Raw genomic sequence first — 71,176 nt, 5'->3', positions numbered from 1 at the left:
TAAATTTCTAAACTCCCTAAATGTATTTTCACTAATGTTGTTGCTGTCATCTCTAATAAGAGATAAGGACCTTATGGTCAGATATTTCTAGGAAGTTCAACAGATTTTTACAATTTAATTCAACAAGAAATTCTTTGATATTCCATAATCTAAATCTGTGTTCTGCTTGGGTTTTAAGTTTATCGTTTCTACATTTTGCATTAATACCAGATTCAATCTCATTAGATCTGGAAACTTTTATGAATTTTTCCAGTGCCTAGGAGGGAAAGATAAAAGCCATAGTTGCCTTACCAGAGATGCCCAGGACAAGAAGAGCCAGCAGGAGGAGTATTTGTGAGCTCTCAGTAGCCATGTCAGTGCTTGACCTTGATCCTTGTCTGAACGGTGGAATCAATACTGCAGCCCTCTTTTATGTGCTCTCTGTAACCCTGGGTAATTTTTGTTGTTCTTGCACACTCTTTTTCCACTGAAAAATAAAAGGAACAGCTTATCAAGTGGCATGTTTGTCACTTACAAGCCAATAAGGAAGCTGGGTTTGTTTTTCAAGCTTTGTTTTAATTGGGGGGTTTGGGGCATGATGAGATGAATTCCTTGAACAGAGACGTTAACCCATTATTCCCTGAGGGTGAAACTGTATAATTGTGAAGGGTTCAGTGCCAGTTGCAGTTAGTAACTTACAGAATGGAATAAAAAAAAATGTCTATACATCTTTTCAAAGGTCATGTTTTTACAATGTAGGAAATGAAGATGCTTTTCCTCAGCAAGTATTTGCTTTTGGCTTTTGTGCCTATTTGCATAATACCACTCAAGGTTATAATAGAATCTTCCAAGCTCTAACTACCCTTACAATATAGGTAACCTATAAAGATACTGAATGAAGTTCAGATTACAACAACTGTTGTCCTGTCAAGAACAGTAAACTACAGTTTACTACTGGTTTGAAGGTAGCAGCTTCAGTTTGCTTGAAGCTGAATTAACTAAAAGTGGATTATGAGCTTTTTTCCCTTAAGCAGTTTTATAAATGACTTTAATTATCCTATACTGACCACATTTTTTTTTTTTGACATTAACAAACCAAACACCAAAGCATTTGTTTCAATTTCCTGGGGCTGCCATAACAAAATAACAGACTGGGTGGCTTAAACAACAGAAATTTTTTGTCTCACAGTTCTGGAGTCTAGAAGTCCAAAATCAAGGTGTTGGCAAGGTGGTTCTATCTTAGATCCATGAGGGCAGGAGCTGTTCCAGGGGTGTCTTTCCTTGGCTTGTAGATGGTCGTCTTCATCTTCACATGCTGTTGTCCCTGTGCACACGTCCAACTCCAAATTTCCCCTTTTTGTGAGGACACCAGTCATATTGGATAAACCACCCCAATGACCTGACTTTATTTTGATTACCTCTGTAAAGACACTATCCCTAAATGAGGTACTGGGGGTTAGAATTTTAACCTATGAATTTGGGGGGTGGGAGTCGGGGGGACACAGTTCAACCCATAACAACATTTAACTGAAGAATCAGTGATTACTGAGGGCAGATATATTCTGAGGTAAACTTATTCTAAATAATGTCTTCTCTTTTGCCAATTCTCACTCAACATCCATTACATGCCAGGGCCTTTGCTGGACTCTAAGTATTTAAAGAATAAAAATTGAGTTTCTGCTCTTGAGAAGTTCATAGTCTGTGTGGAGAGGCAGACATGTAAGCAGGTTAAACTAGATGATGATCTGTGTTATAATATAAGCACCCTGGAGACAGAGGAGGGAGGACCTCCCCTGCAGAGCCAGGAAAGACTTTACAGGGGAGGCAACGCTGGAGTTGTTAAAGATGAAAGAAGCTCATATTGACAAAAGGCTGACAAACATGTAAGACAGAGAAATGCACAAAGAGGCATAGCTTTGTGAAGGGCTGCTATGGTCTGAATGTTTGTATCTTCCCCAAAATTCACATGTTGGAATCCTAACCCCTAATGTGATGGTGTTAGGAGGTGGGAGTCTTTGGGAGGTGATTAGGTTATAAGTGTGGGGCCCTCATGAATGGGATTAGTGCCCTCATAAAAGAGACCCCATAGGGTTGTCTCATCCCTTCTGTCATGTGAGGATACAACCCAGAAGAGAGACTTCACCCAACCATGCTGGCTACCTGACCTTGGACTTCCAGGCTCAAGAACTGTGTGAAATAACTATCTTTTGCTCATAAGCCACCCAGTCTGTGATATTTTGTTGGAGCAGCCCAGATGCACTAAGACAATAGTCTTGGCATATTAAGAAAGTGGGAAAAAATTATTTCAATCTTAAAATGAGATAAGTAACAATAACTTGACAGCATTCAATTGACCCATCAGATCTTGGCCTTTATACAAACAAAAATGCTGAAAATAAGTTAGAAACACTATTCAGACACAACCTTAATTTCTTTGAGTCTCATTTTTCTTCTGTACCAAGTAGAGATCATGAAATACTATGATATCAACATGTTTAGATATTATGATGATAATAAGGAAGGATACAAAGATAAAATAACCAAATATTGAAAGACTCAAAATAATTCAGTTTTCCAAAACTTAAAAAATAGGCTCAGGACATATGATAGTTATTAACGAGTTTGCTAAAGAAAATAGAGCTCTGGAAATCGACATTGAACTTCTGTTGGGTCTCTTTGATCAACAGTAAGTCACATACGGTCAGGGAAAGGATATCCAGAGATGTTTAGGCTGAGCAATTCTCAGACCTCTTATGGGGTGGGGAGATACTTGAGGTCTGACTTGTTAGAGTGGAGAGATCTTGTGAGCACTCAGGGCATTCAGTAGAGACAAAGAAGAGGCATGACTTAGCAGTACAGTGAAGTGAACCCTAAGCAAAGAACTCTCTCTAGACCACACTGATAAAGCTTAAAAACAAGCCTCAAAAAGATCAAGCTGATACTCCAATAACTTAACTGCTTGCCAGAACAGAGACTAAGACTCCGAAAGAAGAAAACAAAATCTTGATGCTCCACAATAGAATATTCAGTTTTCCTTCACCCAATCAAAAATTACTACACATGCTGAGAAGTCGAAAATCATAACCCATAGCCAGGAGGAAAATTCAGGCAATAGAAATAGACTCAGAAATGACAGAATTATAGAATTAATAGACAAGGATTTTAAAATAGCTATTATAGATATGCTAACGCATTTAAAAGAAAATATGAACATAATGAAGAGAGAAGTGGAAAGTATATATATGTAGTGCAACTTCTAGAAATGTCCAACTAGAAAATAGAATACACATCTGCTAACTCCTGACCTTCAGTGAGAGTTGTCTCATGACAGGCCATCCCACCTGTGAGCTGAGCAAACTCCTCTGCCATTCCCGCCTCTATACCCACAAATGGAGAAAGCTCCCAGGAAAAGAAGCAGGAGAGAGGAGCTTGAGTTGAGAAGCCACTAGCATATATAGATGTTGCCCACTGCAACTTCGGAACTCATCAGTAAGCACAGGGGATATGAGTGGGGCACCAACAGTGAAGACAGGATGAGCCCTTCCCCTTGTTATTTGTATGAGTAGTCAGAGAAAGGAGAAATAGCATCTGTGATTCTGGATTGCCCCCATTGTGCTATTGCAGGTCTGCCACCTCTGCCACCTCCCAGTGTTTCTCCAGTTACTTCTGGAAGTCCCAAGAGGACATCTCAATATGACTCACAAAGAAGGACTCACAATGACAAAATGGGGTAAGCCATATTTTCTCCTCTCCAGCTCTAGCTCACTTAGTAACATTGCTCAGGAAATCTCAGTCACTGTTGCCATTGCTGTTTCCCACTGATGATCTCTCAAAGTTGTGATGTGACACATAATATTCTTTTCCTACTTACTTCATCCTATGACCACTACCTCACATGCCTTTTCACTTCCTGCCATAACATGTCCAGCGGGAACTGCCTTGTACTAGGAAAGTCTCAGGGAAATTTGGTGTGAAAACTATACTACATATCCACCTGGTCCAGGACTGAGACTGAGACAACACCCATGGAGTTGGCCTGAGGACCAAGGGCAGATTCCTGGAGCCATTGATAACATTTAAATCCCTGCACAACTTCAGAAAGGGTATTCTGTTTTACCTTTATTGTATAGAAGGGAAAATAAAGTTAGGTCAAGGAACTTGCCCAAGATCACTCAGTCCACAACTGATAGAGCTGGAATTTACTCCAAAGTAAATCTGATTCTTTGAAACGTTTGCCTTTAATCACCATGTGAACAGAAACATCAATCTCCTTTTTAAGCTGCATGTTCTTTCTGTATTGACAAGAGCTAGGTGGCCAGTATAGCAAACTCCGTGTTTGAGGGTGAGGACTGGTCTTAGGTGTGAGGTCTTAACTGAACCCTCTGAGTCCCACTTGTCAACATTTTCCCATGTCCTCTGACTTGGGGTTAGTGAGTGAATGCTAGCATTTATGGAGCGTCTAGATAGCTTACATTTATTTACTCTGTAATTCACAAAGTTTCTTCCTTCTCATCTCGATCATAATCAATACATTGGAATTATGAAGAGATTATCATTTTTAACTTTTCTAAGTGTGAAATAAAGCACACAGAGGTTATTTTTTGCTACATAGAGCCCTTATTTACCCAGCTACTTGGAGCAAGCCTGAACTTGATCTCAAGTATTCAGGATGCCAGCCTCACCTTGTTGCCTCTGCTGAAGGCCTTTACCTAGGGCTTAGGATTTCCTGAATGAGTCCTGAATCAGAGAAAACACACACCCCACACATCTACAAACATTGTTCCTTTTCAGGTTTGGAGTGTGGTTTCTTTTAAATAAGAATCAGGACTAAATTACCTTGGGTTTTTTCCATAAAATAAATAATAAAATTAATGATACGATGTGCAAGTAGATTCAATCACATCCTTAATTATGTTACATGTAAATATTAACATAGAGTCTTTGAAAACCAAGCAACACATAAAGTGATCTTTCTTCACGTGACATAACAACTTTGTTTCTGTCTTGGAACATGGTGTACTGCAATTATCCTGGGACAATGTTGAAGACCAAGTTCTAGGGTGATTTCTCAGGCTAAACAATCCATCAAGTTCCCTAAAATTGCACCAGGAAGTGTGGGAACTAACACATTCAAATCTTAAAACCATTCTACTCTATTTGATAAACTGGCATAAAGGGTTGGGATAAATTTAAACTCACTTGTAGTTACTTATAAATGAAGGTTACAAAATTGAACCAAAATATCAATTAGATCTTTTTATAGATTAACTAATCAGCCACTCACTTCTACTGATGACACAAATTATTTGGGTTTTGAAGAAAAAGTCCTCTTTATCAGCATTTCACCATCAGTTTCATTAAAATGTTAACAATTCTTTGAAAAATCCTTTAGCAAAAGCAATGAAATGAGAGTTCTTGTTAAGATAGCTACAAGAATGAGAATGTTAATCAGGCTCTCTGACTTCAGACTATACTACAAAGCTACAGTAATCAAGACAATATGGTACTGGCACAAAAACAGAAAGATATCAATGGAACAGGATAGAAAGCCCAGAGATAAACCCACGCACATATGGTCACCTTATCTTTGACAAAGGATGCAAGAATATACAATGGAGAAAAGACAGCCTCTTCAATAAGTGATGCTGGGAAAACTGGACAGTTACATGTAAAAGAAGGAAATTAGAACACTCCTTAACACCATACACAAAAATAAACTCAAAATGGATCACAGACCTAAATGGAAGGCCAGACACTATAAAACTCTTAGAGGAAAACATAGGCAGAACACTCTTTGACATAAATCCCAGCAAGATCCTTTTTGAGCCACCTCCTAGAGAAATGGAAATAAAAATAAACAAATGGGACCTAATGAAACTTAAAAGCTTTTGCACAGCAAAGGAAACCATAAACAAGATGAAAAGACAACCCTCAGAATGGGAGAAAATATTTGCAAATGAAGCAACTGACAGGATTAATCTCCAAAATATACAAGCAGCTCATGCAGCTCAACATCAAAAAAACAAACAACCCAATCCGAAAATTGGCAGAAGACCTAAATAGACATTTCTCCAAAGAAGATATACAGACAGCCAACAAACACATGAAAGAATGCTCAGCATCACTAGAGAAATGCAAATCAAAACTACAACGAGGTATCACCTCACACCAGCCAGAATGGCCATGATCAAAAAATCTACAGACAATAAATGCTGGAGAGGGTGTGGAGAAAAGGGAACCCTCTTGCACTGTTGGTGGGAATGTAAATTGATACAGCCACTATGGAGAACAGTATGGAAGTTCCTTAAAAAACTAAAAATAGAACTACCATACGACCCAGCAATCCCACTACTGGGCATATACCCTGAGAAAACCATAATTCAAAAAGAGTCATGTACCACAATGTTCATTGCAGCTCTATTTACAATAGCCAGGACATGGAAGCAACCTAAGTGTCCATCGACAGATAAATGGATAAAGAAGATGTGGCACATATATACAATGGAATATTACTCAGCTATAAAAAGAAATGAAATTGAGTTATTTGTAGTGAGGTGGATGGACCTAGAGACTGTCATACAGAGTGAAGTGAGTCAGAAAGAGAAAAACAAATACTGTATGCTGACACATATATATGGCATCTAAAAAAAAAAATGGTTCTGAAGAACCTAGGGGCAGGACAGGAATAAAGACGCAGACGTAGAAAATGGGCTTGAGGACACGGGGAGGGGGAAGGGTAAGCTGGGATGAAGTGAGAGCATGGCATGGACATATATACACTACCAAATGTAAAATAGATAGTTAGTGGGAAGCAGCCACATCTCACAGGGAGATCAGCTGGGTGCTTTGTGACCACCTAGAGGGGTGGGATAGGGAGGGTGGGAGGGAGACGCAAGAGGGCAGGGATATGGGGATATATGTATACGTATAGCTGATTCACTTTGTTATACAGCAGAAACTAACACAACAATGTAAAGCAATTATACTCCAATAAAGATGTTAAAAAAAATTAAAAAGCAAAAAACAAAGAATGAAAGAATTTTTTAAAGAGGTAGACTTGAGTAACAAGGTAGCAAGGAGCTCTGTATAAAAAACAGCAATATATTACCATAGTGACTCTCACAGGAGGGGGAGGGGCCGGTGCACAGTTTGGAAAAGTACATTCTTGAGTAGGTGAGAGCCAAGGGGAGCGACAGCTACCACCAGATGAAATTAAGTGTAACTTATAGTTTGATTTATCTGTGTAGCAAATGAATGCCCAGGAGGAGAAAAGGAGTTGGGAAACACTGATGTAAATCATCAGATTATCTAGTAAAGATAGACTTTTTTTCCTCCAAAAAATGAAACAAAACTTGTTTAGTTTGAAATACTTTATTTTCATGTTCTTTTTAAATCAATAAATATTTAAACTTCTCTTTTGTAAGATACAGAAAAGCACTGCATAATTAACACTAACAAGGCATTATGCCTTACAAGAGAGACATAAAATGTCCAAAAGATATTTAGAACATTGTAGTTCTTAAAGCGTCAACATGAGAAATGCTGACCACATATTGTGAAATCATTTCAATAAATAATAACTAACATTCTTTTAAACATTTACAAAAGTAGATGTACACATACATCCCCCCATGCTGACAATGACCTCACTATTTGTTTGGAGGCCCCAGTCTCTGTCACAGGGGCTGGCATGCTGTGGGCTCCTCAGAAATCTTAGTTTAATGACTGGAGAATATTTGCAACCCTTCTACTTCAAACTAGATAAGAATCAGGACTAAATTAACTGGGGTTTTTCTCATAAAATAAATAATAAAATTAATGATACGATGTGCAAGTAGAATCAATCACATCCTTAATTATGTTACATGTAAATATTAACAGAGTCTTCGAAAACCAAACAACACATAAATAAATAAATAAGTGGGAGAACCCTCCTAAGAGATGTTCAAACATATTAAGCCCGATCCAGGTGGCCTCAGGAGCTGGCGATTCCTCTTTTTTCTCTTTGATCCCTGTAAGGGCAGGGCCTACTTCAGGAACAGCCATCGAGGAGCTTCCTCCTTCCCTCCAGGTCAGTTGGATCTGTCCCTGTAAGGAGAAAAGGTCTTCCTTACTAGCTGCTCCAGAAAGCCGACTGCACAGCACTCTTCTCCTGTCCTGCTCCTTGGTTTCCAGAGATTTCTGAGTCCAGTCTTTCCAGCCTGGCACCAAGTGACTACTGCCTGTAACCCACTATTGTGTGTGGCAGAGGCCTCTAGGCTCTTAGAGACTCTTATTTAGGAATGAGGGTGGGGTCTGTGCTCTCCACTGTATTATTGGCTATATGGGCGACAAATGGCCAGGATTACTCTCTCTACCTGTCCCACTGGGCCTAACTTAAGCCACAGAGCAAACCGATTTGGTAGCTACTACTGTTTTCCTAAGTCTTAGATAAACCAAATAATTGTCCTTGAGTCACATGGCTAATAGGCGCTGGAACCCAGATTTGTACCCAGTACTGTGTCACTGCAAAGTCCCAGCTCTTCACCACTAAGCTTTAGTGCCTATGTTGTAGAAAACCAGGGTTCTGCTTTTCAGGTGTGAGGTCCAGAAAGAACTGGGAGAAAAAAAATGCCTGTGTTTTTTAAACAGGTGGAAAGCTTTTCAGCATAACTGCCCATGTTAATGAAAGCAGCTTAACCCACATTCATTTGAATGGGGAGGGTCAGGGGCCAGGATGGAAGGCACTGAAAATACCCTTCTGGCAACAGAGCAGATTAATGATCTTAATATCAAATTTAATTGTGGAATAATGGTTTTTCAGTCCTTCGGCTAAATCCTGGGTTTCTCTGATATAATTTTCAGGAGGCAGATGCCTGACTCTAGCCACACGTGTGAATAAAAACCATAACTCACTTGTTTAGCATCTTGTTGATGATTTTTTTAACCATGGGAGCTTCAGGGTTGAGGCAAACTTCCTGACCAGCCTTGAGAGTGGCTCTGCAGAGAGAAGGGAGAATCCACGTGAGGTCGGGCTGGGGGTCGGGCTGGGGTCGTCGGGAAGGAGGGGGTGACAAGCACAGCAACAGCGGCGGCACTTACACGACTTCCGTTTGGCCGCAGTGGGGTCCCGGGGGCGTCATCTTCACGCTCTGGATGTTCTTGAGGTGAATCCCCTGCACGGTCTGCAGGCACTGGCAGCGCAGTTCGGTGACCACAGGCGCCCCTGCGGGGAGGACAGACTCGGTCAGGGGGCTGTCCCGGGATGGGCCCCCACCCGCCCCCGTCCCGCCCTGGGGATGCCGGGAGCCGGGTCTCACCTGCTGCGCGCCGGCCGGCGGCCACCAGGAGCAGGAGCAGTAGCGCGGCGCGGAGGAGCCGGGCGGCGGCGGGGGTCGCGGCGCGGGCCATGGGGTTCAGCTCGGAGGGTCGCTGCCTGCGGCGGGAAGGCGGGCTGGAGGGCTGGCGGAGCGGATTCTGTGGCTCCCCGAGCCGGGCGAAGCCCTTTTATGCCGATCGGACAGGGGCTGGCAGCCCAGGGCCAGGGAAATTCCCTGACGCACTGGCGTTCCCGGGTCCGGAAGGAGGGCGCGGCCCCGCGGGCCTCCCGCGTAATCCGCGCTCTCGGGGAGGGGGTGGGGTGTCGTCTCTGCGCCGAAATCCCCGCAGGGGGAGTGAGTCGCCAGCACCCCTGGGGTACCGCCTGCGAGGGCGGCCGTGGGCGCCTGGCCACCCCTGGTCTCCGGGCCGAGAGCGGGGAAAGCGCTGGGGGCGGATTCGCGAGACCCTCACAGGGGTGGAGAGACAGTTTTAGGGAGACTTCTGTTTCTTTAGTTATCAGATCTGGGAGAGTTAAAGAGGAGTAAGCGGGTAGATTTTGCTTAGCTGTCTGTCCTCTAACTCTATATATCCTGTCTCTCTAAATTTCGATTCTGCTTATTTCATACCTGTGGAATGAATGCTGTCAAAAATACAGCCGACATCTCGGAATCCAGAGAAGAACGTTCAGCTTATTCCTCATGTTATATATTCTCAAATCACACTTAGAATATCTTGGTTATGTTTTCCATTTGGTGGGAACTGGGATCAGTTGTCAAAGGTTGAATCCGGGGTTAATTTCAGTGAAAGTTGAGGGCCATAACACGACCTAGGTTTTTGGGTCCTGCTCAAATTCCTTCTCTCAGCAATGTTGGAATTCCAAAATTCCCTGCAGACCTCCTTTTCCACGTATGGAGGGTTGAGTTGATCTAAGAATATGGAACTGGTGGCCACGCTGAAGCTGCGGGTGGGCTAGTCGGGGTCACCTCTTCTGGTTCTGTCCTTGGACAAAATAGCACATGGACACCAGGGAGTGGGTACCTGCTGCATAGCACGCTTACTCCGGATGTGCGCGGCTGAAACATGAAACGTCGAATCACACGTGAAACACCGTTCCATTCACTGAAGGGGGACCTTCAGTGTTGGTCTTCCTTTTTCTTGACACAGTGACATGCCTCTCTTTTCTGACCAGGAATTTCAGTCTCTTCACCTGATGTCTTTACTAGTTTTTCATCAGAAGTTTTAGAGCTCTAGCATTGACTCAACATTAAATCTAGAGGATTGGATTCGGACATCTTGGAGACACGGAGTATCATGGGAGTGGGAAGAGGAGAAAGAAATGGCCTCTGGCTCAGGGATGGGTGTCTAGGGCCCAGGCTCTGGGCAGCTCAGCTCAGTGAGGGAGAGCTTGGATCCCGCAGTAAGCCACCCCGCCTGCAGCGAAGCCGCTTGCATTTAGTTGCCACCTATTACCTGGACATTGTTAAATGTTTCTTTGCCTACCCCACGGTGGTTATGAGAAATGAGTCAACGTGTGTGAGAGCCGGCAGGGATTAAATGCCTTATAAAAGTTTATTAAATAAATAGAAATAGCTTTTCCCAACAGCACCTAAGCAGAAACTCTACCTGTTGTGAATCCTTCTATATCCAAGAAACCAAAAAAAAAAAAAAAAAAAAAAAAAAGGTTAATGGAAAAGTTCACTCCCCAATTTTTCTCTTTATATTTAAAAAATTTCTGAATCAGGCTTTCTGAAAGGAAGGCACAGCTACACTCTACTAGGAGATGCACTTACGTTGGGTTTTTTGTTGTCGTTGTTTTTACTTTTGAGAGTTATCATTGATTTATTTTGTAGTCTTACTTTCAATCACTTCATCTGTTAGAAAAGAGTTTGAATTAAAGACTCCCCACCTTATTTATTGGAAAAGGTTTTTAAAATGAAAGACTGTCTTTAAAAATACTCTAGTGTTTTTCAGGATGATCCTGTGAGAAACACCGGGGAAATTAAAGGGATATTAACATTTGTATTAAGCAGTAGGAAATGAAAAATAATCTAAAGGCTATAAAATATGGTAACAAGCTCAGGAATAATTGACAGTTTGTGTGATCTCTCCCCTTGTTATCAATTGTTTTTTGGATTTCATGGGAAACTGGCCCAGATATACAAAAGTTAGTCTTTAAAAGTTCTAAGATATGTTGTTTTGTTTTCTAATCATAAATAATGCAGACTGAGTTTCTAAAGTTTATAAAAGTTAGAAAGGCAGGAAGAGATGATTTTTTCCTCTCATCTCTCTTAGCTTTTGTCTATGGAACAAACTTTAACAAGTCACTGAAAATTTGCTTTTTTCTTCAGCAAACATGGTAGCTGACCAATTAGAAGAGCACACAGGGTTCTGAGTAAATATGAAAGAGGCTGCTTCCTTTATTTAGTTGCCATATACCATTGGCAAGTTATTAAACCTCTGTACCCACTCCGAGATGCAGCACAATCATTTTGTGCTAAATTCCATGCTCTCTTCTAAGAGTTATATAAATATTGACTTGTTCAATCTTCCAAACATCTCTGTGAGAGTATTTATTATTATCTTTGTGGTACTTTAAGGTTACAAATAAGGAAACTGAGGTGCAGAGAGGTTAAGGAACTTCCCTAAGGTATTGAACCTTGGGTCTCTTACCCAGACAGAATGGCTTTTAACCATTGTGCTATGCTAAAAATGCTCTATGATATATGGTTAAAAATTTCCAGAGAGGAGTGATTTTTAAAAATCTGTTTATCATTCCACTAGCTGAATGTTTCAATTTTTTTATTTTAAAATGCAAACACAGACAAAGGTCATATACCTCCATAGTTTGGTTTCACTAACAGCATAACTCTCTCCTATGGCATTGATATAGCCTGTTATATTTTCTTAAAGTGTCCAATTCTGAAAAAATAGTAACTTTACCATAGAGAAATCTGGCAAACATTCCCTTATCCAAATGATGATGATGAAGGTTAATATCATCAATGTGATGTCAGGTTGATATCATGTACCCTTGATATAACGTGATGAGAAGGTCACCTCACCTCTTTGGTATTCTTTCCAAAAGTTCATAACCCCAGTTCAACTATAAAAAAAACATTTTTCAAACCTAAATTGGGGACTATTAAATAGCTGACCAGCATTCTCCGAAAATGTCAAAATCATGAAACTTGGGAAAGACTAAGAAACTGTCACAGTCCAGAGGAAAGTACAGAGACAAGACAACTAAGTGCAGTGTGGTACCTGGTTTGAATCCTGGAACAGAAAGAGGATAGTAAGTGGGAAAACTGGTGAAATTCAAATAAAGTATGGAGTTTCATTAGTAGTAATGTGCCAATATTGGTTTCTTAGCTTTGGCCAATGTACCATGTAATGTAAAATAGTACAATAGGGGAAACTGCGTGAAGGGTACACAGAAGTTTTTAAAAATCTTATTTTTCTAAATCAAGTAGTATACCACTACAATGAAATCAGTGGACATGCATGCTTTACCTGGTAGCTTCCTAGAAAGGGAATTAAGTTTTTGTTGAGTTCATATTTGTTTAAATATGAAAATCCAAAGTATCTGCTGCCCCATTTTGGACACATCATCATGTTTCATAGGCTTAAATAGTTTGTCTTCAGCATTAATCATGCTGTGCAAATCTATTTCTTGTAACTGGTGAAAAACAGAAAGTGTTTGCTGTAATGGTCTCCAGACGCAAGCCCAAACTGACGTAAATGAAAGTATTCACCAGTTTATCTACTGGAACTACCAAAAAAAAAAAAAAAAAAATGAAGCATGTCAAGGGGTAGCCAACATCTGTAGATCATGTAGAATTTGACTCCTGAAGATGACAATCAAAATCACTTGTTTTTGGAAATGAAGTAAAAAAGGAAAGATTTCTTTTTTCATTGCTCTTTTCTCCTTCATATGCCATTTGAATTCATGAGATCCTCATCAACAAAAGTGCAGAAATATTTATACACAAAGGTATGCTTAGTCTAGTACAATAAACAAATTCATGTTCCTGTTTGAGCAAGTGCTTCTTTAAGCCAATTACTTTTGCAAAAGTTGAAGACCAGTTTTTTGTGCACAATCTTTAAACCCACACAAGCGATGACTGTTAATGAAATGGAATAAGCTTTAAAATGGAAGCTTTGGTGGTGAAACTCCATTTTCCCTGCAATCGGTATGAATCTTTTGGAATCGACAATGCGTGAAATCCAGGATGCTCACGTCTTGTAGGCCCGCTGTCATTGCTGCAGCAACCAGCCACAAGCAGATGTGAACTTACAGCTCCTCGCCTCAGCTCTGCTTTCTGCACCAAAGTTTCTTTGTCACTGCACTGAAAAGTCGCTTGCCAAATAGGGAACAGCAGGCACTAAGTATTCCCCCCTCTTTCATGTTTTAGGCAGATATTCTACATGACTTCTCAAAGGATACCTAACAGGATTGAACCCCTGCCACACCCTCTTTTCCTATTTCACTCTTCCCAATTACCCAGTCCCATACATAGGGATAATTTCCCCCAAATGAATCTGCCTGCATGGTAGGCTGATGACTCAGGCTCTGCTTTCTGAGGGGAAACCTTAGCTCCAGGGGACACTGCTCCATCCTGAAAACTAACCAACTAACCATGCCGATTGGCAGGAAGATATGGGCAGTGTCGCTTTACTCTACTCCAAGCTTGCTGTTAGAACTTATTCCCTCTCAACTTCCATCTATATTTACCCTAGAATGATCTCGTCTGATGTAATGACTCTGGCTCTAAGGGGAGAAAAACAAAGATGTCAAAACATGATATTAAATTCCTGGATCCATTCCACCTCTACAGGCAAATGGCATTAGTGTGTACAGGCATCAAGGTGTAGGGGAGGAAAACTTTTCCCTTCTTCCCTTCTTGGTTCTTTGGCTGGCCTAATGATTAAATAGACATAAGACAGAATAACAGGAGAAAAACAAATTTAATTTCGTACAGACAGGAGCCCCATAAAAATATAAGACTCAAAAAAGTGACCAAAGTAGGCAGCTTTTATACCTTTTAGACAATGTAACAATCCATTTGTGAAGCATGAAAAAGACAAAGGGGTTTGGGCTTGGGGTAGTAAATTAGTGAAGAAGGAATGAGTTTTGTTTATACAGCCGTTTGGGCCCTAGATTCTCTAACTCTCACGATAAGGATGTCTCTTTTTCACCTGGTGCAGGAAGAGTACCTTTCACATGGGAAATTTATTTCCTGCATTCCAGGGGACAAAGGAGGGTCAGAGTATCCTTCTTGCACCAGCTGTTTCTTAACAAACTTTAATTCAAAATAATCAATATGCCAGTGAATCTAGTAGTATTGAAAATAGATCAGTTCAGTTAAACATCTGTGTCTCATTTTAGGAGGTGGTAATGCAGCTGGGCTCCCAAAGTTAGGTCTCTATTATGTGGGAAATAAGGTAATTAATAAGACATTAATAAGGACACAAAAGAAAAAACAACAGTTAATTATTGCATCAAATTGTAAACCAATTTCTGAGTTTTGAGGGTAGCTAGTTGAGAATATTTCTAGATGCCAGGCTCAGAGCATCTTCAGATAGATTGAGGAGAGGCAATGACGCCATGACAGATTTCCCTTGTTTATGGTTTGAATGTTTCTGGTGATCTTTCTAAGTGGCACACACAGCCACTGGCATGAAGACTGTTTATATGTGAGCTGTTGTGGTGATTCCTCTGAAGTTTATATCAGGTTGTCCAACATTAGTTTGCGTGGCTTTGAGATTTTCGTGTGTGTGAGTGTCTGGGGGGCAGGGTGTGCGTGTGTGTTTGGGCTGCACCATGAGGCTTGCAGGATCTTAGTTTCCGGACCAAGGATTGAACCCGGGCCACGGTGGTGAAAGCGCTGAGTCCTAACCACTGGACCACGAGGGAACTCCCTTGTGTGGCTTTGGAATAAGGCAGTTTTACTTCTCAATGATTTCAAGTCAGAAAGGTGGGAGAAAAATTGGAAACGGTAGTCTGGATAGTTGTAGCCAGATATTGAAGGAAACTAGAGGAATTCAGGATCTTACAGGTTTACAGGTAGAAAAGGAAATCTCAAATGTAATTAACGGAACTAGAATCTATATCCCTAAAGGTGTATTACTGAAACATAATTTTTCTCTCTGTAGACATTCTAATTTTTATCAAAGATAAACACTAATAAGACTAATTTGTTTGCAAATTGAGGCTAATTTCAATAAACTTGGCCTGGTTTTTACATAAGATCAGCAAGAATGGAGATTTGCCATATAGGCTCTTTTATGCTTGCTTTGCTGGAAGTTTTCATATGGAATCTCAGATAGGACTTTTCAAAAGCCTCTTGAGGCTAGGAAGCCAAGGCAAAGACTTGCCATCAGGTTTCCATACCTACAGATTTAGGTTAGTTCATCTCTTCTCTAGCACCCACTATATCTTGAGGTTCCTGTACCTGCCAGGGAGCGTCCTTCTTACCTGGTAAAGCTGCTGTGAACCCTGTAAACAAGTACCAGGCAGATTTTTTCAAGGAAATGTATTGGCTCCAAAAGTCAACCTTAAAGCTGTCTGGTCATATCTGAGTCAATGGACATCTCTCCCAAATATGACATTCCAGTCGAAGCCTTGGTAAAATGACCTAGGGATCCAATTGTGTTGTGTTACGAGGAGAATGGAATATCAGTGAACTCATGCTAATAACTATATTGCCATGAAAATAAAAATACTCACTGAAGGTCACTTAATTCTGGAGGACTCAGGTAGGGAGAAATAAAGAAATGTTTCATCTTTGTTCACAAAAGGATATTTCACTAAATTTCTGTAAGTCAGAGATAGCTTAAGAGGAAAGGTTTCCTTATATCTGGAAAACAAAAGACTAAAGAACCAGCAATATTTTTTTTAAATCATAAAAATTATAATCGTTCTTCTCAGTTCATTCAGCCCCAGGTAATCAATTTTGTTGATCTTGATATTTTGTTAGCAGTTTGATGAAGCCATCAGTTTTTCTTTTTTTCTTCATTAGAATTCTGTAATTTTTTTTTAAAGAAAACATTTTTACTCTTACAGTACATTGAACAGTACAGTAGTACAGTACAACAGCTGGCATACAAGGGCTGGCATCAAGTGAACAGGCAAGAAGCGTTACTGACTGGAGGAGGGAGAGGGGGTGGGAGATGGTAGAGCTGAAGGACCATCAGCAATAGGAGACGAGGGCAAGCTTCAATTTCACTCACGCCTGACGTTGATGGCACAGACTCCGGTTCCTTGCTGGGTTCAATTCTCTCTACCGTCCTGAAGAAATGATCCAGTGATGCCTGGGGAGCAGCTCTTTTTTTCTCATGATAGATGATGTGGTAGCACTGGACTGCATTCTGAATGGCTGCTGCAACCTTCCTGTACCATTCTAAGTTCCCGTCCTGTGCCTCAAAAACTAACAGTGCCTCCTCAAATAAAGAAAATCCCCTTGCCATTTCCTGCGATGTGAATCTCTGCGGTTCTTCAGTTACTTCTTCCTCTTGCCTCTCTTCGTCCTTTCTCAGGGGTTCCAATTCCATCAGGTCTTCATTTGTAAGCTCCTCATATTACACAGCAAGGAATTCAATGAAGTCGTCCTCTTGCAGATCTAGCTTGAAATAAAGATACTGTACTACTGTACTCTATACAGTACTGTACAGTAAAGTACACAAAAGCACAACCACTTGTAGAGGATGCACGCACATGGCAACGTATGCCAGACACGTGAACTAACTTATGTGATTGGACATGCGAACACACGTTCGCACCTTTGAAAGTTCACATCTTCAGGGGACTTACTGTATTATTCAGCCTTAAAAAAGAAAGAAATCCTGTCACATGCTACAACACAGATGAACCTTGAGGATAATGTGCTTAGTGAAATGAGTTAATCACAAAAGACAAATACTGTGTGATTCAACTGACATGAGGTACCTAGACTAGTCAAAATCCGACACAGAAAGTAGAATGGAGGTTGCCAGGGGCTGAGTGGAGGGAGGAAGGGGGAGTTCTGTAATAGTTATAGAATTTCAATTTTGCAACTCAAAGAGTTCTGGAGACTGCATAGCAATAGGAAGGTACTGAATTGTGTACTTAAAAGTGGTTAAGAGGCAAATTGTATTTTAACACAATGTTACCACAATTAAAAACAAAAAATAAAAGAAACAACAGAAAATAAGTTGGTGAAAACATAAGTTCTTTGGCTAATCAGTCTGATAGGTTTTCCCCTTTTATCCTTCATTATTCTGAATTTTGAGCTTGAGCCTAACTTCACGTAGTTACTTGGCATTAAACAAGCCCTCTCAGCAGAATGTGTAGCCCAGTACTACTAAGGCACCCCAAAAGAGATAGTTATCCTTAAACCAAACAATATTCCAAAGAAAGCTGTACCTTCACCACAATATTCTGTGAAGATTGATGGATTTCCTTACATTAGTTTTAGAATTCTGTAATTTCTTACCCAGTTCAGCGGTATATTCATAAACACATCAGAAACATGTATTCTAGAGTACTTGTCAGGGTCCTTTCCATGAATTTCTTTGAAGATGAAAAACGTTTGTAAGAAAACTTTTGCCAAAGAATCAGAGTAGAACAGTAACTGTAAATGAGAAAAGACTTAAAAATTGCAACGGTTAAAGAGCAGATGAGAGTTTAGTGCGATGCAATTGACACGAAACTTTAGTAATTTCTGTGACACCAATATTTTAGGATAATTAGAATTACAATAACACTATACCAGGATATATCAGATTTTCTTTGGAATTTCAGGTAATTTCTAGAACACTTATATTAATAACATTCTCCCATACAATATAACCTAAGAAGGTTTATCATCACGTATTTAGCAATGCTTTCCATGTAATTTAATGTACCAAATAAGCATAATTAATGTAATCTCTCTCTCTACTCTCATTCTCACTCTCCCTCTCTATTTTTATATGGAGAGAAAAAGAATCTTTTAAGATGTTCCAGGGGACCTCTGGAAAATCCCAAAGTTAGGTTGTGGTCAAAAAATTTTACTAAGAATTTGATTTGAGGAAGTTTGTCAAAAACATCAAAAAGTTTTGACACTTGACCAAAAAGGATCACAGGTCATCATGAAACAGTACCTCATTATTCATTTAACCAAAGTAACAGTAACAGATTTCAAAGGCAAATCTAGAAGGTTACATAATTCTGAACAAAATTTAGCTGTTTCAATATTTGGAAGACTTGTTTTATTAAATAATCAAAGACCAATGGTAAAGACGACATGAAACCTAGAAGATTATTTTGAAAAAGCACACATTCTTTGTTTTCTAGGCAGATCATTTAAAAGGTAAAGAAAAGCCTTTCATAATGTCTTATCAAGAGCAGAGCAATAGTCGAAGAAAACTTTGTCCTCTTAGCAGATGAAAGAAAATTAACTTCCAGTTTTACATACGTACACTATTGATCTTAAAGTTTATAATTAAAACAATTATAATAAATTCATTTAATCTTATCCAGCTTGATCACACATAAAATTCCTTTCCTAAGATTCATCTTTTACAAACCTTCTATAACTTTGTGTGTTCATTTTAGTTTGTCTCTTCTCTTTCCCATTCTGAAATAATCAGCTTTACTTTAGGGCAAAATTACTTTATTTTCCTCCACAAATTGCATCTTCAGTCTTCATACCTTTTCTAACCAAAAAACGCATCTTATTTTCCTGGCATACAGAAGTGTTTCCTTTACTATTATATTTTTTTTTGTGGTACGTGGGCCTCTCACTGTTGTGGCCTCTCCCGTTGTGGAGCACAGGCTCCGGACGCGCAGGCTCAGCAGCCATGGCTCACGGGCCCAGCCGCTCCACGGCATGTGGGATCTTCCCAGACCGGGGCACGAACCCATGTCCCCTGCATTGGCAGGCGGACTCTCAACCACTGTGCCACCAGGGAAGCCCTAATTGCGTATATTAATTACGATTATTATCCTTTAGAAACCTTGATTTCTAGTAAAGACTAAGAAGTAAGCAGTTATGAATGCTTTCTTATACCAGCATTCTTTAGACTGGCAAATCTGTAAATGCATTTTACATTTTTTAATAGCATACGCTTCCTCACAATAGAACAATTTTTTAAATGTAGCACAAGACATGGTTACTAAAAGACCAAATATCTTTAGTTATTCTGTAATAAGAAGCCAAAAGTGGACACATTTAGGTTCAATAATCACCGTTTCTATATTTTATCTTATTTGGAAATGATCTAGATACTCAATGAAATTTCATCATTTAATTTAACAGAGCAAAACTCTTAATAGTGGAAGAAATCAGAGAGTTGAGTAACAATTTTTAAATAGGTATACTATAGGAAAACAAATTTAATTTCGTACATACAGGAGCCCCATAAAAATATAAGCCTCAAAGAAGTGACCAAAATAGGCAGCTTTTATACCTTTTAGACAACATGACAATCCGTTTTTGCAGCATGAACAAGACACAGGGCTTTGGGCTTGGGGTAGTAAATTAGTGAAGAAGGAATGAGTTTTGTTTATACAGGCTTCTGGGCCCTAGATTCTCTAACTCTCAAGATAAGGATGTCTCTTTTTCACCTGGTGCAGGAAGGGTACCTTTTACTTGGGATATTTATTTCCTGCTTTCAGGGAGACAAAAGAGTGTCCTAAAGTCCTCATACTGGCTGTTTATTTTAAGTTATTTTATTTTATTTTTTTTAAATAGAACAATTTACTCCCTTTTTTTTTTTTAACCCCACATTTATTTATTTATTTATTTTTGGCTGTGTTGGGTCTTCGTTTCTGTGCGAGGGCTTTCTCTAGTTGCAGCGAGCGGGGGCCACTCTTCATCACGGTGCGCAGGCCTCTCACTATCGCAGCCTCTCTTGTTGCAGAGCACAAGCCCCAGACATGCAGGCTCAGTAGTTGTGGCTCACAGGCTTAGTTGCTCCACGGCATGTGGGATCTTCTCGGACCAGGGCTCGAACCCGTGTCCCCTGCATTAGCAGGCAGACTCTCAACCACTGCGCCACCAGGGAAGCCCCTTTTCAAGTTATTTTAATTCAAAATAATAAATATGCCTAAGTGGCATATTTGGGAAATCCTGCCCTGAAACACATCAAGGGTCAGCCTCTGTTCAGTCTCCCCACAGACTGCGTGTCTGGCTCCCCTTTTTCTTCCTTCTGGTAACACAGCCTAGATTTACTCTGTTTTCAGTGCATAGGGTTCATATGGGATGACCTATTTCTCAGCCCCTTCTTATCAGGGCCCACCCCTGTACGCTCAGAGAAGGGCAAGTGACCTAAGCCTGGGCAAATAAGAAACAGTCTCTAGAATTTTTGTTGAAACAATTGAAAAAGAAGTTCTTAATTCTTCCTGGAGTTCTAAACAGGTAAAATGGGTCTTAGACATGAGCTAATGCTTCGGGAGAGATTTCCATATAATGAAGTTGGCCCAGAGGAAAGCACTTGAAATGGGGCAAATTACTGAGGACCTTGTTTGGGCACCTATGTCTACCAGGTGGCTCTGATTTATCCATGGACATTATGTAGACCAACAGATGTTCTTTTTCTTTAAATTTAAATTAGATTTATGCCTCTTGCCAGTGAAATAGTCTGGCTTAATACCATCCATCTTTCACATTTCTGCTACAGATAACTTTCCAACACGAGTAACTCTATTTAATCTGTGTATTCATTTATCTCTTCAACATTTATCTATCCCTCATAAGCTAGGAACTAAATTAGGTTCTAAATTAGTTTACAAAGAGGAAAAAAATAAACCAGACTTGGCCACTACCAAACACAGCCTATGGAAGCATAACGGAAAGATATGAAGTTGTCTGGAGCTCCATGATACTCAGCAATGTACCGAGCTTTATAGGCACTCAGAGGAGGGTGGGCATCTGACTCCCCTTCTTGGAAGGGTGGGAGCTGTCAGAGAAAACTTGGAGGGGAGGGTACTACCTAAGGAGAGTGGGTAGAGTACCTATTCCCGACAAAGAGGACCAAGTGAGCAGAGGCATGGAAGCTGAAAGCAGTGCAGTATGACCTGAGAACAAAAATAAGCAGTTCGTTTTTTTGTTTTAACCTGGCATTTAACAACAAGGCACGGATGTATAGAGAGCAGGAGGATAGGCATGGCTCAGACACCAGAGGTTCCCTTGTCACTCAGGAGCCATTTCAAGTGTCACCTCCATTAGAAATCTCATAACACATCTAAGTGTTTACCTTAGCCCTTGGATACAGATCACATTGTGGTTTACATGCTCCCATGCTGGACTATGTACTCTGCAAAGAAACTATCATATCTTGTTTCTCTTTCCATCCCCATCTTCAGTGTGAGTCAGGTCATAATCATACTAAGGATTTGACAAATGTTTGTTGAAATAATACATGAATAAATGATTTCAGGCCACTATTGATTTTTAAGGAATTTGTTTTGGAGATAAAAACATCATTATGACATTATGGTATTATGGAAACAAAATTTAGGAAGTCGAGAGATGAATGTATAAACTGCAAAAGAAAATAGCATGCATAGCAAAAAGATACAGATTTCAACTAGGAAAATTATGAATCATCATAAAAACTTGATATTGAGCATCATGTCCACAGTATTTTCCAGTGTTCATTATTTCCCAGTTTCTTAGCCAGAAATACTTTTGTTTTTATTTTTACCTTCTGGGCTCTGTCCATACACTCAGATAATCTTGGAGGCAGAGGATTCTGAAAGATACTTATTTCAAAGGAGGGACTCTGCTAGTGTATGACTGAGCTAGTTCATTGACTGACATTTTCAAAGTGGTTGACAACATTAAAGAAATATGACAACATTAAAGAAATTTCCACCAATTAGGTATGGTGGAAATTATGGTGGAGGTAGAGAAAGTATGGCTTTGTTGTGTGTATTTTACATATGTGTATATTATGCACTGAATGTGAATATCTACAATCAAATATTTAATGAGCACATATTATAGCATCTGTGTGTGATTGAAGGGTGTAGATGGACAGATAAGGGGAACTCTAAGCAGATTCCTTAACAGTTACAAATGTGACTCTAACAACAGCAACAAAAAATCATATAAATCACTTATTGGGCAAATGCATGAGTGTGTTACAATGTCTGTGGATAGTTTGGTGAAATCTCTGAGCTTAACAAAGTTGGGAAGAGACTCTTTAATGTTCAACCAATTTTCTGCTGGCAAGGTGCCTTATCCAGCACCCAGCTGCAGTATTACATCTTAATATTAACTGTGTTATTGTTTCATGTAGTTAATATCTGACAAACATTTATTTAGCACCTACTCCATCAGGCATTTTTATGGAAGCGGGAATGAAGAGAGGTTAATAAGCATGACCCTTATTCCCTGATCTAAAGAAGGAAAACAGATAAACAAATAATCACAGTGCAGTCTAATTGTTATTCTAATGGAGGTGTGTATAAATTGCTTTACTCCTGTTTTTCCAGGAGATCCTATCATCATCCCTAGAATTACCACAAAAAGAAGACTCTTTCTCCAGCACAGCTAATAAATAAGAGCTGATTGTTCCAACACTGCTCACTGACTGCCCTGCTTTCAAGTTTTACTAACCCTCACCACAATACAGGCTACTAATAGCATAATCCCCATGTTGTGTCTGCCTAAGCAAAGAAATAAATATTTCACAAGGTTATACCCAAAGTTTATTTCTTTTCCTTGTTTTAGATACACAGTTAAGCCAGGCTTCCAATCACCATTATGTCCTGTGGATTTTATAATCTTATAGATATTCTGGTTGATAAACATTGTGGTTTTGTTATTTGATTTTTTTTTAGTTGTTAACCATGAAGGGAAAATACAACTTGAGTCTATGACATTAAACTTTTTTTCTTAACTAGTTATCTGCGCCCACATGTTGAGTTATGGTTCTGTTCAGGGGAGGTTATAGCTTGTTGGCCACATTCTTAGTGGGTTGCTTCTTAGCTCAAGGATTGTGGCCATTTGGAAATGACATGTGTTCTGGGGTAAAACTCCAGAGAAAAGTAACTTTTACTTACTAGGTTCGAAGTTTGAGTCAGGCCCATGCTGGCTCCAATTATAAGTGAGATTTACTCCTTTCCAGAGTCCTGTGGGGTGAGCATTACTGCCCTTGTTTGGCAGATGAGAAAACTGAGGAAACTCGGGGTCACAGAGAGTCAAAAGATGTAACCCAGACTGTCTTATTCAGAAGCTTGTTGGGCTAAAGCCAGCAACTACGGGGATAAGGAAGAGCCATACAGGAAGAAGAAATAATTATAAAACCACTATTAAATTTATCGAATGTCTTTGCTTCTTTCCCAAGGTGTCCTAGAAATCAATGTACTTTTGGCCCTCAGTTCAGTTTGCATTAGACCCCAAACTAAGATGCACATAGCTGAAGCAGGATGGGCAGTGAATTTAAGTAGGTGCACCCAGCTGTAAAGGACATAGAATCTCAACAATACAGATAATGTTCTACTTGGTGTTACATCTTCCCCTCAAAAGCTGCTTCTTATGGCATTCCCAAAGACTCCATCCCTGAGTCAGGCCTGGAGACTGAGGTAAGGAGATTTAACTGTCCTGCCATTCCTGAGCTTTCTGTCCCTACTAACCAGCCAAGCATCTTGAGAAGCACTAATTAGAGTGCGGACTCCAACATGAAATGTTAAAACTTGACTCTTCAATCAAAGGACTAGACAATGTTTTTAAACTACAAGTTATGATCCATCACTGGGTTATGAAATCACTTTATTATAGGCTTGTGGCCAACATTTATTTTTAAGTGGATAATTGGGAGAGGCTAGTATGAAACAGAGCAGCACCCTGTGGTGGGGTCCCAGGTACAAATCCTTTCTATGCCCTCGATTCTTTTTTTTTTTAACATTTATTTATTTTTTGGCTGAATCGGGTCTTAGTTATGGCATGCGGGATCTTTTGTTGCAGTGCGCGGGTTTCTCTCTAGTTGTGGCGTGTGGGTTTTCTCTCTCCAGTTGTGTCACGCAGGCTCCAGAGTGCATGAGCTCTGTAGTTTGCGGCACGTGGGCTTTCTCGTTGAGCGGTGCAGGTCGGTAGTGTTGGCACGTGGGCTTAATTGCCCTGCAGTATGTGGGATCTTAGTTCCCTGACCAGGAATCGAACCCACATCCCCTGCGTTGGAAGGTGGATTCTTTACCACTAGACCACCAGGGAAGTCCCATCCATGCCCTCGATTCTTGCTGGTAGGAAATAGGCTTCATTCAGCCTCCTAGACCTCTCCTAAGCTCCAAAGGACAGATTCAAAGAGTTGTTTATCAGGAAAGGGAAGGGATGCAGAAACAAAGGAGGAGCAGTCAAGAAACAATAGTCCAGTCATGGGGCAGCGTTCTGGTTCCTCCTCAAGGAATATACGTAATAAAATACCTTTGAGTTCTTCTGCAGGAACTAAGGCCCTCACCTAGGTGGAGGATGGTAACTTCAGACTGAGCACAAGATTCCTGAAACACCGCCCTGCTACCTCAGCACCAATGAATTGAAAGAAAGTCTGCACACAGTGAAAGATAATGAAGACTTTGACCCCCTTCACCAAATGATTCTTTCTCCCTTTAAAACCTTTCATGGTCAAGCAGAATCTTCAGAGTTGGTTTTAGGACATGAGGTCCACCTTCTCACCAGGTTGCAACCCTCCTGAATAAAGCAACCTTTCCTTTTCCAACCAACACTTGCCTCCCAAATATTGGCTTTTGAGCAGCAAGAAGCCCAACCTAAGTTCTGTAACAAGTATAGAAAATAAAATATCAAAACACAATAGTTGATAAAGCAAGTATAAGTATTGTATTTTAAACTTGTTTTAGGCCTGTGTGTCTATACATGCATACATACACACACAGTGAATACATACATACACAGTACCTATAAATCTATAAATAGATACCAGGTCACATGGGTTTGATATTATTTCTCTGGCCAAGTAAAAACTTATTTTATTAACCAAAATTGGAACAAGAATACTCACTAACTAGTTTCATTGCAATGAAGTAATTACTGTGTTCCTTTTATGATTGTGTACAGTGATATTTTATTGAAAATCAGCAGTTCACCTCATAACTACATCAAATGACTAATATTTTAAAAAATGAAAAGAACATTTTGAGTAGTGAAATTAAAGTTTTTTTTTAAGTTTCCTCCTTCTTTCCTCTGTATTTCTAAGTTATCTGTAGTGAGCATGTATTCATTGTTTTTGTAATGAGAAAAAAATATGAATATATCTTTATAACCAACTAAGACCTCAATACTCTATGCATTGAAGAGGAAACTGTTTTTACCACAAAGACCTTAAAGGGGGGGGGGAAGCAAAAATTAGAAAAATACTGAAGAATGTCCCAGAGCAAAATACACTTTGGTGGTTTTGTTTGTTGATAAGGCCTGTGACTGTGCAGTAAGCACTTGGTTGGGGACATTTTCTGCTGACTTACTTCCTGCCAAAAAAAAAAAGAAGAAGAAAAAGAAAGAAAAAATAGTTCAAGTTTACGTACATTCAATCTATATCACTCCATGAATGTTTGAACAGCAGGCAGCTACAGTAAATTGTTCTCTAATTTAGACTTTTCCTGGTAGGAAAGTCCTCTCCCAGTGCCATTGCTGATAAAAGCGACCACTTGAAAGCATTCTCCGGCTGGTTAGCCAAGGTAATTCCGAAGGGAGAATTTACAAGGCACCAACATTAGTTGACTTTGCACAATTTGTTTTGGTCCTTTGGCCCTTTGAGTCATACCTAGGAGTTATTGAATCCAACTAAGTATGTTGTTTGATGCAGGCAGTAAAAGGAAATTAGGCAAAAAAGTATTGTACCATTCACAGCCAATTTCAATGTATTCTTTTCCAAAGTTCATTTGGTTTGAGAAACTTTTATTGCTATTGTAACTTTTTGTTTGTTTGTTTGCTACTTATCACCAAGAATCACTCTGTTAAATGCCTTACTCAACACTCCAAACTGACTGGAATTGTGTGTTAAGAACAATATTGAAAGCAAAAAAAAAAAAAAAAGAAAAGAAGGCAATAGTAACAATTAATCATTGCTAATTTTTAAGCACAGACTATGTATGAGGAACTATGCCAAGTGTTTCACATACATCATCCTCGTAGTCTACACAATAATCTATGAAGTAGACACTCATCCACATTTCATGGATGAAGAAACTAAGGCACAAAGGGGAAGTGAGTATAGCACAACCTTGTGTGCCATGATAAGAACTTTGGACCTTGAAGATAATTTGGGTGAAGGTGCACAAGGTGGATCGAAAGTGAAAAACACCAAATGGGTGAAAACTAGTTGGGAGACCCATCCCCATAGACATACTGCAGAATGGTAAACATCCTGAGGACTTAATGATCTTGTGTCTTTCTACTTTGTTATCTTGTGGCAGTTTCATTCTTCCCTTTGCCCCTGGCAAATTCATACACCACCTCCAAGAGCTGGTTTTTGGGTCAGTTCCTCTCTGAAGAACTAGCTAACATGCCACTAACTTGTGTGAAAGGCAGAACATCATGAAGGCAAGAGCAGGGAGTTGAAAGTCAGACTGATCTGCTCACCCTCTAGAAAACTGGTCTTGGGAGACGCCTTAACCTTTCTGAGACTGTTACTGCAACTCTACAATGGGAATAATGTTACCTGATGTGCAAAGTGGTTGTGAAAATTTAGATGATACTCTTGCACTTCATAAGCCTCTATAAATAGCATCTATTTAAGTAGTTTGTTATATCAAAGCTTCCTCCCTTTCTCCCACCCCAAGGAGACTGAAATGGACATTCTCCATTTTCTCTTAGCAGTCTAATCCTCCCTGTACACAAACATTGCCACCTTAGGTTGAAATGACTTTGGCTCATGGGTAAAGGTCTGTAGCTTTCTCCTGCCTCAACTAGATTCTGCCTTCTTGCCCTCTAGGCTGAATAAAGATTTCCATATCCTAACTTCTAGAACCTTGTGAAAATGTTACCTTATATGGCAAAAAAGATTTCACAAATGTGAAAGGATCTTGAGATGGGAAGATTATTTTAGATTATCCAAGTGGGTATAGTGGGATTATCCAAGTGGGCACAGCATAATCACAGGCCCCTTTTAAGAGGCAGGCAGGGTATAAGAAGAAGAGTCAGAGGTGACAACAAAAGTAAAGGTTGGAGTGATGTAGTTTGAAGATAGAGGAAGGGACCAGGAGCTGAAGAATGCAGATGGCTTCTAGAAGCTGAGAAAGACAGGACATAGATTCTCCCCTAGAACCTCCAGAAGGAATGCAGCTCTGAGGACACCTTGACATTAGCCTGTAAGCCCCATTTTGGACTTGTGATGTCTAGAACTGTGAGATAATAAATTTGTGCTGTTAAAGCCACTGAGTTTGTGGTACTTTGTTACAGAAGCAAAGTAACTAACACACCCAACTTTCAATGCCATCCTTTCTTCCTAAAGTATAGTAGTGTCTTCTTAAAGCATAAATGAAAATACAACCTGTATCTCTCCTAATTTTCACAGCTGTTTAACACACAATCTCAATATCTCCAATGTTAAGAGATTCATGGAACAGTGGTAAACTGCAAATAAGGTTTTACTGAACCCGAGAATACTGAGGAAAAAGTCTATTAAAGACATTTTCATGCTTAGAGCAAAACTCATGGTATATAAATGGAATGTAATAAGAACCAATTCTGTAAGTTTGCCAAATGTGGGATTTATTACAGGCGGTAACATAAGTACAGGAACCATTTTTATCATTTCATTTTTGTTAAATGTCAGCATTATCAAAGGATCAATAAAGAGTACAATATTTTAATGTAATGCTCTGGAAAGTATCCGTATATTTCCACTAAGTAGTAGAGAATTCTAGTTTCATTTTTATTAATTTTCTATACTGGGGTAAAGTATAAATCTTAAGGAGGTAAAAGCAGTGTCTACTTTATTTACTTAATTTTTTTAAAAAAGCAGCCCAGAAAACTTAAGTGCAATTAATATTTATTGGCAAAGCTAATCATGACATTATTATGTAAATAAGTAGTTATTAAGTAATACAATCCTGGAAATATGCAAATATATATCAGCCAACATACAACACCAAGTAAAACCAGTCTTTATTAAACCAAACCTTCTTTCACAATATATGTTTGCTTAAAATTCTGGAGATTTTTCTTTATATGAAATTGTGATATGTCAACATTATTTCTTTCCTCTATTAATAAATATTGACTATACCACAACTTCATTTATTTTGTTTATGTAGAATTTCAAGGATAATAAAATCATCAGATGATTTTTCCGCAGTTAGATTGAAAACGAAAAAAAAAAAAAAGAAGAAACACTTTATATAGCAAAAGTACAGATTTAGGCAGCCGACTCTTCAAAAGTACAGATTTAAGAGCTAACTCTTCAAAAGTTTCTTGATTATTTTCTTATACAGAGGATTCTGCGGGTCCAGGCAAATTTTCCTCCCATCCTTAAGCGTAGCTCTGCCAGGGAAAGAAGAGGCGCCCCTTTCAGTCCTTGGGTTTGAATTTGGGATTAGGCTGGCGGGAGGCGGGTGGAGAGGGGCGGTAGGGAAGGGGAGAGGAGAAGAGGGTGGGCACGAAAGAAGCGAGTGCAAGGACTCACATCAGTTGGGGGCTGGGGCAGTGGAGTCCAGCCCCGATCACCTCCAGGCTGGAGATGCTCCGGGGATGGACCGCAGAGGTGGTCTTCACACACACGCAGCGCAGGTCTCCAGCTCCACCTTCAGAGTCTGCTGCGGGTGGGGCGGGGACAGTGGGGAGTGACGACTCTGTGAACAGCCAGCGGTACCTTAGGGATCTTCTCGTGGCGTGGCGTCTGACCTTCACTTCCTCATCCACAAACCAGACCTCCCTCAGAAAGTGTCTGACTGTCCAGGTGGTAGAGCGCAGCGGGCAGCACCTGGCACAGCGCCTGCGCTCTTAGCCGCGCTCGGTCAATCACAGCTGGGAACCGAGACGGGTACAGACTCCGCCCCAGCCCCGGGGGTTCCAGCACTCTCTCCCCACCGCCCCCGACCTCCCCCAGGCCCTGCTTCATTCAGCTCTCACCTTGGGCGAGAGCGACGGCTAGTAGGAGCAGCAGCCCGGGGCTGGGCCGCAGGCCGGGGGCGCGGGTGCCAGCTGCCAGGCTCATGTCGCAGAGATGCCAGCAGGAGCCGAGAGCGCAGGGGCAGCCCGGGCTGGCGCTCCGCAGACCGGTGGTTCCCGAGACTCTCAGGCCGTTTTATACCCGCGGTGGGTCAACTTCGTCGGAAGCCTGGGGTTGAGGATGGAGAACTGCGGTGCGGAAGCTGAGACACTTCTGCAGAGTTGGGCACTGTGCAGCCAAGATTAGGGCAAAAGGAAAAGAAGCCAGGGATCAGCAGTCTTGCTGGGAGCTGGGAGCAGGATCCAACCGCTACCCTGAATTCATATAATACATGCACATTTGTGCAGTTAGAAACGGTACTTTAACCTTATAAAAATGTATGTTTTCTTGGTTATGTGCAACAGTAGAGTTCTCTGTTGTCACCGTGTTGCAGTTGGTACAGCAGGAAAGTTTGTTTCCTTCTCAACCCTCAACTGCTTCATCAAGAACAAATACCGTATGCTAACACATATATAAGGAATGTAAGAAAGAAAAAAAAAAGGTCATGAAGAACCTAGGGGTAAGACGGGAATAAAGACCCAGATCCACTAGAGAATGGACTGGAGGATATGGGGAGCGGGAAGGGTAAGCTGTGACAAAGTGAGAGAGAGGCATGGACATATATACACTACCAAACGTAAAATAGAGACCTAGTAGGAAGCAGCCACATAGCACAGGGAGATCAGCTCGGTGCTTTGTGACCACCTAGAGGGGTGGGATAGGGAGGGTGGGAGGGAGGGAGACGCAAGAGGGAGGGGATATGGGGATATATGTATATGTATAGCTGACTCACTTTGTTACAAAACAGAAACTAACACACCATTGTAAAGCAATTATACTCCAACAAAGATGTTAAAAAAAAAAAAAAAAAGAACTGCTCCTTCACTTCTGCCTTTCTTGTTGATTACCACTGAGTGAGCTTGGCAGGTGCGTTTCTTCCAGATGTGCCGTTTGTCATTGTTTTCTGCTACTAAAGAGTTGAATTTGGTCTCCAGGTGATGACTTGGTTCCAAATTTCACATGAATGTGGAAAGTTTCCTCAGTCTCTTGAATGGGATCCACCTGGCTCTACCAACCATCATCCAATATACTCTAGGAAGCAAGCTCAGTTAGCCTCACCTATCCTCTTATTCTGAGAAAAATTGTAACGGTAATGTTTGGATGCACACTTTCTATAGAAATTGCTACCTGGATGTTTCTCCATTCTGCTCAGGAAGAAGAGAGGTCAAGGAGAGTTTTCAGGCCATATCTCCCGGTGCCTGCTGCCACCTGGCCAGTACAAGTGACAGGGTGAGATGGGCTGCACCGTTGGCGGGAGTAGTGAAGCTCTCGGGAGGACACAGAGCACCTGGGAGTTGAGTGTGTAAAAGATGCAACAGAATCCTGCACAGAAAAGGTCCAGAGATCAATATAGACCATCTTCCCTTCCCTGAAAAAGAATGACTTTGGCTCTTGATCAGGGCAAAGCACACCCTCATCTCAAAGCCAGAGGCTCCCTGTCACACTGATTAACAGTGGTGAGGGGCCTCAGGAGCCCACTGCATGGAACTAGCAGACCTCTTTTTTTTTTTTTTTTTTTTTCGGTACGCGGGCCTCTCACCGCTGCGGCCTCTCCCACTGCGGAGCACAGGATCCGGACCGGCAGGCTCAGCGGCCATGGCTCACGGGCCCAGCCACTCCGCGGCATGTGGGATCTTCCCGGACCGGGCCACGAACCCGTGTCCCCTGCATTGGCAGGCGGACCCCCAACCACTGCGCCACCAGGGAAGCCCTAGCAGACCTTTTAATGCTCAGCAGGACCAGATTTCTGCAGGGATATGGAATTTAGTTCCTGGGCCTGGAATGTGCTTTCTCTTACTCTCCCACCACCTGTCTTTTCAGCTGGCTAGTTCTACTCATATTTCTGGTGTCTGCTTAAATATCACCTCCCCACAGGGGCCTTCCCCAACAGCTAAAGCTACTTGTTTTCCCTGTTGTTGTCTTGTAACACCCACTGCTTCTCCTATGTCTCACAGCTCATACAAACACAAATATATGACATACACACACACATGCATATATATCTAAATGTGTTTAAAATGGTTTCTCTTCCTAAATGGAAAGCCCCGTGTGGTGAGATATAGTACTGTCTATCGCTATTCTAGCTCCCTGGCAGGAACTCAGTATAAAGTACTACACTAGTGAAGATGATAAATGTTGAAAATGAGAACGATGAGGCTTTGACGTGTTCATGTATCTGTTTCTTTGTGTAGTTGGAGCGTACCTCTATATGAACTTGTGGTCGTGATTATTTGTCAGCCTGTCTGCCTCTCCCACCAGACAGTACTCTCTTCAATGGCAAGTCTCTGTGACTTACAGTCTTTGAATATCCAGCATCCGTGCAATGGCTGGTACAGCATGTATAAGTCATACATGTGTATGGAACTGAAACTTGAGATCCCAAATTGGGTTAGCCCAGAGGGAATGGACAGGAGGGGTGGTTTGGCGTATGGATGGGCAACATACTGGATTTGTACAACCTTACCCCACAGATTTCAATATTTGCAGTATAAAGGAACCCAGGGAGTAGTGACAATTCATTCATTCTTTCTCTGCATCTAAATAGAATAATTCAACATGTGCACACAAAAGTAAGAGACATATGCATTATGCCGGAGATATTAGCCTAGTGTAAAAACGGTGTCATGTCTCAAGAGGTGGCCCTGTTGGATTTCAGTAGGAAACCACTAGAGAAATGAACGAGATGCTGAGCTATTTTAAATTATTGGAGAAAAACTGATCACCACGACTGCAGTCACCATTTACTGCTTTATTTATTACATGTTTATTCGTGTATGTTATTTGTTAACTATTACTTAATAAAAGTATTTATTTTGTAGAGAAAGCGTCTAAGGCATTAAACCTATAATAGTGAGGAGAAAATAAAAGGAAACCTAATAATGCAGAGATTGTGAACTATGTGCTTAATACATGAGTGCTCCCCAAGGTCCATGTGCAGTTTGGGATAGATGAACTGATATCTTCTCCTATAACCATCATAATATGTGCAGTATGCTATTTATGTATCAAGTCCTGTTTTCCGTGTCAATAACATTATGTGATATATAATGTAATCTCTTAATTAGAGAAAGAAAAATCAAGCAAAGTGATATGGTATGTGGTTAAGAGCATAGTTTCAAATTGCCACTCTGTCACCTACTTAGTTATCTGATTCTGAGGCAAATTTCCTAATCTCTTTGAACTTCGTTTTTCTTCCCTATAACACTAATGGTAATAATAATAAATACTAACTAACATTGACATATGGGTTATTGTGTGACATTCATTATCTTCAGCACTTTGAATTTATTAACTGTTAATTTCACATCAACTCTATGAGATAAGCAATATTATTATGCCATTTTAGAGATGAAGAAACTTAGGCACAGAGAGGTTATGCAACCTGCCCAAATTTACACAGCTGGCAAGTGGTGGACTAAGTTACCCTCTCTTTAGAGGACGTGCTCTTAACCAGATCCTAGCTATCTTGTAAGAATTATTAAATTCTTTACAATTATTTAATTGTAATGCATGCAGAACAATTATTTTGTCTGGAATATTAATCTTATTATTAATATAACTCATAATATTAATAGTTATTAATAAAGTTTAGCTATTACTATAGTACATTAAAAATAGCACGTATCATCAGCTAGTGACTTTTGTTGGCCATATTGTTAAATACCAAAGTTTAAAAGAATAAAAACATAAGTCTTTTTTCCCTAATAATTCTGTTAAAAGTAATAATATATGACAACAAAGCAATAATAAATTTGATTTTATATTAATATTTCTTTAAGAATAGCATGGGTGTAAATGAAAGAGATTAGACATTAAAGAAAGTTCTGTTGATTGTAAACTAACAGTTAGTAGCCTGGTAAAGCTTAAATTCTCTATCGTGTTTATTTGCAAGGCTGATTCTCATACTGAAATGGTTACCATCTAGATATTTAGTAAATGCAAATACGTACAAACATGTCAAGGTAAAACATTCAACACCAAGTAGAATCTGTGTTGTTATTATTATTATTGAAAATACTATCATAGATTATTAAAAATATATATGATATCATATACCATCATATATTTTTTGCTCTACTGGTATTAAATATATCCACTTTAAAGTAAATAACCACTGCTTACAAGATTCACATTCTACAGCTTTATTTTTAGGATTTGAAGGCTAAAATAAACATTAGAAAAATCTTTCAGAGAATGTTTTGAAACAAGACATCCTAGGACTAAGACAATGAAAAACACTATTAATATATAAAGTGCCTAAATATATTAATAAACATTTATTGAGCAAGTGTTCCATGCTGGGCCCTGTGTGGTTCCTAATATCACTGACCATTATGGAATCATCATGGGCACATCTAGTCTAAGAGTACAGAGGAGCAAGATAAGTTAACATGGCTGTATTTGGAAAGAAATTTTTAAAGAGGAAATGCAAAACACAGTACCACATTTAGCCAAGAGTTAGGGAGTAAACCATGTATTTTGAAACTAGCCTTGCTTACTTTCTTTTTTTATTAACTTTAAAATTTTTAAAGTTACTTTCCATATACAGTTATTACAAAATATTGGCTCTATTCCCCCTGTTGTACAATGCATCTTTGAGCCTATCTTACACCCTAGCCATGCTTACTTTCATTTTCTCTCTGTCATCTATTAATCAGCCATCTCAGAACAAAATGTGACTTTTTGTGACAGAACGGAAAACACATCCAAAGCTTCATACGGTATGACTCGGTATCCTGGATAAATAAGAACTCTAGAAAGCCAAGACCTCAAACTTTTATCCTTCTTGGGAGATAAAATCGTTTGACAGAAAGCAAAAACATTAAGCAGCTGACCCACCATCTTCCAATATTTTCTGGACTATTTTCTTGATTCTGGGAGCTTCTGGGTCCAGACAGATTTTCTTCCCATTCTTCAACATTGCTCTGCAAGAGAGAATAGAATTATCCGAGAGCATCCTGGCACACTATCAGAAGGGATCCAACAGTGTCGGTAGGGATGGAGGTGAAGGGCTTCCCTAGTGAGGCAATACTGCAGAAGCAGAGACTTACATTACTTCGACTTTGGTGCAGTGGGGTCCTGCCCTGATCACTTCCAAATCTTGGATGTTACTGGGATGAATGCCAGAGGTGGTCTTCACACATGAGCAGCGAAGTTCAATGTACAGCCTTCTATCCATACTTTTAGCTAGGGTAGAAGTTGTGATTCTATGAGTGGTCATGATTATCTCAAGGATCTTCCCTATTGATGGGTACCTCTCTCACAAGGCCATTGCGAGTCTGATCGGTAAACCTTTAGTAAAGTACCCTAGCAGAATTCCTGGCACATGAGTGCATCGCCTCCATTTACAGTTATTCATATAATGCCTTTCTCTAGTCCCAGGAGCACCAGGACAGTCCATCCCCCAGATACAGCTGCAGCAGAAGCAGCCTCAGGTGCAGGGAAACAGAGACTCCACCTTCAGCTTTCCCTAAGTTTCTCTTACGTTCTCCAGTGGTGGAGGGAACCAGCGTGGTCAGGAGCAGTGACATCGGCAGCAACACCTGCAGGACAGGAAGTGGGATGGCCCTGGTACAGGAGGAGGTGGTGCTGCCCCTGAGGCTCATGGCAGAAAAGACTGAGTTAGAGCTGTTAGCCTGGGAGTCTGCAGCTAAGTCGCTTTCACAGTCTCCTGCTGTCTTTTATACACACTCCCTCAAGGCCAGTAAGGAGAAAAAGGATAGGGATGGGGGAAGTGAGGGTGTGTGGTAATATATGTGTAAGAGTGGTCAAGTTGTGCCCAACCCAGATAAATGCCAGGCGAGTCAAATTCCTGCTAAATTTCATTTTAAGCATCCCTGCACACTCTCACTCCCCCCTTCTCAATATCCATCTCCCTTACACATATTTAATACTGTACTTAGAAAGAACTAGACTGAAATATTACAATATTTTCTTTGTATAATTATGTAATATGCCCTGCCTTTCCTATAATGCAATTTAGAGGCCTTATAGACACTTTATGTGTATCTGAAAGCATAAGTATGCGGCCCTCGAAACAGAGAGTTAACTTCCCTTTCCGGTTGCCAAGGAAAGCAGATGTTCCTATCTTGGTCGTTGATAAGTATTGGGATTCGTTTGGAGTATGTGGATAAAATAGGAGCCAATTACCATCAAAGTCTCACTTTGCATATTAGTTTATGGGCTTCTTTCTGTCTTCCAAATATATCATCTTTTGTAATTTTATCCAGAAACTAGAAGCAAACTCATCCTCCTTTCTGTTATAAAATAAACTACTTTTTTCTATCATCTGAGTATACGCTAGAAAACAAGACCCAGCAGCTTTATTTTTCATTATTAATCTAGCTGAGAAATGTATAATACAATTCACTGTAAAAGATTCATAACCTGCAGATGCATGTGGGATAAAGCATGCAAGTTCCTCTTCATCATTACTCCACATTCCCGGTCTCCGATGGTAACCACTGGTAACAATTTGGCACTAGTTTTCTATTCTCTCTACATTTCTATATACACATATACATATACATAGAGCCACACACATAATATTGGGTAACTTTTTGGCCAACCCAATACATAGAGATAAACATATAGAGAGGTAGACATAGATTTTTTAAATATAAATGGGATTATTATATAGCTTTTGTCCTTCAAAAATATGTCTTCAGCATCCTTGCATGCTACCTCAGTGTCACTTTTCCCCATTCTTTTCAACGTCTGCATAACATTCTATAGCATGGGCTCTTGTTGTTCAACTTCTGTCCCATTGGTGACCTTGAAGGTGTTTCCATTTTTGAACTTTTATATGAACTGCAGTAACATCTTTATTCCTCAAGTCTCAGACACCAATTAAGGGTCTTGATCTCAAACCCCACACGACAAAGCCCTGCAGCTATGCAGAGATAGACCTGCACATCACATACTGGCTTGCATATGCTATTGTCTGGATCTCTGCCCCATCTATGAGACCTGCTTCCTCAACAGGACTGTACACTTTTTTTTTAAGGTTTTTAAAATAACATTTATTTCTTAAAAGTTAACATGTGCATAATAGGAAACCGAAAAACACAAGAAGCAAAAATCAGTCGTCCATAATCACAAGCAGTTTACTGTTTGATGCATCCTTCTAAATCTCATTTGTGTATCTACACAACTAAGCATCCATGTATCTGAATTTATGTAATTCATATTTTACAGTTATGTATCATGCTTTTTCCCACATCACGAACATTTACCATTTCAAAGTCCCACAGCTATATGAGTATTTTTATAACCAAGAATACACTACAGCAAGTCAATCTGGAAGGAAAAAAATATAATCCTGCCTTTCTTGGCAATAAAAATTTCATAAAAGACAAAAATGGCAACAGGCCTTTAGACAGATATTGGCAGACTTATGATTAAAATACTACATTCCCTTAATGTTAAATTCAAAATGAGACATAACACAACAGAGTACACAAAGCATAATGCTTCTAAGAGGATTCATTATCTGATCTAAACAATTAAAGTATTAGCAAGAAGGTATGTTTCCACTGACTCACTTAACAATATATTCCTATAGCACAGCCAAGAGATGCACACACATCAATGGTTATCATCAAAATATAAATATGAACACATCCACATACATCCCTCCCTTTATACTTCCTTCTGCCCCTCTTCTGCCAACCTAATGAAAGAGTCCTGACGTATATTTCTGAGACAGTTTAACCATTCCATATCCAAGGTGCTGCTTTTTTAAAAAATCAGTTATAACAAAGATATTTACAAATTGGTTAATTCACTAGCTCTATTTTTTTTTTTTTTTTTTTTTTGCGGTATGCGGGCCTCTCGCTGTTGTGGCCTCTTCTGTTGCGGAGCACAGGCTCCGGACGCGCAGGTTCAGCGGCCATGGCTCACGGGCCTAGCCGCTCCGTGGCATGTGGGATCTTCCCGGACCGGGGCACGAACCCATGTACCCTGCATCGGCAGGCGGACTCTCAACCACTGCGCCACCGGGGAAGCCCACTAGCTCTACTTTTTATCCTACATCGTCACCTCTGATCATCTAAAAATCTTAGATGTTGCAAAGTAAAGAATGAAGCTTGTCCACAATAAACATAGGTACTTTACAAAACTGCACATACAGCCTATGGTTATAACCTAAAACTGTCTTCTAGACATGGAGATATTAGCCAAGAGCCCTTCCTTTCACCCTTCCTCTTACCCTTCCACCAGCATTTCAACGACTAAGTACAGGACTACATCTAGCTCTAAGAAGTGGATTAACATAGACACTCCCAGAAGACACAGCCCTTCCTAAAAAACAATAAAAGAGCATTTATAAAGGGATTATTTTACTACCTCTACTTTTAATATATTTTGGGCATTAGGACCTGTTTATTCTTTAATGCACAGCAATATTAACTGAAATGCACAAGTAGTACAATGGTTAGACAATCTGAACGTCTAGACTCATGGGCACAGAACCCCCCTCTGTACACTTTTGAATACAGAGACATGTCCAAGGTTTCTTTGAAGACCTCATGTATCCTATAATGTGTAAGGTAACACAATATACAGCAGGTCTTAGCTAAACAGTGTTAGTGAATAAATCAGTGAATATGTATCACTAAAGGAAAGTTTCATTTTCATTTCTAATCAGTCACAATTCTCAAATTAGACTTCACATGGCCCAAAGTACCTGTGGTATAAAAAGGTGCTTTGGAAGGCTGGGCAAAAAGGATGAGGCCCCAGACACAGGTTGTCTTCCTCTTACAACTATGTCCAAATCTTACACAATATTCAAACTTCCCATTTTCTTTTTTTCTTATTTATTTATACCTTCAAAATTTTAGAAGAAACTCTTAAAATATTAAATGTATAAGATTACTTTTTATCAAAAGAATGACTGCAGTAAATGATTTCCAACTTGTAAAAAATTTTAAGCCAATTTCTCCTGTTGTTTAGCAGTTACTGACTATGCCTACTGAAGTTCTTATTTCCTGTTTTACAATGTATTCCATATTTTTCTCCAGCCCATTTGTTTTCTTCTTATAACTTACAGTCTAGCAGTAGAACATATTAAATTAACCTGATTTTCCACCTCTCCCAACCCCAAAATTCATAGTCTAGTAGGTAAGCTTAAGGAAAATCTTAAGCTGAAAAAACTTAGTATCCTTCTAAGAGTGACCATGTGAAGTGAATTATAGAAAGAATTTCAACAGGAAATAGAATCAGGAGAGCAAACTTCCTTCTGGTTCTTCCTGAGTGATGATGGTATAGCCTTTCCCCATTATTGTGATTAAACTATTGCTGATTCACAAATCAGATATGTTTGTATTCAACCATAAGCTCAAAACCATTTCCACAGCAAGATATAAAGTTTTTTGGCATTATTCATCGTATCATTCTTTTTCTGTCCATCCCACCTCTCCTCTCTGCAACACGTACTGTTTACTATATCTGTGAGTTTCAATGTACGCTTCCCCCTCCCCGACCCCCATACAAACACTATCCACATTTCCTTCCTGGTTCACTTACTAAGATTAGTCAAAAGTTCCTAATCCTTTTGGGGAAACTATATGGAAGTTTTCTGAGCTAATGATGCTACTTGACTTAGTTGATACCAGGAAAGAGGTAGGCATGTAGCACAGGATCATCAACTCATTGTCTTAATCAACAAGTGTATTTTGTCACAAAAGACACATCGACAGCAAGGTTTGTGAGGAAGTATTAACACATTTCTTGAGTCACTAAAATTTCACAAGCCTATTAGCGTGTGAGGTAAATAACGTTTTGCTAGTTTTCATTTCTTCAATATGTATTAAGTATCTACTATGTGCCAGGCATTACAAAGTCTCTTTGCTGTGTGACTTAGTCATTTAACTACTTCTTTTTTAAAAGTGAGATCTCAAATATTTGTGCAAAGCAATGGGATATAAATACTAATTTGCTATTACTACTACTACTATTGCTAACTGCTATTACTGTCACATGCATGATTTTCTTGGATTTCCATGAAGAGAAACATAATACTGACTTGAATAACCTGACTATACAGAAATGGGTAAAAAATATTTTAAAATCAGTTATTCAAGCAAAAGAAGTTACTTTATGCAAAGTTATTACTTCAGAGAATGCTAGAAAATTAGTGTCAGAGGCTCTTGGGTTTAAAAATAACTTGACAGCTTTTTATGACTCTTACTTTGTCACCCTGGGTTTTTTTTTTTGTGGTAAGTTACTTTATCTCTTTTTCCTTTAAGTCATTGTCTTATAAATAGCAGTGTCATTCAGGAAACTAGCAAGTTTTCTAAGACTCAGAACAGAACTTATCTGTTAGCTATTTCAAAAGAAAATATCTAGAGACACTGGAGGAACATTAGCCTTTAAAATTAAAACATATATTAATTCTGCATTAATTAGAATGTTTTGAGCTGACATCTCCTAAATATGAAGGGGATAAGCCACTGCCTACAAATTAGTAATAAAACAACCGATACACTAGGGGCAGGACAGGAATAAAGATACAGATGTAGAGAATGGGCTTGAGGACACGGGAAGGGGGAAGGGTAAGCTGGGATGCAACGAGAGAGTGGCATGGACATATATACACTACCAAATGTAAAACAGATAGCTAGTGGGAAGCAGCCGCGTAGCACAGGGAGATCAGCTCGGTGCTTTGTGACCACCTAGAGGGTTAGGAGAGGGAGGGTGGGAGGGAGATGCAAGAGGGAGAGGATTTGGGGATATACGTATATGTATAACTGATTCACTTTGTTATAAAGCAGAAACTAACACACCATTGTAAAGCCATTATACTCCAATAAAGATGTTAAAACAACAACAAAAAAACCCAATGGGTACAGAAGATCCTAGAGATGATAAAATGGAGGGTCAGTTTGTTAAAGCGCTTTAATCAATAAATTGAAATACTAGCCAACAAAAGCTTTCCTATAAGTGCTGAAATCTAATATGTCTTCTGTATAACTCTGAGTGCCCAAGAATGATCCAGACCTCAAATACTCTGGCACTAATATAATTGAGGCTGTATCTTATCCAGGGGTGAGGCATGGTGTGGGGAGTGGAGGGAGAGGGGGGAAGGTGAAAGAGCTGATGGGGAAATATCTTCCTGGGTGCTGTTATACAGGAACAATGCAAAGTTGTGCAAGCCTGAGGATTTTTATTTTAATTATATTGATTGTTACTATTTGTTGAACATCAGATGCCTGACCATCCTTTTCTGATCCTCTTTTACTGCATAACAAGCCATCTCCAAACTTAGTGGCTTACGGCAAAGGTTTGTAATTTCTGATAACTCTGTGTGCTAATGAGGGGTTCTTCTGTTTTCATCTTGCCTGAGCTCACTTGAGTTGGTGTGGTCAGAGGGCAACTGGAATGGCTGAAAAGTCCAAACTGGCCTCTTTCACGTGGGAGGTGTTTCGTGCTGGCTACTGGCTGAGATTTTTGCTGGGACACCTTGGTCCTCCTGTTCGTCCTCCTCTTTTAAGTAGTATCGTTACATTTGTCATGAATAAATGAAGAAGGAGGAAGGAAGGGAGCAGGAGAGAGAGAAAGAGAGAGAGAGAAGGAAGAGGAGAGTAGGAAAGAGAGAAAAAGACAATGAAAGACAAGAGCCTTCCTCCCTCCTCCCTTCCCATCCCGTTTCCTTTCTTCTCCTCCTCCTGCTCTGTCCCTCTCCTCCCCTCCTTGCCCCTCCCCAGCCCCAGAAACCATGATGCACCTCCAGGATGCCCTTTCAGGATCCTCTGGAGGGTGCACCACAGCTTTCTTCCTTTGCTGGGAAAGATGGCAGCAGATCACGCAGAACAAACGTCCCCCCTGGGCATAGCTCACCGCCTGAGGGCGCTGTCTCACCCAAAGCTATGCCCACTCCCCAGGGGTAGCCCACATCTAATGGCTGGTCAATGGGCAGATTCAGAGGTCTGCCTCCTTGCCAAAATTCAGAATAACTCTGCAAAGCCAGGCCAGCTCCAGAGCTTCTCACAGGGCCACCCGAATCTTCTGTCACACAGCAGCTCTTCCTTTGCCCACTGCTGCTTGCTTACTTCCTGACAGATGTTAATTTTTAGAGCATTCCTCAAATTTCCTGCATGCAAATCTCCTCTCAGAGTTTGATTCTAGGCAATGCCACCTAAGACACTATTGCTGTCTCCCTCTCTCTCTCAAAATATCTAGTTCCTTTTCATTCAGCTTTCAAGAAAAGCTTTGTCAGAGAAAACTTTGAGTGTATTTGCTGCCAAAAGACCTTACCTTAGGTTGAAAGCTTCTCATCTTTGTAATCGCCGTATCATAAGGATCCTGCACGAGGTCCAGTATGAAACAAGATTACCAATAAATGTCAATACCGATATTTGATGGATTAATGTTTATAAGAAGGGAAATACATCATACATCTTTATATTGTTGCCACATAACTGACAGAAAATATATAGAGAATATGAATGCATTGTTTCCAGAAGCTTCCTGAAAAAGACTGGTGGAAAAAAAAAGATTTCTTAGAAGCACTAAAAATTAATCATTCACACATAGGTATAAAGAATGGTAATACATATGAGAAAAATTAAGGGTGCTCAAATGATTGAACCCTCAGTTTTCTCATTTAAAGAGGAGCTTGAATTAGGAGGCTTGAGAAAGGAACTAACATTTATCAAGAAACTACTTTGTTCCAGGTTAGTCTTTATTGCCTGAGAGATAGATATTATTGTACTGCTCTTACAGATGAGAAAACTGAGGGATGGAGAGGCTAAATAAATTGCCAAAGTCACGTAGCTAAAAATACTCAAAACTAGACTTGAAATGCAACTGCTTTGACTCGCACTTCACCACAAACTACAAAGAACTATCACTGGCCTCTCTTGCTGGAAGTGAATCAAATCAACTATTTTTCTCTTTGTTCAACCCAAGAGGTGGGTCCGAAGTAATCATCACACTTTTATGTGGTAGTGGAAACACATCCATTAAGAACACGGATTTTTCAGAGGGCAGGGGATGTTCTTGCAATTTCTCAATATTTAAGAAATTGGACTCTAGACTTGGTGGAAACAAAGTTTTACACCTAAACTCTATGTCTTGCTATGTCATTATTTCACTTTACGTATTTGAAGTATGAACAATCTTTGTCGGGGAATATAATATTAATTTTCCTGACTAAAAGCCACTGAGGACCATCAGCCAAAATCAGAATCATGTGCACTGATGGTTCTTAGTAGTCAGGGAGGCAAATCGAAATCCCCAGGCTCTTCCTCTGTTTGGTAAATTTCTCAATTTGTAACATCCAGGAAGGACTTTTGAAGTTATGAACAACCTGAGAATTACCCACAGCAACTCTTTTCCTCATGCAAGGATTAAAACTATGATAGAAAAACAAAGCCACTAGTCATATTTTATCATAGATCCTGTCATATCTTCAGGAACTGAAGGATTATGTAAATGTGTCACACCCGGAGGCAAACAAGAAAGTCTGGTAGAATGAAGGGCATCGATTGCACATTGAAAATTGTTTGAATTGGGGGAGAAGCATAGAGTAAATTTTAGCTGAGCGTTTGTTCAATTCCCAGTGATTTCATATATGAGAATGAATTTCAGAGGGATAACAGAGTGAATATAGTATTTAGGAATTTAGAGGAGGAAAATAGAAGGTATATCCTTAGAAGATGTTCATTAGATTAATTTCCCTCGGATATGTTAGTCTTTGAGTTTGCTACTCGCAGGATCAATAGTAACAGCAGGATTGGTGAGTAGTAGCTGTCAGTGAGGTTCTTGTATAGGTTATACTTTGGTAATATACTGTGATCTATTTTATTTGTAGAACAGCCAATTATGACACGAGCATGACAAATACGATTTCAAGAATATTACAATAAGGTCTTATTCTATGATCTATAAACAAACTAAACTTACTAATCTTGCTTCTGGGAAAAACAGACATTTTGAATTATGATAAAGAAGTAATCAGTAATGTTTATTTCTTCACATGTTTTGTCCATCCCAAAGGCATTTAATACGCTTTCATTTGTTATTATCAGGCACTTACTCAATGAGTATTTTGGGGCTCATACAATAAATCAGGGATTGTTTAAAACACTGAAATTTATAATTCAAACATTTATAGTAACTGGTTTGTTCTTTTAGGATTAGTGTATAACTTATGGGTTCAAAGGGAAAAAATGCTATTTGAGAGAGCAATAAAGTACCATAGAAGTTTAAAATTTTTTTTTTAATTTGAGGTATTTTATGATTTTTTATATTGTTGAAAAAATTGTCAGCAAACTCATCTCTTTGAATCTACTCTAGGTTTTTTCATATCTTTGTATCTCTGTTTCTCTCACACATACATTCTCTCTCTATTACGTAGATATATTAATATGTAATAATAGAACATTTATTAATCTAATTGATATTTGATATATATGGAAAGAGATGAAAAGATATAGAATAGCTTAGGTTAGATATAGATATGTTAATAATATATTAGCATATATTAATAAATACAAATACATGTTAATATAAGCATATATAACAATTAATCCACTCGGGGGATGCACGTATGTATACTAATTGGATTAGTCTCTTTCCTTTTGTTTTCTTGCTCTTCCTCAGAATGAGCTATTCCCATGAAATTGGTATTTTAATACCAGAGAGACAGTGGGAATTGTTTAGATCACTTATCTTTTAAAGCACATACTATGTGCTAGGACTGTCCTAGGAACTGAGGTGAACATCATAAACATAGCCCTGCCCTCATGGAGCTTACAGTGAAGGTGGAACAGACACTAAATAAATGACCACATGTACATAGTCTCTATAGGCTCTACAGTCATGTTGGTGACAAAATGCTGTGAAGGGAAAGAACAAAATTCTATGACAGGATATAAAAGGGACTTTAATCTAGTGGGGGGAAGGGTCAGAGAGGCCATGAGTGACATGTAAACTGGCCTTGAAGGAAGGACGGGAGTTAGTCAGGTGAAAGTGAGGGGTCAGTGTTATAGGCTGAAGGGACTGCACATACCAAAGCTCTTGTTGGATTGCTTGTAGGCAAGAAAGAGAAAAGAGGGTAAAGGAATTAAACTTTATTCAGCACCTACCATGAGCCAGGTGACTGATTTTAGGGCACTATCTGACAACCTGAGTTTCAGGAAAATTTATTAATTCATTAAAGTTAATCTGTATCAGGTATTGGGGATGCGGAGATGAACGAAATATGGCAGATGCTCTGGGAGAACTCTAAGTAGAGCAGGGTAAAAACCCTTATAAGCAAGTAAAAGTAATGCAATGTTGGCTATTCACATAAATTCAGATATTTAGAAGATACTATGGGAACATCAAAATGGAAACCACGAGTTCTGCTGGGAATGCCAAGGAAAACTTCATGAGGGAGGTGTTGATTGAACTGAGCTCTGAAGGATGAATAAGCTTCCTCCTATAGACAGAAAATGGGAAGGGCCTTCCCGGTAGAGGCCCTACCAAATGCAAAGGCCTGGACCTGGAAAGAACTTGCCCTGTAAGGGAACTGAATTCTTGACTGCAAAGATGCTAGGGGAAAATGCAGTTGAAGTAATAATCAGGAGTCATGAAACAGAACTTAATTTGTCATACTTTGTAACTTGTATTTCATGTCTAGGAAACAGGCAGCAGTAAAGGATTTAAGGTAAGGAAGGCTTATCTATTTGTGTTTTCTAAAGAACCCAGACATTGTTGGTGCTGTGAATGAGGAACTGGAAGGAGAGTGAGCTTGGAAATAGGTTGAACTAATGCAAGGACATTGGGAAATGAGGGTCCTCTCTGCTAGCCAAAGAGGAGAGTGGTTAATTTTTACAATAATGTAGAATTAAAGAGGAATGACGTTTTTGTAACAGTACAATAAAGAAGAAAGAACTTGGGCTTCCCTGGTGGTGCAGTGGTTGAGAGTCCGCCTGCCGGTGCAGGGGACACCGGTTCGTGCCCCGGTCCGGGAAGATCCCACCTGCCGCGGAGCGGCTGGGCCCGTGAGCCATGGCCGCTGAGCCTGCGCATCCGGAGCCTGTGCTCCGCAACGGAGAGGCCACAACAGTGAGAGGCCCGCGTACAAGAAAGAACTTCAGTAAATTTTTAAAATCTTTTATTGTTTTTCCCAGAGAACAAAGGAAGTACCATAAACCATTGAGACCACATTTAACAAGTGCAATTTTAACATAGTAAATGTGATCCATATGTAATTCTTTGTAACAAAATGGTCAAAACCTTTAAAAGATACAGTATAAGCATCTGCAAATCTTAGCAGGGCAGTGCATTTTTTTTTTTTTAACTGCATGATGAGTTTATATTCAAAGAGCTCAAATATGTTTTCAGAACTTTCAAAGTATAAATCATTGTTAAGTTTGCCTTTACTCTTTCTTTTTTTTAACATCTTTATTGGAGTATAATTGCTTTACAATGTGTCTTTACTTTTAAGAAACTAAAAGGATGTATTTTTATAAAAACTAGAAATAAGGAATTTACCTAGTTCCTAGCTTCTTCATCAATCCAAAACATATACTTAGAAATATAATACTATAGATATAATACTCCTAATAAACTGGATAATAAATACCATAAAAATCAAAAGTTTAATGAGTAAGTCATGACATTATGCCATACTAGGAAGACATCAAATATCTAAATGTATAGGAAAAGAATATATTAGTCCTTAGAACTCACACATTTAGGAATTCTAAATAAGGAAATATATTCCACATAGATAACTATATAATATATCCAGATTTCTAATGCAATGTAACTTAACTAGCTAACCAGGGTCAAGAGTAAGAAAATTCTCTAACATATTCCTCAAGAAACAATACTTAAGTAGTTCCTATTTCATGAAAGGGTGAGAATAACAGTTTATCTCCGTATACAGCATTCTAATGAAATATCATTCACACATTAAAGACACAGCTTTTTCCATAGCACTATAAGAACTATATTGTAGAAATACAATAGTCACCTTGAAAGATTAACAACCAATGATTCCTGATTCACAATTTAGTTAATTGCCAAAGATTTCAGTAGCATAGCAGATAAAATAACAGCAAATAAGGAGCAGGAAATACTACGCTAAACACGCCATAAACTGAGCAGAAAGCTGCAGGGACAAACATAGTTTCCCTCCTCTCATCTCTCTCTTATAGTGGGGAATTCATACAGAAACCTAACTCACTGGAGAAAATTAGCCCTTGCTTCTTGTCTTCACTGGGTCCAGAGATCCCCAGAAAACTCTTCTGCTGAAGAACTGGGCAATTTTTCCAATGCACAGTCCTTTCTCTTAATTTTTCTTGTTTCCACTGTTGGGAAAAGAATGACATCAGTATAACCAAATTTCCACACACCTGTCTACCCCAACTTGTTTTCAAAACACAGTTGAGGATCAATAAAAAGCAAAGGGTGGGCTCAAGATCTCTAGTAACAACAACAACAACAAATACATCTCAGCGGTGAGTTCTGTGTAACCTCCTAGGCAATTACACATGACATTTGTGATAAGGGTTTTCCCAGGACATTCTAGAACAACTTTCGCCCCTTCTCCCGAACATCCTTTTTTTTTTCTAAGCGTGGTCTGGAATGTGGTTGCCAAATTCCACGCGGAGAATAAGGACTTTGAGAAGTCCGCACTCCAAGAGACATTCAGAAATCAAAAAGATCAAGGTGACAGGTACCTGTCCAACATTTTCTGGATGACCTTCTTGATCAGAGGAGCTTCTGGGTCCAGACAGACTTCCTTTTTGTTCTTCAAGGTGGCTCTGCAGAGAGAAAAGGAGGATGCGCCCATGAGCTGCGGGGGCTGAAGTCAGGGCTGGGGAGACATCCCTCTTGCCAAGGTCACAGTGGACAGCGCCGCGCAGGAGGACTTACACCACTTCCACCTTGGAGCACTGCGGTCCTGGGGCGATCACCTTCAGATTACTGACCATTTTGGGATGAATCCCCGGTGTGGTGGTTAAGCACATGCAACGCAGCTCTCTCACTATGACCGCGACAGGACCCGCTGGGGTAGAAAGAGAGACACGGTTATGAGCAGGTTGCTGGGAGATCTCTTCTCCAGCCAGTCCGACCTGGACATTTCCCCACGCCCAGGGCGTCGCGGCCGCCTGGCAGGCGGGGCCACTCCGCCTGCCCGGTGCGTCCGGCTGGCTGTGAGCTCTCACCGCTGGCGAGGGGCCCTGGCGGCGTCAGCAGCAGCAGCGCGAGCAGCAAGCACAGTGAGCCCGAAGGGCCGGGGATGCGGGCGTCGTGGCTGGACAGGAGTCTCATAGTGGCGAAGAGACTCAGCGAGAGGGGTTCAGGAGGGAGAAGGGGTGGGATTTGAAGCTCTAGAGCACCGTGACTTCTTCGGGTCCTCCGCATCCCTTTTATCTGCACTCTCTCCCTCCCGGCAGGAAATTCAATCTTTGGGATGCCTGGGAAATCCCCCGGACTGAGGCGGGGCGGGGCAAAGGGGGCCGAGTGGAGCGGGGTTAGTCAGTGGGGTTTGGGGAGGGCGGCTGGGAGCCGCTGACTGCACCCATTCCGCGATGGACGAGTCAGCTCGCCCCGCGGTGGATGGAGTTCTGCGCTGCTCCCGCTGGAAGTGAGAAGCAGTCCTGCGGAGACTTCATCCTCGGGGCCAGCCTGGGCTAGCGAAAGCCAGCTTCTCCTGGGGCACAGAATCTTCTCAGAGATGCCCGTCGTCTCCATCTAAACAGGAAGACTGGGAACAAAGTAGCCCGGAGGTTTGACTTTAGAAAGATTTCTGAAATTCCTTTCTAATTATTATTACTATTATTATTCAGGAAATGTAAGCCATGATTAAAACTGTGCCAAACTGCAAGACCTTACACTCCTGCTTGCAGGCAGACCATTCTAGGTTCTTCAAATTAGTTTATAATTCTCTGGTCTTCAGCCAGCGTTAGAAGCCAAGATAATACGATGAAAGTACCTCTACTCCCACTTGAAGTCAGTGGGAGGACCAGGCTCCAAAATCAAGTCTACTTACTGGAAATCCTATACTTAGTTTTGCAAACATGAGTGTCAAGGTGGTTTAACAAAAATCTTCAAAAATCACCCAGCAAATTGCCCTGGGAAATGATGCCTTGTTTTGCACAGATCAATACACTATGGAAGTGGAAGATGTATGGTCTTGTTTGGGGGTGGAATGGGGAGGGGTGAGTGCAGACTAAAGCAATGCCACAGAGCCCAGCCTCTTAGCTATGGCTCCAGACCTTCCTAACTCCGCGTGTAATTGACCCAAGTTGGAGAAGCTGTGGGGTCTGATGAGTTTAAGTGGCTCATCTGGAAGTTTGGTTCTAGGGATCTGAATCAATTTGGCAGCAAGACAGCACCCACTCTGGCTTCGTTCAAACAACTTCATGGGAGGGAAGGGTGACTCACACACACACATAGGCTTCTGGAATCATCCAACTTCTTGCTCAGTGGTGTGGCCAAGCCTGTTTCCACAGTACTCTTCTAGTCAGAGTGAGCCCACAGCTGCGCCCTGAACCCGAGGTGTGAGGTGGCTTCCAGCTTCCTCTCTTTCTCTCCTCTGTGGAAGCAGTTAGCACTGTGAAGTTTTAACGGCTGGGTCTTTCACATGTCTAACTCCATGGCAGGTGTGGCAATGATGTTGGAATGGCATGTAGGCTTTTTTTTCATGGAAATCTAACTAGATCCTATTCTGGATTGTTCTCAAGACTGTTTTCCTCACATTTGGCCAGCCAAGGCAATCGGTAAACATGATGGCAATTAGAAACCAGTCATGGAACACAATTCTTTTCCTTGTCTCTCGTGACCGTGGAACCTTTTCTTAACTCCTTCACACATCTTCCTTGGCAGGACATCGCCTCCACTGATGAGCAAGAAGGAGGTGTCATAGACCTTTAGAACTTTTAGTCCAGAAGAAAACTTTAGAAATCCCCTAGTTGAAGAGGGCTGAGAGGTTTGGCCTCACTTTGTGGGAAGTTAAATGGGAAGTTCTCTATCCTGCACAGCTTCCTGATCCCATCAGCGTAATAATCCTTCATCCTTCTGAGAAGTGGTGATCTGGGAAAATAGCCTTCAGATTATTATTCTATATTGCCTTTTTAGATATTCGACTGTATCTAAAGACAAAAGCCTCACTGATGTGGATAAGATAAAATTTCAAAAATGTAACTAAAAGTCTTGGGCAATTATATTCAATTTAACCACAGGGAATAAGCCATAGTATAAGATTTTGTGGGGGAAAAAGTGTGTAATGACTCAAGTAGGTTATTGACTTTTTATAAGTGTGTATGTGTATTATGTGTGTGATTGTGTGTATGTGTGTTTAGGTTCCAAATAAGCTGTTTTAAATATAAAGGAACTTATGAATTAGTTTTGGCACCCAATGGTAAGATCATAGAAGGGTCATGAGATGTGACTTCCAGTTCTTCTGGACACTCTCCTTACAGATGTGCATGCTTCACCTGGTTTGTACCCGGAATCAACTTACCATAGGTTGTTTACAGAATATAAGGCAAAAATAAATATTTCTACATCTGGCAAGCAAGTAATAGGAAGTCCCCCCTAGAAATTAGCTGTTGGGCTGCCCAACCTAATCAGGAGGCAGCAGGTAACTTAATCTGAGTTCTGATTGAAATCATTTGGGTGCATTGCCCATGTCTGGTTCCTGTCTAGGCATCCCTGATGTAGACCTTGTGCAAAGACAGATAGGAATGTGGATGGTCCGAAGACTCCCTCCAGTTGACAATGACACCAACTAGGAGGCAGAGCTCTTCAAAAGTAATTGCTTCTTTATTGCAAGTCTAAAGGGAAGCCATTTGCCCTGCCTGCACTGTGTACAGGTAGTATAGAAAGGCACTGTGTTATTTTTGTCCCAGAGTATAACAAAACAATCCACAAAATGACATTCTGATAGCCTGAAAAGTTGACTGTCAAAAGCAACTCAATTTTAGTCATAATACCATAGAGTAATGTAAGAAGAATTAAAACATTCTTGATGGTTTGCAGCTCTGAAAACACTTTCATGTTCATGATGTTTTGAGCCTCATATTGATTCTTTGAGGCAGGTAAGAAACATTTTCCTCTCCTCACTTTTCAGCTTGGGAAAGAAAGGCCAGAGAAAGAGTTAAGAAGCAGAAAATCCAGAATTGGAAGTCAAGCACTGGAGAATCCACCCCAAGAAATTTTTAATGGTTTCCAGATTACAAACCGCTTTCTTCACAGTACTGGCAAATGCCCCATGGCTCTCCACATCTGGTTAACTTTACTTTACCACTTTATTGCCCAATAATCATATGTTAAGGTGTTGAAATCCACAGTCTATCTACTCCTGGACTTTGAGGTCACAATGATGTCAAACATCCAAGAGGCTTTCAGGTTAACCAGCCTAATACTGTCACCTGCTTTCTAAGTCCTTCTCTTTCTTCAAAACCAAAGTCTTGTCTTCTCTGAGAAGGTTTATTCTGACAAAGCCAACTGAAATGAATTCCTTCCACTTTTAGTCCTTGAACAATCAATGTACTTGTAAAAACTCTCTCCTGAGACAGAGTTGATTATTAATTACTCCACAACTTTTGTTTTGTCTATCCCAAGTTAACCATAAACTTTAAAATCAGCACTGGGGATTTCCCTGGTTGTGCTGTGGTTAAGAATCTGCCTGCCAATGCAGGGGCACGAGCTGGAGCCCTGGTCAGGGAAGATCCCACATGCTGCGGAGCAACTAAGCCCGTGCACCACAACTACTGAGCCTGCGCTCTGCAGCCCCGTGAGCCACAACTACTGAAGCCCACTCCCATAGAGCCCATGCTCCACAACAAGAGAAGCCACTGCAATGAGAAGCGTGCACACCGCTATGAAGAGTAGCCCCTACTCGCCACAACTAGAGGAAGCCCGTGCACAGCAATGAAGACCCAACTCAGCCAAAAATAAATTAATTAAATAAATAAATTTATAGATAAATAAAAAAATAAACAAAATCAGCACTGATGTCTTATATTTCTCACTTGACCTCCCATAAGTTCCAAGTTCAGTAGCAAGCAGTTCATGAACATTTGATGACAAATAATGTTAACTTTTAAATTTTGTAGTGTACTTTAAATTGCAAGTGGATCTTAAAGTTAAGGAGGAAAGAATAGGGTGGTTTGCTGTCATTAATCATTTGAACTTATCTATTTTGAATTGGCTTTCCCAATGTTGAAAATTTTTTCTTGACTATTCTTAGGGACTGTTCAGATGATATTTTCAGTCTTTGGAATCTGAACCATTCAAAACAATGTTCAGAAACCAGCAAGATATTTGATATTAAAAGAAAAACTATATACGACTAAGGTGTCAACCAAAATACATGTTTTATGTGACTTAGAGATTGTTGGAGATAAGTGATAAGGGAAAATTCTGATTAGGTTATACTGTGTTGAATGGTAACAGTGTGGGAATGTTATTCTAAATTGATCTCTTCCAACAAATCAGAGAGGCCTTTAGTGATGTGATTTAGTATATGACTTAGGCCTTTTCAAATATTTTTCTAAGTTTCTATTTTCTCTTATATCCACTACTCTTTATATTACCTTTAGGAAATGCTGTATATTGCAGTAAGAAAAGATGTGGACATATCATTATCAGGTTAAGCACATCAAAGATATCAGTATAAGAGTTTATCAATCAATAAGAGTTTAAGTGGAAAATAGAGTTACTTGCTTGCGTGCAAAAGAAAAGGAAAAGGCCAGTTACTTTTGGCTTAACTTTGCAATATCAATGCAGTCTGTCTCCTTCCATATTGGGTTTGGCAGCCTTACGAAGAAGGGGCATCATTTAGGGAAGAACTTTGCTTCAAAGTTGTCCCAGATTTACTGTGATATGTCAGGAATGTTTTCTCCCTTTTATTCATTATCTAATTTTCCTGCTACCCATTTCAGATTAAATCTGCTTGAGAAGAAGTAAATGAATGAACTTTGAGTCTAAACTGAGCTAGACTCCTACTAACCATAGGTAGGTTTTTCCTTGCCACCTCCTGGGTGTAAGGGGTAGCTAGTTATTTTTGTTCAGCTGCGCAAGCCTGGCCTGCAAAAAGTTTTCGTTAACAAGAGATGATAGATGGAAAAAAAAAAAAGGAATGAGCATTAATGTTTTAAATGTTGCCAAAAGCCTTGGGCTTCTCAGAAATGGGAAGTATTCATTACTCTCTTCAGAAATTTAGTCTGGGCTCAGCAAGAAAAGAAAATCTTTCAAGGGATTAGCTATCTTAAATAACTTTTTCTGAGAAGTCAGTTGTCTGATACTACAGAGGTCCTTTGTGGAAGTTAGACCTCTAATACTGTGCTTAATAATGGTCATTTACTGTACTGTTTTTGAATACCGTGATCTTCATAACTTTTTTTAGGAGAATATCCACTTCTACATGAACTTACGGTGTCTTTCATTCTCATTTAATATGTATCAGAACATAATTGATTGCTGTTTTAATAAGGATAATTGTGATGTATTTATATGTGTGTGATTTATGCATTTCCTAGAGAATCAAAACTCTCTTTGGCCCCCCTTGTCACTACTTGAACAAATAGCAAAGACTCAGCATTTGACAAGTTTCGAAGACAATGTTCATGAACTTAAAAATCAAACACACACACACATACCACCACCAACAACAATGCTACGGTCTGAATGTTTGTGTCTCCCCCAGAATTCATACACTGAAATCCTAACCCCCAATATGATGGTATTAGGAGGCCAGGCCTTTGGGAGGTGATTAGGACATGAGGGAAGATCTCTCATGAATGGGATTAAGGTCCTTATAAAAGACGCCCCACAGAGCCCCCTTACTTCTTTCGATCATGTGAGGATACAGCAAGAAGGCACCATCTATGAACCAGGAAACAAGGTCTCACCAGACACTGAATCTGCCAGCATCTTGATTCTGAACTTCCCAGTGTCCAGAACTGTAAGCAATAAATTTCTTTTATAAATTTAGGCCAAATAGACTAAAACAAACAACATCAACAAAACAAAGTTCAAAAGAGAAAAATAAGAATAGAACACATCTTATAGTGAAGTTTTGCCACAAATTTTTTCCATAAATCTAATTATGAATCCCTAATGAATAACCACTTTTATGTATTTTTGAAATATTATTTTCATAAAAACTAGGAGTTAGGAAATTGACCCCAGTGACATAAGAGGTGTTGCAATGCCAAACCAAAAGTCACAAAATCCTAGAAATTCTGGCTAATGATGGACTATGGTAGCTTACTAACCCTTTGGGATTTTAAAGCATGGCTTCCCATGGAGAGTAAATTGACCAGGCCGTTAAGAAAATGTTTTGCTTTGAATCATTTTGGTTTAAAAAAAATTCAATTTTAATAAATCAGACTGGAAATAACCTTCTTTGGAACAGAATGTTCCTTGCGAACAACTTTTATTTTTCCCTAATTTAAATTTGAGAACTAGACTGGTGAATGCTATGACCAAAGACTATGTCATAGAAAGAGAAAAATAATAGTGGCTAATGTATTAGAAATAGACCAAAGTTGGTTTTGCTCACAGTGTGATTATGCACAAGTAGTTTTTTTAAAATAATAAATGAAAGTTGTGAAGGTTTTATATGAAGTATATCCAATTAGCTTTCCATGATGGCTTGAAAATAAAATCATAACTTAGACTGAGGGAGTAAAATCCATGAAGGAAAGAATTGACAAGCTGGACTTCATTAAAATTAAAACTTTCTGTTCTGCAAAAGACACTACCAAGAGGATGAAAAGTCAAGCCACAGACTAGGAGAAAATATTTGCAAAAGATATATCTGATAAACGATTATTGTCCAAAATACCCAAAGAACTCTTAAAACTCAACAATAAGAGCACAAATAACATGATTAAATAAGAAGAAGATTTTAGCAAACCCCTTACCAAAGAAGATATACAGATGGCAAATAATATGAAATATTGAATATTATGAAAAGATGCTCTACATTATATGTCATCAGGGCAATTCAAATTAAAAAACAAACAAACAAAACACAGTGAGATACCACTACACACTTATTAGAATGACCAAAATCCAGAACACTGACACCACCAAGTGCTGATGAGGATGTTAAAGAACGGGAACTCTTATTCATTGCTCTTAGGAATACAAAATGGTATAGGCACTTTGGAATACAGTTTGTCAGTTTCTTACAAAACTAAACATTCTCAGCATACCTTCTGTCAATTGTGCTCCTTGAGATTTACCCAAAGGAGTTGAAAACTACGTCCACACAAAAAACCTGCACACAGGTGTTTATAGCAGCTTTATTCATAATTGCCAAAACTTGGAAGCAACCAAGAGGCCTTTCAGTAGGCGAATGGATAAATAATTATATATCCAGACAATGGAAAATTATTCAGTGCTTAAAGGAAATGAGCTATCAATCTATGAAAATATATAGAGGAAACTTAAATGCATATTATTAAGTGAAAGAAGGCAGTCTGATAAAACCATACATACTGTATGATTCCAACTATATAACATTCTGGAAAAGGCAAAGCCATGAAGACAGTAAAAAAATCACTGGTTGCCAGGGGCTGAGGAGCTACGGAGAGATAAATAGGTATAGCACAGAGGATTTTCAGGGCACTGAGAATACTCTATGATATTATAATGATAGATACCTGTCATTATACACTAGTCCATACCATAGAATGTACAACACCAGAGTGAACCCTAATGTAAACCAAGGACTCTGAATTACAATGATGGGTCAATGTAGGTTCATCAGTTGTAACATATGTACCACTCTGGTGCGAGAATGTGATAATGCGGGAGGCTATGCATGTGTGAAAGCAGGGCATATACAGGAAATCTCTATACTTTCAGTTTTGCTGTGAACCTAAAACTGCTCTAAAAAATAAAGCCTATTTTTAAAATTTTAAAAATTTTGAAAAGAAAAAAAGATGTTTTTTCAGCCATGAATTGCTGGCTTACCTAGATTCCATTTGTTCTAATACCACTAACCTTCTGTGAAATCTTAACTTATCACTTCTTTAAAAGGAAATACCATTTTCTTCTCTATATGATGAGTGAGAGGAACAAACAGGATAGCTATGAAAACTTTTTATGTATTATGTTTCAAATTGAGATAAAATTTACATAGTGAAATGCATACATCTTAAGTGTACAGTTCAAAAAGTTCTGAAATATGTAAACAATTAATCAAGATATAGAACATTTCAACTTCTCAGAAAATCTGTGCTCTTTTCCATTTAATCTCTTTCCTCCTGAGGAAACCACTATTCCTATTTTTAGTTTTCCTATACTTGAATTTCACATAAATGGAATCATTCAATATGTACTCTTTTGTGCCTGGTTTCTTTGGCTCAACTTAATGTCTATGAGATCCATCCAGTAGCATATTCCTTTTTATTCAATTGAATATGCCTTAAATAATTCAAATGAGATTCAGTTGTACAAATATACCAAAATTTGTTCATCTATTCATCTGCAGACACTTGGATCAGTTTGGGGCTCACAATTTGACTATTATGAATAAAGTGACCATAAACATTATATAAATATTTTTGTGTGTTCTCAGAATAAAGATGGCCATAAATTATTGCCATTCTTCACATTGAAATGTTGCATCTATTTTTCATACCCTTGTATCTGACCTGTTTCTGTGACTGGTTTTTACTTTTGTAACTTAGCTGTACAGCATGTAGGATTTTAGTTCCCTGACCAGGGATTGAACCTGTGCCCCCTGCAGTGGAAGCATGAAGTCTTAACACTGGATGGCCAGGCAAGTCCCTCTGTGATTGCTTTTTTTTTTTGAGAAGACTGCGCACCACAACGAAGAGTATCCCCCGCTCGCCGCAACTAGAAAAAGCCTGCGCGCAGCAACGAAGACACAAAACAGCCAAAAACAAATAAATAAATTTATTTATTTTTAAAAAAAGCACAGGTATTTGGGTCCGCATCTCCTCTTTAAGGTCTTTTTTTTTTTTACACACACACACACACACACACACACACACACACACACACACACACTGTATTTTACTTTTACAAGAGAGAAATAACCTGACACCAAGCATTGTAAATGGATGACCACAACAAAAGCAACAATGATTGCAATTACCAAACACGAAACACACTCATACCATGTCATAATATTGACATTCAGTCCAGGAATCCTCTACTGTAACAACTCCTTTACTTTGCAGTGAAAATTGATTTGTATATTTTTTGCCTCTGAGTCCCTGTGGGATTTTTTTTTTTTATTCAGAAAGTCACAAAAATTATAATCATCCTCATCAGTTCACTCAGTCCCACGTAATTAATTTTTTTTATCTTGATCTTTTGTTAGCACTTTTATGAATTCATCAGTTTTCCATTAGAGTTCTGAAAATGCTTCTTCATTCAGTTCAGCAGTATAGTCAGTTACCAGAAAGCTGTACTTGTCAGTCTTTTCCATGAATTCCTTGAAGATGAAACACTTTCATAGGAACATTTTTGTGAAAGCATCAGAGTACACCCAGAACTGTCTGTAAATGACAAAAGACTTAAAAATGACCACAGTTAAAGATTTGAAAGATTATGAACGTTCATAATAGTACAATTGACAAGGAAATTTAGTTATTTCTGAGATACACATTTTAAAGTAATAACTAGAATTATGACTTATAACATTATACCAGAAATAGAAGATTTTTAGAAATTTCATGTAATGTCTGAAACATTTATATTAACATATTTCTATACAAATAACCCAAAGAAAGTTTAGTATTAGTTGTTTTTTGTTTGTTTTTTTTAATATACTGCAGGTTCTTATTAGTCATCAGTTTTATACACATCAGTGTATACATGTCAATCCCAATCGCCCAATTCATCCCACCACCATCCCCACCCCACCACGGTTTTCCCCCCATGGTGTCCATACGTTCGTTCTCTACATCTGTGTCTCAACTTCTGCTCTGCAAACTGGTTCATCTGTAACATTTTTCTAGGTTCCACATACATGCGTTAATATACGATATTTGTCTTTCTCTTTCTGACTTACTTCACTCTGTATGACAGACTCTAGGTCCATCCACCTCATTACAAATAGCTCAATTTCGTTTCTTTTTATGGCTGAGTAATATTCCATTGTATATGTGTGCCACATCTTCTTTATCCATTCATCCAATGATGGACACTTAGGTTGTTTCCATCTCTGGGCTATTGTAAATAGAGCTGCAATGAACATTTTGGTACATGACTCTTTTTGAATTATGGTTATCTCAGGCTATATGGCCAGTAGTGGGATTGCTGGGTCATATGGTAGCTCTATTTTTAGTTCTTTAAGGAACCTCCATACTGTTCTCCATAGTGGCTGTATCAATTTACATTCCCACCAACAGTGCAAGAGTGTTCCCTTTTCTCCACACCCTCTCCAGCATTTGTTGTTTGTAGATTTTCTGATCTGTGATTGCTTTTGATCAATATAATTTGACAGAAGTGATGCTGTGTAACTTATGAGTGTATATCTGCTGCGTCCACCTTTGTCTTCTGGAATGTTCCCTCTTGGAACCCAACCACTATGCTATGAGAGGCTCAAACTATGTGTAGAGACCACATGGAAGAGAACCCAGGCACCCCAGCTGATATCCCCAGTTGAACTCCCAGCTAAAAGCAAGTACCAGTGTACATCCATGTAAGTGCTTATCTTGTGCATTCCAGCTCAGCCAAGTTTCAAAAGATTGTAATTCCAGCTGTATGGAGCAAAAGAACAACACAGATGAGTTCAGTCAATTCAGATAATCCTGAGACAAAGAAGAGTTGTTTGAAGCTGCCAGATTTTGAGATGTCTTTTACACAGGAATAGATGGATAAAATAAATATTTTTAATTTTTGGATAAGTATGTAGGAGTGGAATTGCTAAGTCATAGGATATGTATATATTTGACTTCATAAAAATCTTCTAAATTGTCATATTCCCACCAGCAAAGTAAGAGTGTTCCAGTTTTTCCACACCCATTTTTTTTTTTTAATTTTAGCTTCTGGGGGAGACATTTAGTGATAAATCATTGTACTTTTAATGACTATTTCATGATTATTAGTGATGTCAAACACCTTCCCATGTGCTTTGCTATTTGTAAATTTTCATTTGTGAAGTATATTTTCAAATATTTTGCCTAATTTGTTTCAAATTGGTTTGCATGTCTTTTTATTATTGATTCGTAGGAGTTAATTATATATTCTAGTACAAGTCCTTTGACTGATCAATGTATTGTGACAATTTTGCCAAGTCTATAGCTTAAATTTTAATTTTCTTAAGAGTGTCTTTGAGGAGCAGAAGTTTTAAATTCTGATGGAATTCAGTTTACCACATTTTTCTTTAATGATTACTAATTCTTTGTATGTCCACTCTAAGAAATCATTGTCTACTCCAAGGTTGAAATATATTCTCCTGTGTTTTCTTCTAGAAGCTTTACCCTTTTAGTTTTTATTTATTTTTAGTTGGAGTATAGTTGATTTACAATGTTGTATTGTAACCTTGGTAACCATAAGTTTGTTTTCTACATCTGTGACTCTATTTCTGTTTTGTAAATATGTTCATTTGTACCAATTTTTTAGATTCCACATATAAGTGATATATGATATTTGCCTTTCTCTGATTTATTTCACTCAGTGTGAAAACCTCCAGGTCCATCCATGTCGCTGCAAAAGGCATTATTTCTTTTTTTCATGGTTGAGTAATATTCCATTGTATACATGTACCACATCTTCTTTATCCATTCTTCCATTTATGTACATTTAAGTTGCTTCTATGTCCTGGCTATTGTAAATAGTGTGGCAATGAACACTGAGGTACATGTATCTTTTCGAATTATGGTTTTCTCTGGATATATGCCCAGAATTGACATTGCTGGATCATATGGTAGCCCAAATTGCAGAATCATGAGCAAATAAATAAGTGATTACTATTAACCACTGAGTTTTAGGGTGGCTTGATTTGTAGTAATAAATTACAGAGATAGAAATGATCAAGATCTTTCTCCTTAGCACTATTTATAAGATCAATTTTATTGTTTCCTGTCTAATTCTACTGTATTATACTTCCCTTGTATTCTTAGGATAAGTGGCAATTAATCGTGATTATTATTTTTTTAATTAATTTTTATTGTAGTATAGTTGATTTACAATGTTGTGTTAGTTTCTGTTGTACAGCAAAGTGAATCAGTTATACATATACATATATCCACTCTTTTTAGACTCTATTCCCATATAGGTTATTACAAAGTATTGAGTAGAGTTCCCTGCACTATACAGTAGGTCCTTATAAGTTATCTATTTTATGTATAGTAGTGTATATATGTCAATCCCAGTCTCCCAATTTTTCCTTCACCCTTCCCCCCGGGTAACCATATGATTGTTTTCTACATCCATGACTCTGTTTCTATTTTGTAAATAAAGTTAATTTGTACCCTTTTTTTGATTCCACATATTAAGTGATATGATATGATATTTGTACTTCTCTGTCTGACTTACTTCACTCAGTATGACAATCTCTAAGTCTGTCCATGTTGCTGCAAATGGCATTATTTCATTCTTTTGTATGGGCTTTTATGTTTAGGTATATGGACCATGTCAAATTAAATTTTTGTGAATTGTTCAAAGTAGTGGTTGAGATTTATTGCTTCAGTTTTGTTCCCATATAGATATCCAGTTATTTCAGCAAAAGTTTTTGAAAATTTTTCCCATTGAATTTCCTAGGAGTCATTTTCAAAATTCAACTAATGGTATGTATGTGTGCTTATTTCTGTACTTTATTTGGTTTCATGGATCTGTTCCTCTTTCCTTACACCAGTATCATAGTGTCCTTATTAATGTAGCTTTGTAAGTCTTGAAATCAAATAGTGTGATTCCTTCAACTCTGTTCTTCTTTTTCAAAATTGTACGGACAGTGATAATTCCTTTACTTATCTATATAAATATTATAATGGATGTGCCAGTTTCTCCAGAAGGAGCTTGTCAGAATTTTTGTTTGACATTACTCTGACTGTATATATCAATTTGAGGAGAATTTTTATGTCCACAATATTTACTCTTCCAATCTGTGAACATGGTATAGATATCTTTTCATTTATTTAGATCTTCTCTTTTTTTCTCTCTGCTATGTTTTATAATTTACAGTACAGAATTCTTGTACTTCTTTGGTTAAATTTATTAAATATTTTATGATTTTGATACTATTGTAAATGATATTTAAATTTATAATTATTTGCTGCTGGAATACAGAAAAAATAGCTTTTAATACATTGACGTTGTATCTTGATATCTTACTGAATTCACTTACTAGTTCTAGTAAATTTTGTTGTTTTCTGTTTCTTTTTCTCATTTTTTTCTTTTCTTTTTTCTGTATATTAGCTTCCTCATATTTATCTTATAACTGGAAATTTCTACCCTTTGACCAACGTCTCTCCACTTCCTCCACCCTCCCAAACCATGATAACCACCATTCTACTCTCTGTTTCTATGAGTCTGGCTTTTTGTAGATTCCACAGATAAATGATATCATATAGTATTTGTCTTTCTCTGTCTGACTTATTTCACTTTGCATAATGTTCTCAAGGTCCATCCATGTTGTCACAAATGGCAGGATTTCCTTCCTTTCTTATGGCTGAATAATATTCCCCTGTGTGTGTGTGTGTGTGTGTGTGTGTATACAAATATATCACATCTTCTTTATCCATCCTTCTGTCAATGGACACAGACTTAGGCTGTTTCTATGTCTTGGCTATTGTGAATAATGCTGCAATGTGCATGGGTTATGCAGATATCGCTTTGAGAGAGTGATTTCATCTCCTTTGGCAGAAGTGGGATTGCTGGATCATATGGTAATTGTATTTTTAATTTTTTGAGGAGCCTCCATACTGTTTTACATAGTGGCTGCACCAATTTACATTCCCACTAATAGTGCAAAAGAGTTCTGCTTTCTCCAGATCCTCACTAACACTTAACTCTTGTCTTTTTGGTAATAGCCATTCCAACAGGTGTGAAGTGATATCTCATTGTGATTTTGATTTGCATTTCCTCGATGATTAGTGATGTTGTTCCTCTTTTCATGTATCTGTTGGCAATTTGTATGCCTTCTTTGGAAAAAATGTTTATTCAAGCCCCCTGCCCATTTTTGCATCAGATTATTTATTTTTTGCTATTGAGTTGTATGAGTGCCTTATATATTTTAAATATTAACTCCTTACCTGATATGTGGTTTGCAAATATTTTCTCCCATTTTATAGGTTGCCTCTTAATGTTTTATTGTTTTGGAGTTTTCTACATAAAAGATTATTTAATCTGCAAATAAGAAAAGTTTTACTCCTTCTTTTCCAATATTTATGCATTTATTTCCTTTTCTTGCCTTATTGCACTAGCTAAAACCTCCAGCATAATGTAAGATTGAAATGGTGAGAATGGACATAATTTTCTCGTTTCTATTCAAGTAGGTGAAGTTGGTTAACAGAGTTGTTTAAAAATATTTATATTAACTGATATTTTTGTCTACTCTCAATTACTGAGTAAGTGGTATTAAAATCTCTAACTGTGATTGAAGATATGCCTGTAATCAGTTTTATTTCATGTAATTTAAAGCTCTGTTATTTAGGTGCATACATATTTAAAATTGTACATTTTTTTTAAATTAATTAATTTATTTTTGGCTGCATTAGGTCTTAGTTACAGTATGTGGGATCTTACATTGTGGCATGGGGGCTTCTTTCTATTTGTGGTGCATGGGCTTTCTAGTTGTGGCATGGGCTCTGTAGTTGTGGTGCGTGGGCTTAGTTGCCCTGCGGCATTTGGGATCTTAGTTCCCCGACCAGGTATCAAACCTGTGTCCTGTGCATTGGAAGGCAGATTCTTAACCACTGAGCTACCAGGGAAGTCCCTGTTATGTTTTCTTAATGAAATGACCCATTATCATTATGAAATGTCTTTCTCTATCTCTGATATTCTTGTGTTAAAAGAAATCTCTTTTTCTTGAAGTCTATTTGTCTAATAACAATAAAGTCACTCTAGGCTTCATATGCTTACTTATTATATGGTCTGCCTTTTTCCACCCAGTGACTTTCTTTTTTCTTTTTTTGTAGTCAATTTTATTTATTTATTCTTATTGAAGTATAGTTGATTTACAATGTTGTGTTAATTTCTGCTATACATGTCTTTAATTTTAGATGAAAGATTATTAGAGGAAATATCTTGCATTCAGATCTATGCTCCATTTTGAGCTAACTTTTTTTTTAAATCTTTAATGGAGTATAATTGCTTTACAATGGTGTGTTAGTTTCTGCTTTATAACAAAGTGAATCAGTTATACATATATATATGTTCCCATATCTCTTCCCTCTTGCATCTCCCTCCCTCCCACCCTCCCTATCCCACCCCTCCAGGCGGTCACAAAGCACCGAGCTGATCTCCCTGTGCTATGAGGCTGCTTCCCACTAGCTATCTACCTTACGTTTGGTAGTGTATATATGTCCATGCCTCTCTCTCACTTTGTCACAGCTTAACCTTCCCCCTCCCCATATCCTCAAGTCCATTCTCTAGTAGGCCTGTGTCTTTATTCCTGTCTTACCCCTAGGTTCTTCATGACATTTTTTTTCTTAAATTCCATATATATATGTTGGCATACAGTATTTTTCTTTCTCTTTCTGACTTACTTCACTCTGTAGGACAGACTCTAGGTCTATCCACCTCATTACAAATAGCTCAATTTCGTTTCTTTTTATGGCTGAGTAATATTCCATTGTATATATGTGCCACATCTTCTTTATCCATTCATCTGATGATGGACACTTAGGTTGTTTCCATCTCTGGGCTATTGTAAATAGAGCTGCAATGAACATTGTGGTATGTGAGTCTTTTTGAATTATGGTTTTCTCAGGGTATATGCCCAGTAGTGGGATTGCTGGGTCATATGGTAATTCTATTTTTAGTTTTTTAAGGAACCTCCATACTGTTCTCCATAGTGGCTGTACCAATTCACATTCCCACCAGCAGTGCAAGAGTGTTCCCCTTTCTCCACACCCTCTCCAGCATTTATTGCTTCTAGATTTTTTGATGATGGACATTCTGACTGGTATGGGATGATATCTCATTGTAGTTTTGATTTGCATTTCTCTAATGATTAATGATGTTCAGCATTCTTTCATGTGTTTGTTGGCAGTCTGTATATCTTCTTTGGAGAAATGTCTATTTAGGTCTTCTGCCAATTTTCGGATTGGGTTGTTTGTTTTTTTGTTATTGAGCTGCATGAGCTGCTTATAAATTTTGGAGATTAATCCTTTGTCAGTTGCTTCATTTGCAAATATTTTCTCCCATTCTGAGGGTTGTCTTTTGGTCTTGTTTATGGTTTCCTTTGCTGTGCAAAAGCTTTGAAGTTTCATTAGGTCCCATTTGTTTATTTTTGTTTTTATTTCCATTTCTCTAGGAGGTGGCTCAAAAAGGATCTTGCTGTGATTTATGTCATAGAGTGTTCTGTCTATGTTTTCCTCTAAGAGTTTGATAGTTTCTGGCCTTCCATTTAGGTCTTTAATCCATTTTGAGCTTATTTTTGTGTATGGTATTAGAGAGTGATCTAATCTCATACTTTTACATGTACCTGTCCAGTTTTCCTAGCACCACTTATTGAAGAGGCTGTCCTTTCTCCACTGTACATTCCTGCCTCCTATATCAAAGATAAGGTGACCATATGTGCGTGGGTTTATCTCTGGACTTTTATCCTGTTCCATTGATCTATATTTCTGTTTTTGTGCCAGTACAATACTCTCTTGATTACTGTAGCTTTGTAGTATAGTCTGAAGTCAGGGAGCCTGATCCCTCCAGCTCTGTTTTTCGTTCTCAAGATTGCTTTGGCTATTCGGTGTCTTTTGTATTTCCATACAAACTGTGAAATTTTTTGTTCTAGTTCTGTGAAAAATGCTGGTGGTAGTTTGATAGGGATTGCATTGAATCTGTAGATTGCTTTGGGTAGTAGAGACATTTTCACAATGTTGATTCTTCCAATCCAAGAACATGGTATATCTCTCCATCTATTTGTATCATCTTTAATTTCTTTCATCAGAGTCTTATAATTTTCTGCATACAGGTCTTTTGTCTCCCTAGGTAGGTTTATTCCTAGATATTTTATTCTTTTTGTTGCAATGGTAAATGGGAGTGTTTTCTTGATTTCACTTTCAGATTTTTCACCATAAGTGTATAGGAATGCAAGAGATTTCTGTGCATTAATTTTGTATCCTGCTACTTTACCAAATTCATTGATTAGCTCTAGTAGTTTTCTGGTAGCATATTTAGGATTCTCTATGTATAGTATCATGTCATCTGCAAACAGTGACAGCTTTACTTCTTCTTTTCCGATTTGGATTCCTTTTATTTCCTTTTCTTCTCTGATCACCCAGTGACTTTCAATCTATATGTACCTTTGTATTTAAAGTGCACAGCTTGTGGACAGCTTATAATTTTGTCCTGATCTGTTTACCCAGTCTGACAATATCTGCCTTTCTACTGAGATTTTTAGTTGATTTAATTGTAATTATTGATGTGGCTAATTTTAAGTGTACCATGTTGCTTTTTGTTTTCTAATTATATTTTCAGTTTTTTATACAGTATCTGTGTTCTACCACTCATGCTTATTCACTGAATTTTTTCATTTCCAGTGTTGTACTTTCCAGTTCTAAAATTTCCATTTTTTATAATTGCCATTTTCTTACTAATGTGGCTCATCTATTTACTCATTATGTTTATATTAACCTTGAAAACCTTGAAAATATTAATAATAGGTGCTCTAAATTCCTAGACTGCTGATTACAATATCTGGTTCACCTTGGGTCTAGTTTGAATGACCTCTTTTTTTCTCTTGGTTTAGGTTACATTTTCCGGCTTCTTTATATGTCTAGTGATTATGTGCAAAACATTGTATATGAAATCTTGTCAGGGGTTGGAATAACACTTTCTTTCAAAGGGAATTAGCTTTTATTCTGGAAAGTATTAGATTAGTGTTAGATTATTTTGGTCCTTGCAGGATGACTTGTTTTTTTATTTGGTTTTTAATTTAATCCTAGTGTATGTCCTTTACTTTAGGACATATATTACAGGGGTTTTTGTTTGTTTGTTTGTTTGTTTTGCATCTCATCTAAACATTGAAGATATTCAGCAAGTTCTTTTTACCCGTTCTAGACCAGAGCTGCAGCATTCTTAGCATGCTATGCCCTCTGCTATCACTATCCAGCTCTCAGTCACATAGCAGGCCATATTTTCTAAGCCTCACAGAGTCTCACCCTGTACCTGGATAGCCCAGCCTTTGGCAAAGAACTACAGTAATTCCTATGCAGTACTCCATTTTCTCGAGTACTCTGTCCCACCAACTTCAGCTCTTTCAGCAGTCTACTCTTTTTGAGCTCTAGTTGGGTTCCTCCTCCTTCCATGTTGAAGATCCCCCAAGGTAGAATGTCAGGATGGTTGATGAGCTCACATCATATGTTTCCCTTCCCTCAATGATTATAGTGCAATGACTATTGTGCAATGACTGAAAACCATTATCTAATAAATGTTTAGTTTTTAATTGTTTTTAGCAGAAGAACAGTTGTTCCATCATGGCCAGGAAAGGAAGACCTGGAAAGCTTTTTATAAAGTGTAAAGAGCTAGGTAATGTAAAATATTATTGCTAATATTACTGTGTGTTAGTAAAGTTAAATAAGGTAATATTCCCTACTATATATATAACAGTTAACTAATAAGAACCTACTGTATGTATAGCACAGGGAACTCTACTCAATACTCTGTAATGACCTATATGGGAAAAGAAGCTAAAAGAGTGGATATAGGTATATGTATAACTGTACCTTACTGTACAGCAGAAACCAACACAACATTGTAAATCAACTGTACTCCAATAAAAATTTATTTAAAAAATAAGGTGATATTTAAGGAAGAGTCTTACAGGGTAACTTTATGGATTCAGAAAGTTAATATTTTCATTCTTCTGGGGGTGTACCTAAGCATTAAGTTTTTTTTCTTTGCCCCCTTCAGTCTTTTCATTTCTCAACTCTATGCCCCAAATTCTAGGAGGAATGTCTCATTTCCTTGCCTTAAACTTAAGTCCTGTCACTGGCAAGAGATTTTCATTATATGTATAACTAGGCTCATTTCATTTTTTTCTTCTTGCACATTGTACATAGATAATATGTCACACCATGTCAAGACTAAGGGTGAAGTTTTTCCATAGTCAGCTATTTTATGCCTGTTTAGTAGTCTCAAATTCTATAAATGTTCCAGGGTACAAAATGTCGGGTTTTTCTAAGGAAAGAAAAAAAATTGCTGTGTCATTTTGTAACAAGTATTGTACTCTGTTGGAACCACCTACAGGTCTTAAGAAACAAAACCACAGTGGATACTAAGCCTCATAAATGTGGGGATGTAGAAAAAGCAGACAGTTGCAAAGAAAGGAAAAAGCACATTTCTGAAAGGAAGTTACAAAGAGGTGATCTCTAAGTCTAGTGAAAACGCATTAATAAAAATCTGTTTGAGAATAGAAAGAATTCAGATATTTAAAAGTTTGTTTCCTCAGTAAATTTTTTAAAGAGCATCTTTATCTGACCTGAGTATCCACTTGGAGAATGTTTTTGTGGTCTGTGGTGATAATAGATTAAAAAGTAGTCTAGATTTCTTAAGCTATGTCCTTAACACTCTCTGTGAGCCAAGGCCAGTTATAGGACAAGTTTATATGTAAAAAGTAAAGTCTTATTTATGGAAGAAATTACTCTAGGGAAAAAAATCCAGGGTCAAGTTGTATCTTTTTCTTTTGTGTTGCATGTCTGAGTAGGGTATACCGTTTGTTGTTATGCTAACTTCAGAGAACCTGTCTGAGATATAAAACATTGATACAAAATATTTGAGTCTAATCAAATGTACTACAGAATTCTGTGTTGGCTCAAACAAATTCTTAGATTATTGATCTGTTCTCAATAAAAAATTGTAAACAAAGGTTTTTCTTTACCTTTTAAGTAATCTGCCTAGAACAAAGATTTTGTGTCTTGTCCAAAATTATTTTACTGTGTTTCAGGTCTTTGATTACTTGAGAAGGCTGGGTCTTACAACTATGTAACTGTCCATATTTGCCTACAAAGTCTTCAATTATCATTTTGGTTAAATGAATGACTAATTATTATTTGTATAGTGGCTTATGATCCTATTTGACCAAACCTTTTGATATTTTTGACAAATTCCCTAAAATCAATTTTTCCTTATAAAAAAGGAGATATTAAACTAATTAAGATTATTTGATAAATTACATGAGAAACATTGTTAAATAAGAAGTCATACTAAGACTTCTTATGTCTGTATGGGTATATAAGTGTTCCAGAAATTATGTAAAATTCCTGGAAAATACGATATGTCCTAATATAATGTTAACTTTGACAAGTACAGATTTTCTGATAACTTAAAATCATAAAACTGAATTGGGTAAAAATTTCCAGAACTAACGGAAAAATTGGATTCAAGCAGAAAAACAATAACACAGGACTGAATAAATTGAGGACCTAAATATAAGTGGTAACACTATATAATTCTTAGAAGAAAATGTAGATGCCCAAGGTGTTAGTCTTTATGACTTCAGATTAGGCAATGGTCCCTTAGATATGACACCAAAAAGACAAACAGCCAAAGAAATTAGGTTAATTGGACTTCATTAAAATTAAAGACTTTTGTGTTTCAAGGGACATTATAAAGAAAGTAAAAAGACAGTCCACATAATGGAAGAAAATATTTGCAAATTGTGTATATGATAAGCACCTAGTATCCAAAATGTATAAAGAACTCCTACAACTCAACAGTAAAGAGACAAATAATCCAATTAAAATGGGCAAACTATTAAAATACACATTTCTTCAAAGAAGATATGCAAATGGCCAGTAAATGTTCAACATCATTATTGCTTTAGGAAAATGAAAATAGAAAATCATGATGAGATACCACTTTATACCCACTAGGATGGTTATAATAAAGTCAGATATATCAGGTGTTATGAGGATGTGAAGAAATGGGAATCTTTATACACTGCTAGTGGGAATGTAAATAGTGCAGCAGCTTTGGAAAACAGTTTAGCAGTTCCTTAAAATGTTCAATATAGAGTTACTATATGACCCAACAGTCCCACTCTTAAGTATGTAACCAAAAGAATTGAAAAAAAATATTTTCACACAAAATATAAATAGCCACTCAAAAACTTGTCCATGTATGTTCATGTCAGTATTATTTGTTATAGCAGGAAAGTAGAAACAAACCAAATGTCCACCAATTGACAAATGCACAAACAAAATGTGATATAATCTAAACAGTGGAATATTATTCAGCCATTAAAAATGCTGATTTATGCTACAATGTAAATGAACTTGGAGAACATGCCAAGTAAAAGGAGCCAGACACAAAAAGCTGTATATCATATGATTCCATCTATATAAAATGCCCAGAATAGGCAAATCTGAAGGACAGAAATAGTAATGGTTTCCAGAGACTAGGCAAAGGGCAGAATGAAGAGCGATTGCTAATGGACATGGAGTTTCTTTTTGGGATGATGAACATGTTTTGGAATTAGTGGTGATGGTTGCACAATTTTGTGAACATATTAAAAACCACCAAATTGTATACTTTAAAAGAGTGAATTTAATGGCATGTGAAATATATGCCAATAAAAACAATAAGTAAAAAAATTATTGGGTTCTTCCATAGAACTATTAAATCGGAAAGGGGAGGGGGGTTGTTTGCTAGGCATCTGTATTTAACAAGCTCTCCAGGAGGTTCCTGTGCATACTGTTTGAGAAGTACTCTTTTAAAACATTAAATAATAAAAAAAGACTCTAGCCAACTAGTGCTTAGAATGGACTTCCTGGCTTCTTTCATCAAGGATTCAGAGAATACCTTTATAGAGCTTCATAAATAATAAAACATCAGTCTATAACAATAATAACAATAATGGCTACCATATATGCCATGCAGATTTTAAAAAATCGTATTGTCATTCAGAGTACAGCACCTCACATTCTCCAAGTTCTTTCTACTGACTCAGCGCCCTGTAAAGGCTTTTATTTTTTCTTGGTCAGCTCTTTCTCCTGTTCCCTTCAGCAATAGTTTGAACTTCCCCTGGTTTGGTCTCTTCAACTGCTCAATCTCTCTCTCTCTCTCGTAGAAATTTTCTCAATTCATGTCTTCCTGTCTTCAGACATTTATATTTGTACGTGGCTTTATCTACTTCCAATTCATTCATTCATATACTCAACTTCCATTTGTTGAAAATATTCACTGTGCTAGGAGCTCAATATACAGTGATGAACAGGGCTGTCAGCTTATAATCTAGTGGGAGAGGTCAAAATAAAACAGGCAAAAGAACAAGATAGAGGTAGTGATAGATGCTGTGAAGAAGGCAGAGTATTTTCATAACTTGATAAAAAGAACACAGGCTGGGAATGCTTACATTATAGAGTACTGGGCATTGAGGCAATATCATTTAAGCTAACACCAGAAGCATAAAAATGACACAGCCCTGCAAAGAGCCTAGAGAAGAGGACTCTAAGCACAAAGAGCAATAAGGGCAGAGTTAGGAAAGAGCTTGCTGTGTTTTAAAAAGAAGTTGGGGGCTTCCCTGGTGGAGCAGTGGTTGAGAGTCCGCCTGCCGATGCAGGGGACACGGGTTCGTGCCCCGGTCAGGGAAGATCCCACATGCCGCGGAGCGGCTGGGCCGGTGAGCCATGGCCGCTGAGCCTGCGCGTCCAGAGCCTGTGCTCCGCAGCGGGAGAGGCCACAGCAGTGAGAGGCCCGCATACAGCAAAAAAAAAAAAAAAAAAAAAAAAAAAAAAAAAAAAGTTGGTGATGGCTAGAACTTAGTTATAAAGAGGGAGAGTGCCATGAGTGTGGTCAGATAGAGAAACAAGAGCCAGATCATACAGCTGGCCAAGGTACAGAGCTTCTATCTTATTTTACTGGCAATGAAAAGCCTTTCAAGGATTTTATGTTGCGAGAAGATACGATCTGTTTTATGTTTTTAAAAACCTCTGACTTCCGCATGGAACTGTAGTAGTGTAAAATTTGAACACAGAAGCACAATTTAGAAGGCAATTCTAACAGTTTAGGTGAAAGGTAGGCAAACTGTCATCCATGGGCCTGTCACCTGTCTTTGTAAATAAAGGTTTATTGAAACACAGTCAACAGTGATTTGTATGCATATTGCCTATGGCTGTTTTCAAGCTACAATGGCAGTATTTGAATAATTGTGACAGGGACCATTTGACCTGCAAAGCAAAAATATTTACTATCTGGTCCTTTATAGAAAAAACTTTGTCAACCCCTGGTCTATGTGAGAAATTATGATGGGTGGACTACAATGATATCAGTGGAAATTTAAAGATGTCAGAAGATGATGAATATAGTTTGTAGATATAATCTTCAGAACATGTTGATGAGTTGGATATAGGCAATAGAAAATTAAGCATTATTCCTTGTTGTTTAATGAAAACAACTTAAGTGTATGGTGGTGCCATTTATCGAGATGTAAAAGACTGGGGAAGGAACATGATTAGATGGTAGTGAAATGAAGGATTGTCTCTTAAACGTAAACGATTTGAAATGTCTGTGAAATATCCAAGTGGAATTGTCAAGGGGGAAACTGTATATGAGTGTGGAACTCAAGGAAGTGGTCTGTGCCATAGCTATTGTGAGAGACATCAACATAGAG

General features: G+C 38.6%; 4 protein-coding genes and 1 long non-coding RNA gene across 7 annotated transcripts; 1 reads left to right on the top strand and 4 right to left on the bottom strand.

Annotated features, from left to right (window-relative positions):
* Window positions 1-7,331: 7,331 nt before the first annotated feature.
* Window positions 7,332-9,526, bottom strand: LOC137223799 (growth-regulated alpha protein-like). Its single transcript, XM_067736258.1, has 4 exons — window positions 9,279-9,526; window positions 9,061-9,184; window positions 8,875-8,958; window positions 7,332-8,067 (listed from the first exon to the last, which is right to left on the bottom strand). Exons 1-4 carry the CDS (start codon window positions 9,367-9,369, stop codon window positions 8,052-8,054), a joined length of 315 nt encoding a protein of 104 aa, XP_067592359.1. The 5' UTR covers window positions 9,370-9,526; the 3' UTR covers window positions 7,332-8,051.
* Window positions 9,527-28,231: 18,705 nt separating this feature from the next.
* On the bottom strand, window positions 28,232-29,538 carry LOC137223203 (platelet factor 4-like). 3 transcript variants are annotated; one of them, XM_067734715.1, is made up of 3 exons: window positions 29,328-29,538; window positions 28,882-29,008; window positions 28,232-28,739 (listed from the first exon to the last, which is right to left on the bottom strand). In XM_067734715.1, exons 1-3 carry the CDS (start codon window positions 29,410-29,412, stop codon window positions 28,652-28,654), a joined length of 300 nt encoding a protein of 99 aa, XP_067590816.1. In that variant the 5' UTR covers window positions 29,413-29,538; the 3' UTR covers window positions 28,232-28,651. The 3 variants fall into 3 exon arrangements, with proteins under 3 accessions (XP_067590816.1, XP_067590815.1, XP_067590814.1); XM_067734714.1 differs by having other exon boundaries at window positions 28,882-29,011; window positions 29,328-29,535; XM_067734713.1 differs by having other exon boundaries at window positions 28,882-29,047; window positions 29,328-29,534.
* Window positions 29,539-33,613: 4,075 nt separating this feature from the next.
* On the bottom strand, window positions 33,614-35,330 carry PPBP (pro-platelet basic protein). The gene is made up of 3 exons (XM_067734712.1): window positions 34,952-35,330; window positions 34,518-34,653; window positions 33,614-34,391 (listed from the first exon to the last, which is right to left on the bottom strand). Exons 1-3 carry the CDS (start codon window positions 35,070-35,072, stop codon window positions 34,289-34,291), a joined length of 360 nt encoding a protein of 119 aa, XP_067590813.1. The 5' UTR covers window positions 35,073-35,330; the 3' UTR covers window positions 33,614-34,288.
* A 10,221-nt stretch (window positions 35,331-45,551) lies between these two features.
* Window positions 45,552-47,888, bottom strand: LOC137223797 (C-X-C motif chemokine 6-like). Its single transcript, XM_067736257.1, has 4 exons — window positions 47,631-47,888; window positions 47,338-47,470; window positions 47,142-47,225; window positions 45,552-46,769 (listed from the first exon to the last, which is right to left on the bottom strand). Exons 1-4 carry the CDS (start codon window positions 47,827-47,829, stop codon window positions 46,751-46,753), a joined length of 435 nt encoding a protein of 144 aa, XP_067592358.1. The 5' UTR covers window positions 47,830-47,888; the 3' UTR covers window positions 45,552-46,750.
* On the top strand, window positions 47,591-51,419 carry LOC137223798 (uncharacterized). Its single transcript, XR_010943070.1, has 2 exons — window positions 47,591-48,194; window positions 50,540-51,419. It is a non-coding gene; the product is annotated as an uncharacterized lncRNA (long non-coding RNA).
* The last annotated feature ends 19,757 nt before the right edge of the window (window positions 51,420-71,176 follow it).

The sequence above is a fragment of the Pseudorca crassidens genome, chromosome 4 (assembly GCF_039906515.1).
Source record: "Pseudorca crassidens isolate mPseCra1 chromosome 4, mPseCra1.hap1, whole genome shotgun sequence".
NCBI lineage: Eukaryota > Metazoa > Chordata > Mammalia > Artiodactyla > Delphinidae > Pseudorca > Pseudorca crassidens.
This window is presented reverse-complemented; position numbering and strand designations above follow the sequence as displayed.

What these genes read in the sequence shown, in the direction of transcription:
- LOC137223799 (XM_067736258.1), bottom strand. Translation starts at nt 9,369, where the DNA reads ATGGCCCGCGCCGCGACCCCCGCCGCCGCCCGGCTCCTCCGCGCCGCG. An exon ending in CGCCGGCCGGCGCGCAGCAG is followed by an intron (nt 9,185 to 9,278) that starts GTGAGACCCGGC and finishes TCCTCCCCGCAG; the next exon opens with GGGCGCCTGTGGTCACCGAA. An exon ending in TGCGGCCAAACGGAAGTCGT is followed by an intron (nt 8,959 to 9,060) that starts GTAAGTGCCGCC and finishes TTCTCTCTGCAG; the next exon opens with AGCCACTCTCAAGGCTGGTC.
- PPBP (XM_067734712.1), bottom strand. Translation starts at nt 35,072, where the DNA reads ATGAGCCTCAGGGGCAGCACCACCTCCTCCTGTACCAGGGCCATCCCA. An exon ending in TCCCTCCACCACTGGAGAAC is followed by an intron (nt 34,654 to 34,951) that starts GTAAGAGAAACT and finishes CTTCTACCCTAG; the next exon opens with CTAAAAGTATGGATAGAAGG. An exon ending in TGCACCAAAGTCGAAGTAAT is followed by an intron (nt 34,392 to 34,517) that starts GTAAGTCTCTGC and finishes TCTCTCTTGCAG; the next exon opens with AGCAATGTTGAAGAATGGGA.
- LOC137223797 (XM_067736257.1), bottom strand. Translation starts at nt 47,829, where the DNA reads ATGCGGAGGACCCGAAGAAGTCACGGTGCTCTAGAGCTTCAAATCCCA. An exon ending in GCCAGGGCCCCTCGCCAGCG is followed by an intron (nt 47,471 to 47,630) that starts GTGAGAGCTCAC and finishes TTTCTACCCCAG; the next exon opens with CGGGTCCTGTCGCGGTCATA. An exon ending in TGCTCCAAGGTGGAAGTGGT is followed by an intron (nt 47,226 to 47,337) that starts GTAAGTCCTCCT and finishes TTCTCTCTGCAG; the next exon opens with AGCCACCTTGAAGAACAAAA.
- LOC137223203 (XM_067734713.1), bottom strand. Translation starts at nt 29,412, where the DNA reads ATGAGCCTGGCAGCTGGCACCCGCGCCCCCGGCCTGCGGCCCAGCCCC. An exon ending in AGCCGTCGCTCTCGCCCAAG is followed by an intron (nt 29,048 to 29,327) that starts GTGAGAGCTGAA and finishes GGCTGTTCACAG; the next exon opens with AGTCGTCACTCCCCACTGTC. An exon ending in TGCCCCAGCCCCCAACTGAT is followed by an intron (nt 28,740 to 28,881) that starts GTGAGTCCTTGC and finishes TTTCCCTGGCAG; the next exon opens with AGCTACGCTTAAGGATGGGA.